Genomic DNA, 72,089 nt, shown 5'->3' on the forward strand with positions numbered 1-72,089 from the left:
AGTCTCTGGTTCATGTGGCCCTTTCTGTCTCTTGGGCTCATAGTTATCGTGTGACCTTGGTGTTCTTCATTCTCCTTTGCTCCAGGTGGGTTGAGACCAATTGATGCATCTTAGATGGCCGCTTGTTAGCATTTAAGACCCCAGATGCCACATTTCAAAGTGGGATGCAGAATGTTTTCATAATGGAATTATTTTGCCAATTGACTTAAAAGTCCCCTTAAACCATAGTCCCCAAACCCCCGCCCTTGCTCCGCTGACCTTTGAAGCATTCATTTTATCCCAGGAACTTCTTTGCTTTTGGTCCAGTCCAGTTGAGCTGACCTTCCATGTATTGAGTATTCCTTCCCTTCACCTAAAATAGTTCTTATCTACTAACTAATCAGTAAAAAACCCTCTCCCACCCTCCCTCCCTCCCCCCCTCGTAACCACAAAAGTATGTGTTCTTCTCAGTTTATACTATTTCTCAAGATCTTATAATAGTGGTCTTATACAATATTTGTCCTTTTGCCTCTGACTGATTTTGCTCAGCATAATGCCTTCCAGGTTCCTCCATGTTATGAAATGTTTCACAGATTCGTCACTGTTCCTTATCGATGTGTACTATTCCATTGTGTGAATATACCACAATTTATTTAACCATTCATCCATTGATGGACACCTTGGTTGCTTCCACCTTTTTGCTATGGTAAACAGAGCTGCAATAAACATGGGTGTGCATATATCTGTTCGCGTGAAGGCTTTTATTTCTCTAGGGTATATTCCGAAGAGTGGGATTTCTGGGTTGTATGGTAGTTTCTATTTCTAACTGTTTAAGATAACGCCAGAGAGATTTCCAAAGTGGTTGTACCATTTTACATTCCCACCAACAGTATATAAGAGTTCCAATCTCTCCGCAGCCTCTCCAACATTTATTATTTTGTGTTTTTTGGATTAATGCCAGCCTTGTTGGAGTGAGATGGAATCTCATCGTAGTTTTAATTTGCATTTCTCTAATGGTTAATGATCGAGAGCATTTTCTCATGTATCTGTTGGCTGCCTGAATATCTTCTTTAGTGAAATGTGTGTTCATATCCTTTGCCTACTTCTTGATTGGGTTGTTTGTTTTTTTGTGGTTGAGTTTTGACAGAATCATATAGATTTTAGAGATCAGGCGCTGGTTGGAGATGTCATAGCTGAAAATTCTTTCCCAGTCTGTAGGTGGTCTTTTTACTCTTTTGGTGAAGTCTTTAGATGAGCATAGGTGTTTGATTTTTAGGAGCTCCCAGTTATCTGGTTTCTCTTCGTCATTTGTGGTAATGTTTTGTATTCTGTTTATGCCTTGTATTAGGGCTCCTAATGTTGTCCCTGTTTTTTCTTCCATGATCTTTATCGTTTTAGTCTTTATGTTTAGGTCTTTGATCCACTTGGAGTTAGTTTTTGTGCATGGTGTGAGGTATGGGTCCTGTTTCATTTTTTTGCAAATGGATATGCAGTTATGCCAGCACCATTGGTTAAAAAGACTATCTTTTCCCCAATTAAGTGACACTGGGCCTTTGTCAAATATCAGCTGCTCATATATGGATGGATTTGTATCTGGGTTCTCAATTCTGTTCCATTGGTCTATGTGCCTGTTGTTGTACCAGTACCAGGCTGTTTTGACTACTGTAGCTGTATAATAGGTTCTGAAATCAGGTAGAGTGAGGCCTCCCACTTTCTTCTTTTTTTCAGTAATGCTTTGCTTATCCAAGGCTTCTTTCCCTTCCATATGAAGTTGGTGATTTGTTTCTCCATCACATTAAAAAATGACATTGGAATTTGGGTCGGAAGTGCATTGTATGAATAGATGGCTTTTGGTAGAATAGACATTTTTACTATGTTAAGTCTTCCTATCCATGAGCAAGGTATGTTTTTCCACTTATGTAGGTCCCTTTTAGTTTCTTGTAGTAGTACTTTGTAGTTTTCTTTGTATAGGTCTTTTACATCCTTGGTAAGATTTATTCCTAAGTGTTTTATCTTCTTGGGGGCTACTGTGAATGGTATTGATTTGGTTATTTCCTCTTCAGTGTTCTTTTTGTTGATGTAGAGGAATCCAAGTGATTTTTGTATGTTTATTTTATAACCTGAGACTCTGCCAAACTCTTCTGTTAGTTTCAGTAGTTTTCTGGAGGATTCCTTAGGGTTTTCTGTGTATAAGATCATGTCATCTGTAAATAGAGATAATTTTACTTCCTCCTTGCCAATTCGGATGCCCTTTATTTCTTTGTCTAGCCTAATTGCTCCAGCTAGGACCTGTAGCACAATGTTGAATAAGAGCGGTGATAAAGGGCATCCTTGTCTGGTTCCCGTTCTCAAGGGAAATGCTTTCAGGTTCTCTCCATTTAGAGTGATGTTGGCTGTTGGCTTTGTATAGATGCCCTTTATTATGTTGAGGAATTTTCCTTCAATTCCTATTTTGCTGAGAGTTTTATCATAAATGGGTGTTGGACTTTGTCAAGTGCCTTTTCTGCATCAATTGATAAGATCATGCGGTTTTTGTCTTTTGTTTTATTTATATGGTGGATTACATTAATGGTTTTTCTAATATTAAACAAGCCTTGCATAAAAAACCTGGTATAAATCCCACTTGGTCATGGTGGATTATTTTTTTGATATGTTGTTGAATTCTATTGGCTAGAATTTTGTTGAGGATTTTTGCATCTATGTTCATGAGGGATATAGGTCTGTAATTTTCTTTTTTTGTGATGTCTTTACCTGGTTTTGGTATCAGGGATATGGTGGCTTCATAGAATGAATTAGGTAGTATTCCGTCATTTTCTATGCTTTGAAATACCTTTAGTAGTAGTGGTGTTAACTCTTCTCTGAAAGTTTGGTAGAACTCTGCAGTGAAGCCGTCCGGGCCAGGGCTTTTTTTTGTTGGGAGTTTTTGGATTACCGTTTCAATCTCTTTTTTTGTTATGGGTCTATTTTGTTCTACTTCTGATTGTGTTAGTTTAGGTAGGTAGTGTTTTTCTAGGAATTCATCCATTTCTTCTAGGTTTGCAAATTTGTTAGAGTACAATTTTTCATAATAATCTGATATGATTCTTTTAATTTCAGTTGGGTCTGTTGTGATGTGGTCCTTCTCGTTTCTTATTCGGGTTATTTGTTTCCTTTCCTGTATTTCTTTAGTCAGTCTGGCCAATGGTTTATCAATTTTGTTAATTTTTTCAAAGAACCAGCTTTTGGCTTTGTTAATTCTTTCAATTGTTTTTCTGTTCTCTTTTTTTTTTTAATTCATTTAGTTCAGCTCTAATTTTTATTATTTGTTTTCTTCTGGTGCCTGATGGATTCTTTTGTTGCTCACTTTCTATTTGTTCAAGTTGTAGGGACAGTTCTCTGATTTTGGCTCTTTCTTCTTTTTGTATGTGTGCATTTATCGATCTAAATTGGCCTCTGAGCACTGCTTTTGCTGTGTCCCAGAGGTTTTGATAGGAAGTATTTTCATTCTAGTTGCATTCTATGAATTTCTTTATTTCCTGCTTAATGTCTTCTATAACCCAGTCTTTTTTCAGCAGAGTATTGTTCAGTTTCCAAGTATTTGATTTCTTTACCCTAATTTTTCTGTTATTGATTTCCACTTTTATGGCCTTGTGGTCTGAGAAGATGCTTTGTAATATTTCGATGTTTTGGATTCTGCAAAGGTTTGTTTTATGACCTAATATGTGGTCTATTCTAGAGAATGTTCCATGTGCGCTAGAAAAGAAAGTATACTTTGCAGCAGTTGGGTGGAGAGTTGTGTATAAGTCAATGAGGTCAAGTTGGTTGATTGTTGTAATTAGGTCTTCCGTGTCTCTATTGAGCTTCTTACTGGATGTCCTGTCCTTCTCCGAAAGTGGTGTGTTGAAGTCTCCTACTATAGTTGTAGAGGTGTCTATCTCACTTTTCAGTTCTGTTAAAATTTGTTTTATGTATCTTGCAGCCCTGTCATTGGGTGCATAAATATTTAATATGGTTATATCTTACTGTTCAATTGTCCCTTTTATCATTATATAGTGTCCTTCTTTATCCTTTGTGGTGGATTTAACTTTAAAGTCTATTTTGTCAGAAATTAATATTGCTACTCCTGCTCTTTTTTGCTTATTGCTTGCTTGATATATTTTTTTCCACCCTTTGAGTTTTAGTTTGTTTGTGTCTCTAAGTCTAAGGTCTGTCTCTTGTAGGCAGCATATAGACAGATGGTGTTTCTTTATCCAGTCTGAGACTCTCTGTCTCTTTATAGGTGCATTTAGTCCATTTACATTCAGCTTAATTATAGATAAGTATGCGTTTAGTGTTGTCATTTTGATGCCTTTTTATGTGTGTTGTCGACAATTTCATTTTTCTACTTACTTTTTTGTGCTGAGATGTTTTTCTTTGTAAATTGTGTGTTCCTCATTTTCATAGTAGTTGACTTTATGTTTGCTGAGTTGTTATGTTTTTCTTGGTTTTTATTTTGAGTTATGGAGTTGTTATACCTCTTTGTGGTTACCTTAATATTTACCCCTATTTTTCTAAGTAAAAACCTAACTTGTATTGTCCTGTATCGCCTTGTATCACTCTCCATATGGCAGTTCTATGCCACCTGTATTTAGTCCCTTTTTTTGATTATTGTGATTTTTACTTATTGACTTCAATGGTTCCCTGTTTTGACCGTTTTTGTTTTTTTAATTAATCTTGATTTGTTTTTGTGATTTCCCTATTTGAGTTGATATCAGGATGCTCTGTTCTGTGACCTTGTGTTGTGCTGGTATCTGATATTATTGGTTTTCTGACCAAACAATTTCCTTTAGTATTTCTTGTAGCTTTGGTTTTGTTTTTGCAAATTCTCTAAGCTTGTGTTTATCTGTAAATATCTTAATTTCTCCTTCCTATTTCAGAGAAAGTTTTGCTGGATATATGATCCTTGGCTGGCAGAGTTTCTCCTTCAGTGCTCTGTATATGTCATCCCATTGCCTTCTTGCCTGCATGGTTTCTGCTGAGTAGTCTGAACTTATTCTTATTGATTCTCCCTTGAAGGAGATCTTTCTTTTATCCCTGGCTGCTTTTAAAATTTTCTCTTTATCTTTGGTTTTGGCAAGTTTGATGATAATATGTCTTGGTGATTTTCTTTTTGGATCAGTCTTAAATGGGGTTCGATGAGCATCTTGGATAGATATCCTTTCGTCTTTCATGATGTCAGGGAAGTTTTCTGCCAGCAGATCTTCAACTATTCTCTCTGTGTTTTCTGTTATCCCTCCCTGTTCTGGGACTCCAATCACATGCAAGTTATCCTTCTTGATAGAGTTCCACATGATTCTTAGGGTTTCTTCATTTTTTTAAATTCTTTTATCCGATTTTTTTTTCAGCTATATTGGTGTTAATTCCCTGGTCCTCCAGATTTCCCACTCTGCATTCTTTTTTCTTTATTCTAATTGCTCGAGTCTGCACCTCTGACTTCCTATTGCGTTGTCTAATTCTGTAATTTTATTGTTAATCTTTTGGATTTCTGAATGCTGACTCTCTATGGATTCTTGCAACTTATTAATTCTTCCACTATGTTCTTGAATAATCTTTTTGAGTTCTTCAACTGCTTTATCAGTGTGTTCCTTGGCTTTTTCTGTAGCTTACCTTATTTCATTTCTGAAGTCATCCCTGATGTCTTGAAGCATTCTGTAAATTAGTTTTTTATATTCTGTATCTGGCAATTCCAGGATCGTATCTTCATTTGGGAAAGATTTTGATTCTTTAGTTTGGGGGGTTGTAGAAGCAGTCATGGTCTGCTCCTTTATGTGGTTTGATATCTACTGCTGTCTCCGAGCCATCACTAAGATATTGTAGTGATTTATTCTATATTTGCTCACTGAGTCTTATCTTGTTTTGTTTTCTTTCAATATATGTAGATGGGCTACTAGATTGTCCTGTCTTGATTGTTGTAGCCCTTGACTCACTTATGACCTATTACCAGCTGGTTTGGGCTGTTACCAGATATATATGCCTGAGTCCATTCACTATTCTTGAGTAGAATCTGATTTTGGGTCATCAAGTGTGTGATGCAGATTGTCACCTATCCACCTAGAGAAGTAGTGGTGATAGTTGTGTGCACCAGATTCTAGTAGCAGCAGCGGTTCACACTCCGGGGCGGGGGGGGCAGGATGCTGACAGGCTTCCCCCAAGTGTCAGTGAGGTATGTGTGTCTCTATTCCTAAAGCACCTTGGTGGGTGGGCTCTGCAGCTGTACCTTAGGCCCCCAATGCAAGTACCTCTACAGATTGGTAGGTGTCACCCTCCTTAGACCCCTAAGGCAGGAGGCTAGGTGGTCTGGGTGGAGCTTCAGCCCTCAGTTCCCTGTTGTGTGTCAGTGAGGGCTCTGTTGAATACGCAGAGATATCAGACCTGGGAAACTTGTCTTTCCAGTAAATCTGCTAAAACAATTGCAGTCAGATCCCTATCAGAAATGCCTTTGCATTATAATAGCCACCTTGTTCCCTGTAGGGATGAAAGCCCAAGACTGTGGATCACATATGCTTGGCTAGAGCTGGTTCTGTGTTTTTAGTCCAATTAGAGAAGGATTTTTGGTCCCTGGGTTTTTTGTAGTTGCTTCTCTCAGGCCGGGAGAATTTGTTAGGAAAAGACCAAAAAAAATAAAGGAAAAAGAAAAACCGCAGAGCAGTTCACTCTGGCTCAGGAAATTCCAATGTTAATGAAGCCGCCTGGGAAGGGGAGGGGAGGGTTCAGATAAATAGGAGAGAGTAGCACCCCAGAATATAGATAAAGTTACTTATCTTGCTTGGGATGACCGTTTTATCCGAGATTCCTGAGGGGCGCATCAACTGTGTGCACTGGCTGGGTAGAGATTGCCCCTGAGGGTCAGGCCCGCATCCCGTGCTTGCGCTGTCTCAGAAGCCATGGTCAGTTCCTCCGCTCCCAGTCCAAAGCCCAGCGTCAAGGTTCCCTGGCTGGGACGCTGCACTCCCGGCTCCAAAACCAGTTGCTGCCTCCCGGTGACTTCTCCTCCTGTCAGGCGCGTTGCTGTGCTGCCCGTGTGCACTGGCTGGGCTTCCCCCGAGGTCAGTTCAGGGGGCTAGGGCTGCGCCCCATGTTTGCACTGTCACAGGATGCCGTACTCAGCTCTCCTGTGCCCAGTCCAAAGCCGGGTGCCAAGGTCTCCTGACTGGGACACTGGCTCCAGTCTCCGAAAACAGTCGCTGCTTCCCCGTGGTTGTTCGTTCTCAGTCTCTGTCACTCAGGTCAACTCTTTAAATCTGTGTTTGTTGGTCAGGGTTCATAGATTGTCATGTATGTGATCGATTTACTTGTTTTTCCGAGTCTTTGTTGCAAAAGGGATCCGAGGTAGCGTCTACCTAGTCAGCCATCTTGGCCCCACCTTCTTCTCTTTCCTTTTATTTTTTGAGAGATAAAACATGGTGCAGGCCACATCCCAGGGAAAATCCCTTTATATTGGATCAGGGATATGACCTAGGAAGGGTGGTACAATCCCACCCTAATCCTCTTTAACATAAAATTAAAATCACAAAATGGAGGACAACCACAGAATATGGGGAATCATGGCCTAACCAGGTTAATACACACATTTTGGGGGGGACATAATTCAGTCCATGACATGGATACTGCGTGGTTTAAAGTCAGGGTTGCATCGGGGTTGTATTCTTTCACCATATTTATTCAATCTGTATGCTGAGCAAATAATCCAAGAAGCTGCACTGTACAAAGAACACTGCATCAGGACTGGAGGAAGACTCATTAACAACCTGCAGATGACACAACCTTGCTTGCTGAAAGTGAAGAGGACTTGAGGCACTTACTGATGAAGATTAAAGACCACAGCCTTCACTATGGATTACACTTCAATTAAAGAAAACAAAAATCTTCACAACTGGACCAATAAGCACCATCACGATAAATGGAGAAGATATTGAAGTTGTCAAGGATTTCATTTTACTTGGATCAACAATCAACAGCCGTGGAAGCAGCAGTCAAGAAATCAAAAGACATTATTTATTGCATTGGTCAAATCTGCTGGAAAAGACCTCTTTTCAAGTGTTGAAAAGCAATGATGTCACTTTGAGGACTAAAGTGCACCTGACCCAAGGTAATTTTCAATTACCTCATAAGCATTGGAAAGAAGGACAATGAATAAAGAAGACTGAAGAAGAATTGATATCTTTGAATTATGGTGTTGGTGAAGAATATTGGATATACCATACCGTGGCCTGCCAGAAGAGCAAACAAACCTGCCTTGGAAGAAGTACAGACAGAAAGCTCCTTAGAAACGAGGATGGTGAGATTTTGGCTTACATACTTCGAACATGTTGTCAGGAGGCGCCAGTTCCTGGAGAAAGACATCATGCTTTATAAAGTAGAGGGTTAGTGAAAAAGAGGAAGAACCTCAGCAAGATGGATTGACACAGTGGCTGCAACAATGGGCTCAAACGTTGCAACCATTATGAGGATGGCCCAGGACCAGGCAATACTTCATTCAGTTGTACATAGGGTCTTTACGAGTCAGGACCAACTCGACACCACCTAACTACAACAACAACAACAATTTCCTTTTATCCTTTTCTTACGTAAGTGAACATTTTTCATTTAACAATTCCTCAAGCATAACGTTATAAAGAAATAGCAATACCACAGTCCAAATAATCAAGTCATAATTAAATTCAAAATTTTTACTAAACTATTTATTTTACTAAATTTTTATTTAGTAATTTTTATTTATTTTACTAAACTATTAAGAATTCTAAATGTTTATTAAACTTGCCATTGTCTTGGAGCGGTAAAACTTATGAAAACTTGTTTATTCAGGCTTATTTGAGGACATACCACAAAGGCTAGAATATTCAAAGGTTGTCAGTGTGTAATAAAGAAAAACGTCAGCCAATATTTTCAAAAGGGCCCCTTGGGAATTCTGTGAACAATACAATTTCACCAAAGTTCTTGTAGAAACCTCTTGAAAAAACAAAGTCTTATTCTTTTAATTTGAGGTAATCTCTCTGACTTGGGACATAGTTGAGCAATATCTTTTTGACAAAATTTAATTTTTTATTACAAAAATTTGGAATTAGTTAAAAATAATAAGCAGAAAAGGGAAAATGTCAAAATCATTGCCTTCTTAGCTCATGTGTTTGAAATTTTCAGGTTGAATTTTATCCTCTTGTGGTTCCAGTTCTATTTACAGGCAAAAAGGGATAATTCCTGGTTCCGTAAGAAGGGGAAAGCCCCCAAATTCTTTTGAACATCAAGCATGCCCTAATAAACTGCACTTGATGATTTAAGGGTAAATGAATCTGTCTCAGGCAGATTATATTTCATTTTAAATACACATGGGTTAGAAAATAAAGGAGAGGTTTGACGTAGAATACCTTTGGCTTTGCCAAAGCCTAAAAATTTTAGGGAAAAAATAGTTGAAATTATTTGCCAAGCTCCAAATATGGTTTGTTTTTCCAATATATAAAAATAATGGCATTAACTTTTCCTGAAATGAACTCCAGCAGTTAACTATAGAACAATCACGTAGAGAATTTCTTAAATGGGAAAAAATGAAAAAGTACAAGAATCGCAGTATATTGCTGCTGACTTGCCTTTGGCTGAGGCTAACTCAAAGATTTCATCTTCTTGATCTTCTCAACGTAAATTTGGGGCAGACATTAGCACAGAGCTCATCTCCCTCTTTAACACTCTGTTTAGGTGACAGTGTTGGTAAAACAGCAAACTCCCAAGGAGAAGCCTCTCCAAGACTGACCATATTCACTTGAGATACGAAGTTGAAGATAGCCGTTGAATCTGATCCTGCTACTTAGAGCAATGATAGCCAACCCTAACCTGGGCTGCCCTAAGAGAGGAGAGGAAGGGCAGAAACCACTTGGTGATTGCCTTAACCTACAAACTGGGCCATAGCAAAGAAGCAAAAGAAATCATCATCTACAAATAGCCAATCAACATGAAGAGATGCTCAACTTCATTGCTAGTCATTAAAAATACATAAATTAATGAATTGAAATATAATAAAAATTTATATTCACCAATAATTTTCACCTATCAGATTGGCAAAGATTACAAAGATTAATAGAACCTAGATTGGGGAAGGTATAAAGAAATCACATTTTCTTGTTACAACTTTCCTGGAGATAAATTTGACGCAATGCAACAACAACAACAAAATCCAACAACTTTACTTCTGGAAATTTATCCTGAACAAATGAAGATATATTGTAATATGTATGCATAGGGATGTTTATTGAAAATGTTATAATATGTGAAGATTATAAGCAACTCAGAAGTCTGTCGCTAAGGGATTGTTTACATGTGTTATGATACATCCATTAAAAAAAAAAAAAAAAACTCAAACCTGTTGCCGTCAAGTCGATTCCAACTCATAGCCATCCTATAGGACAGAGCAGAACTGCTCCATAAGGTTTCCAAGGAGCACCTGGTAGATTTGAACTGCTGACCTTTTCGTTAGCAGCCACAGCTCTTAACCACTACCGCACCAGGGTACATCCATAAGAGTCATTAAAAATGATATTGTAGAATATATAATAAAATGGGTAAATTTGCATGATATAATTGCAAAGTGAAGCAGAGCAAGCTGTAATACAATGTTAGAGATGATTACATTAAAATATGTACAGATGAAGAAATTTCATACCTCTGCTCTCTTTGTATTGGAGTGATTGAGGACTCACTACTTCAACATCCTGTCTATACCATTTCCCTTGGTGATTTCAATCATGCTCATGGTTTTAAATACCACATTTATATTAACAACTGCCAAATAAGTATATTTAGCCCAGACCTCTTCCTGTACTCCAGACTCACCCATCTATCCAAATCACTACTTCTCTCAAATTTAGAATGTCTAAAAATAACCTCCTGCATTCCTTGACCCCATAAAACGTTTTTCTTCCAGAGTCTACCTCATCTTGATTAGTGCCAACTCCATACTTCCATATACTCAAGCCAAGAAACCGCGGAGTCATCCTTGGCTCCACACTAGTTTTATATCCCATGTCCAACCCATTGGCAAATTCTGGCAGTCTTAATTTCACAGTGTGTCTAGAATCTGACCACTTCTCACCACCTCCACTGTTATCACTCTGATCCAAGCTCATCCAGATTATTTAAAGAGCTTAATAAATCTCCCTGCTCTCACCCTCTCCACTTACACTCTACTCAGCATAGTAACCAGAGTGATCATATTAAAAAATAAGCCAGAGCATATAACTTTTGACTCAAAGCCCTCCATTAACTCACCTTATTCCAAATAAAAACCAAGTCTGAAAGGCCCACTTGATCTGGCCAACCTTTATCATTAATTATGACTACCTTCCACCAACCCTCCCTTGTTCACTCAGCTGCAGCTACCTTTGCCTCCTTGTTGATCTTTCAACATCAGGGCACTCACTTGATGTTCCTTTTGCCCATAATGCCCTACCCTGAAATATCTACATGGCTCATTTTCCCACTTCCTTCGGGCCTTTCCTCAAATTTCAAATGTTGGGAGCGTCCCTAAATACCCTATTTAAAATTAGAACATCTCCTACATGCCTTTCCTATCCTTTCCTTGCTTGTGTTTCTTCATAGCATTTTTTAATATCTAAGATAGCATATGCTTTAAAGTTAGGAAAAGTGTGTGTCAGGGTTGCACCTTTCGCCATACTCATACAATCCGTATGCAGAGCAAATAATCCGAAAAGCTTGACAATATGAAGAAGAACATGGCATCAGGATTGGAGGAAGACTAACCACCTGCATTATGCAAATGACACAACCTTGCTTGCTGAAAGTAAAGAGGACTTGAAGCACTTACTGATGAAGATCAAAGACTACAGTCTTCAGTATGGATTGCACCTCAACATAAAGAAAACAAAAATCCTCACAACTGAACCAATAAACATCATCATGATAAATACAGAAAAGATTGAAGTTGTCAAGGGCTTCATTTTATTGGATCCACAATCAATGTCCATGGAAGCAGCATTGCATCGGGTGGATCTATTGCAAAAGACCTCCTTAAAGTGTTACAAAAAGCAAAGATGTCACTTTGTGGACTGTGTGCCTGGTCCAAGCCATGGTGTTTTCAATCACCTCGTATGCATGTGAAAGTGGGACAGTAAATAAGGAAGACCAAAAAAGAATTGATGCCTTTGAATTATGGTGTTTGTGAAGAATATTGAATATACTGTGGAAGACCAGAAGAATGAACAAATCTGTCTTGGAGGAAGTACAGCCAGAATGCTCCTTAGAAGCAAGGATGGTGAGACTGCATCCCACATACTTCGGACATGTTATCAGGAGGGACCACCCCCTGGAGAAAGATATCATACTTGGTAAGGTAAAAGATTAGTGAAAAAGAGGAAGATCCTCCATGAGCTGAATTGACACAAAGGATGCAACAATGGGCTCAAACATAACAACAACAAGAATGGTGCAAGACTGGGCAGCATTTTGTTCTGTTGCCACTATGAGTTGGAAATGACTCGATGGCGCCTAACAACGACAAAAACAAGATACCATATAATTTACTTAGTTATTTTGCATATTTTCTGAATTGTATCTTTCACCACAGCTGGAATACAAGCTTCCCAAGGGCAAGATATTTGGTCTTTTTGAGTCCCTGCTGTGTTACCTGTGCCTAGAACAGTGCCTGATATACAGTAGGTTCTCTATGAGTAATTGTCGAATGAACAGTAAAGATATACACTAAAAGGAGAAACAGTTACAAATGTATGGTAAAATTGTGATTTTCGTTTCTTCCTGTGTATATATATTATTTTTGTAATTAGGTAAATATTCCTGCATTAAAAGATATTCATCATAGGTCGGCTACCAAAAGAGTATTATATCAACTTATGGCCAAGTATAACAACTATGTTAAAAACTTGGTTATATCACAGGAGTGCAAAGGAATCCGTGTAGCCTGAATCTTTACAACTGAATATCTTTCCGCGAACCTTCGATTTTCTGATGTTGTTATTGTTGTTAGATGCCATTGGGTCAGTTCTGACTTACAGCAGCCCTATGTAAAGAGAACGAAACACTACCACATTCTGTGCCATCCTCATGATTGTTGTTGTGCTTGAGCTCATTGTTGCTGCCACTGTGTCAATCCATCTCCTTGAGGGTCTTCCTCTTTTTTGATGACTCTCTACTTTACCGACTCGATGGCACTGGGTTTTTTCTACTTTACCAAGCATGATGTCCTTCTCCAGGGACTGATCCCTCCTAATAACACATTCAACTTATGTAAGACCTAGTTTCGCCATCCTTGCTTCTAATGAGCATTCTGGTTGTACTTCTTCCAAGACAGATTTGTTTGGGTTTTTTTAGCAGTGCATGGTATAGCCAATATTCTTCGCCAACACCACAATTCAAATGTTTCAATTATTCTTTGGTCTTCTGTATTCATTTTCCAGCTTTCACATGCATATGAGGCGATTGAAAACACCATGGCTTGGGTTAGACATACCTTAGTCTTCAAGGTGACATCTTTGCTTTTTAACACTTTAAGAAGATCTTTTGCAGCAGATTTGCCCAATGCAATAAGTCTTTTGACTTCTTGACTGCTGCTTCCATGGTGTTGATTGTGGATCTAAATAAAATGAAATCCTTGACAACGTCAATCTTTCCTCCATTTATCATGATGTTGCTTATTAAATGTAGTAACCCTTTCTGGGGTTTCTCACTTCATGGATCCCATCCCACATCTCAGTTTTTACAGGCATGGCAAAGTTCTTAGTTGCCGTAGAGTTGGCTTGAACTCATGGTGACCATATGTATAACAGAATGAAATGTTGCCTGATCCTGCACCATCTTCATAACCATTGCTATGTTTGAGTCCATTATTGCAGGTTTGTGTCACTCCATCCCACTAAGGATTTCTCTTGTTTTCATGGAACCCTCTACTTTACCAAATATGATGTTCTTTTTCTAGCAATTGATCTTTCCTAATGATTTGTCCAAAGTAAGCAAGTCAAAGTCTCTCCCATCCTTGTTTCTAAGGAGCTTTCAGTTGTATTTCTTCAAAGACTGATGTTCATGTGTTTGGCAGTCCATGGTATAGTCAACATTCTTCAACAAAACCACAGTTCAAACACTGTCTTCCTTTTTCAGTATCTAACATTTGCGTTATATGAGGTGATTGAAAAGACTATGGCTTGGGTCAGATGCATCTCAGTCATCGAAATGATATCTTTGGTTTTTAAAAATTTAAAGCAAAAGGGTGGGGTCATAAAAAGTAAATGCTCTTTTCCTAGACAAAGCCTATATCCTGACTCTGGAATTTTCTATCTGATAAACTAAGTGTCATCCAGTCTCTATTTGTCTTCAATAGAAAGTACCCTGCCTGCCTTGTCTCTTGTTCTAGTATTACTCTGCAGAGCCAGGTGGGATTCTCTTGCCAGAAGTTTCCATAACCTCAAAGAAAGTAATCCACTAAAGACCTGTCTCAGCTCAAAGGTGTGCAAGTACCTCACAGCACAATTCCCAGAAGCCCCAAAATTTCTGATCCAACAGTCTGTGATGGAAATCGCAGGAGGCCACAAACCTTCAAAAGCCAAAAGTCTGTTCTCCTTCCACAAATTTTTGTACCTCTTTAAAATTCTTAGTTTCATAACATTTTTCTTGCCTTTACCTAGGGGAAGGTAGGTGAGAGGGAAGGGCTATCAGCCTTACTTTCTGCCTAAGACATTCTCTCTACCAACCCTTTTCTGCTTCTAATAGAAAAGGAACTCTCTTGATTATTATTGAGGGTCTTTAAGCAAGTTTCTTAATCTACCTGAACCTGGGCTTCCACATCTCTAAAATGGAGATAAAACTATCTACCTTTTAGGGCCATTATGAAGACTAGAAATGATATGTGTGAAACACCTTAAAAACCAAAACAAAACCAAGCCCATTGGTATCTAGCCAATTTCCACTCCTAGTGACCCTACAAGGCAGAGTAGAGCTGGCCCATAGGGTTTCCAAGGCTGTGATCTTTACGGAAGCAGGCTACCACATCTTTCTCCAGCAGAGCGACTGCGGGTTTGGAACCGCTGACTTTTGGTTAGCAGCCGAGCACATGATCACTGTGCCACCAGGGCTCCTGCAAGACATGTTTAAAAACCAAACCCATTGCTGTTGAGTTGACTCCAACTCAGAGCATCACTATATGGCACTATAGAGCAAAGTAGAACAGACTGGCCCTTGTAAAACATGTTATCCATCTTAGATCCTCAAGGAAGCTGCTGTTGTTTTCCCATTGTTCATTCTATTTGCATTTCCCAGTTAATTCCTTGTCCATCTGTTCATATATTTTGGGACTCTCAAGTCCATGCCATCTTCCAAGGCTCCTCCTTGAGAAGGAATATGTGAGTGGGGCAGAATATTTCTTCGATATATTGGTTTATGTAAGTAACACCTCCTATGACAAGAGCTGTTCAATTTCTAATTCCTGGCCAAGTAAACAGGGAAACTATGACATAGGTCTGTTGTCACACATTAAGAGTATTCAGCAACATGGCTAGGACTTAAATTTCATTCTGTGGACAGATTATAATGACTAGAAAACATTCTACTGCCAGAGTCATAGAATGTTAGAGATAATGGAAACTTCAGAGATTACTGAGGGTGCTAAGTCTCAGAGAGGTTCCTGATCACCCCATCCATGACATCTTTCACTGCGCCACCCAGCTGTTCTCACTACATTGCTTTGATTTACCAAAAAACCCAAACCAAACTAAACTCCTTGCCATGGAGTCAATCCTGACTTACAAGGACCCTATAAAGGAAAGAGTAGAACTGCCCCATAGGGTTTTCAAGGAGCAGCTGGTAGATTCGAACTGCTGACCTTTTGGTTAGCAGCTGAGCTTTTAACAGCTGCGCCACCAGGGCTGCATACTAACATCAATTACATTCCAACTTTTTCAGCTGGTTAACCCAGAGGTGGGGCTAGGTTGCAGGGATCTAGCCCTCAGGTGGCTGGGCAGGCACAAGCTGGGGGGTGGGACCTGTAGGGTCTGAAGGCCATAAAAACATGCTTCTGGTCTTGCAGCCATAGCTCATCCTCTGTGACCTTTTCATCATAATTTTGACAACTATTATGTCAACCCATCATCGTTTCTTTTTATTCTGGTAAAATATATTTTTTAATTCCCATTGTAATCATGTTTGAAATAAATATTATTTTTTCGAACTGTTTTAGGTTTACAGAGAAATTATGCAGAAAGTAGAGAGTTCCCATATATGCCCCACCCTCCCCGCATGTTCTTTCTCCTAATGTTAACATCTTGTATTCCTGTGGTACGTTTGTTACAACTGCTGAACCCATATTGATACATTGTGAAGTAGGAGTTCCTGGGTAGAGCAAACAGTTAAGGCGCTCAGCTGCTAAACAAAAGGTTGGTGGTTCAAGTCCACCCAGAGATGCCTTGGAAGAAAAGCCTGGTGCTGTATTTCGAAAAAAATCAGCTACCAAAAACCCTAGTGAGCACAGTCCTCTTCTGACACACATAGGGTCAGCATGAGTCATTAAGGACTCCATGGCAACTGGATTATGAAGTCCATAATTCACGTTAGGGTTTACTGTTCGTGTTGCACCATCCTATGACTTTTGACAAGGCATAAAGTCATGTGGCCATCATTACAGTATCGTACAGAATAGCTTCACTGCCCTAAAAATGCCTTGTGTTCCACCTGCTGTATTTAAGCATACTCTTCAGTAACATTAATTACATTCACTATGTTGTACAACCATCGCCACTATTTCCAACATGTGTCATTTTGCTCTCGCCACAGCACCTGGTGACCATTAATAAACCTTCTGTCTCTCTGAATTTGCCTGTTTAAAATATTTCCTATAAATGGAATCATATAATATTTTATCATTTTTTTAATTTTTGAAAGGTACCACTTTTAGAGAGTATTCTTTCCGTGATCTGCTCCTAGCTACCCTTCTGATGCATTCCCATTTCTACTTTGCAGATATGCTAATTGATAATCAAGAGAAATATTTAGAAATTGACTAGCACTTTTTCCGCAGTTCATGTAGCATGAATGTCACTGAATCTCCCCAACAGAGAGGAAGACTGGGTAGAAGAGTAGATTAACTCTGGACTCATGAAAAGGCTTAGAAACTCAGCTCTGAGCTGCTTCTTCCTATTTATCTGTATTCATGTGATGAGCTGTTGAACCTCTCTGAGGCTCAGTTTCCTATCTACAAATGGGAATAAATAATATCAAGGTTATGGGGTTATTTATGTCATAACCCTCTGCAAATGATAACTCTCCTGATCGCAAATGTCATCTGAGATTTTAGCTTTACCTAATTCTGACTGAATGAATGAAGACAATAGGCACACTGTTTGGAAGACAACACTGGACACCACCATCAGAAAGTCAGCGTGGCCTGAAGAAATGCTTTCGGGATGGAGGAGTGATTGGATTCTTAGCAAAAATATAGTGACACTGTAAACACTGTGGCCAGTATTAATGAAATGTTTGTAGAGGGTAAACATCTTCCAACAGTTAAAAACCAAATACTGGAATGGCAGGATGTCACCTGGCATTTTAAAGACAAACTATAATGGATCAGTAGTAATTGCAAGGAAGCCAATTAGGAGATTAGCAAATCCAAAATGTTTTAATGTCATATAAGCTACTGTTTAAAGTCAAATCTTAAATTCAGAAAATAGGAATCTTGGGAATCTTCTAGCCAAATATCTCCTGAGGCCCAGAGATATGAGGCGATTTACCCAAGGTCACACGACAATTTGAAAGAGAATCTCTGAATAGTTCCAGGTAATATTTAGGTTCTTATATTTAGAAAAGCTTTGCCAAAATAACTCTTTGTTGTTATATGTAATAAGCTACTAATTATGCAGTGTTTATTAAGAGGCAAACATTATAGTGTTTTACATACATTATTTCATTGTCTTCTCTCGACAACCTAATGAGGTGGAAACTACTGTTTCCCATTTAACAGATGAGGATACTGAGCCTTTGCAAGGCCAGGAAACTTGAACAAAGCCACAGAACTGGTGTGTGGCAGAATCACACTTCAAATCCAGTTCTGTCTGACTCCACAGTTGGTGCTCTGTGTGTTATCCTTCCTTTCATTCTCAGCATTTGCAAGGATCAGTTATTAAAGGTACCTGCATAATTAACCATTTTTGTATTTCACAAGAAAAACTTAGGGTCGTTCTGAAGTGGAGCCCCTCTGACATATTTTTACTGAGCCTGAAATGCAACCCCCAACAAGGTCAAAGGGCACTTTTTCCAGCTCGACTTCTGTTCAGAGCCATTCAAAAACACATCAAGGCTACAGAACACAGTGGCTGCATGCCTCCGCAGACACGTGAATACCCATCATGCGTCCACACGCACTGTTAGAAAGAAATATTCAGGAGAAAGAACATCTGTGGTGGAGTGGAAGATGTCCCAAGATTGAAGCCAGAAGATCTGAATACAGGACACAGCTCTACCACTTTATACCTCCATGATTTTAGAGCAAGGTGTCTTGGTTAACCAGGGCTACCATAACAGAAATACCACCAGTGGGTGGCTTTAAAGAGGAAAGATTTATTTTCTCATAGTTCAGGAGGCTACAAGTCTGAATTCAGGGCATGGTTCCAGGGGGAAAGGGCTTCCTTGTCTGCTTCAGCTTCTAGTAGCTTCCAGCTGTCGTTAACATTCTTGGCTTTGCAGATGCATCTATCTCCATTGTCCGCCTTCGTAGTCTCCTTCTGTGTCTATTTTACTCTTTTTATAACTCAGAAGTAATTAGATTTAGGATCCGCCCTCCACTGGTATAACCTCATTAACAAAACAAACAAACCCCTATTTCCAAACGGGATCATATTTATAGGTACGGGGTTAGAATTTCAACAAGTATTTTGTGGGACACAATTCAACCCATAACATGAGGCTGTAAAATGAGATTTAATAATAGCAATCTCACAGGGCTTTAAAATGATTAAATAAAATAAACGGATAATTGGAAGATCTTTTTGAAAATTATTAAAATGAATTATCAGCAAATACTTATGGAATACATTATTTCTGTGAAAAAAATAATATAGTATAGAAGAACCTACCACGTGCCAAGTTTAAAACACAGCCCCTGCCTTCAAAGAGTTGACAAGCTGGGTGGCAATGCACATGGAGCTAGAATGGGAAAAAACAAAACAGAAGAGTAGACATCTGGGATTTTTCTCCCATTATTCCCAGAGTACAGATAATGTTGGTATAGTTATATTTGTAATAAAGCATTTCCTTCTCCTTTTGAAACTCTTTCTTAGGATAAATTTCTAGTTTAAAAGTATGTCTATATCACACACTGTCACTCATCTGTTGGTTTGTCACTCTATAGAGGTTGGCATGTTGCTGTGATGCTGGAAGCTTTGCCACCAGTATTTCAAATACAAGCAGGGTCACCCCATGGTAGACAGGTTTTAGCAGAGCTTCCAAACTAAGATAGACTAGGAAGAAAGGCCTTTTAATTTAAAAATAGCTATTGAAACCCTATGGATCACAACAGAATACTGTTTGATATAGTCCCAAAAGATGAACCCCCTAGGTTGGAAGGCAGGACACAATAGCCACAGCAATGGACTTGAGCATATTGACGATCATGAAGATGGAGAAAGAACAAGCAGCCGAAGAAACCCAGGCTGAAATCATATCACTTTTTATGACCTAGACTCCAAAGTGACATAGCATCCCTTCAGCTATAGTCACAGACCCACCCAGATTCGAGGGGAGGGAACATCATCCCCACCTCTCAATAGGAGGAGTATCAGTGTAATATTGCAAGAAGAATAGGACAAATGGGAGACTGGGTGGCAGCCATCTTGGAAAATCCAATCTGCCACAGGGTCTGTTACCCCACAATGAAAACTTGTTAGGTATATGTGCATATGATCAAAAGGAACATGCAAAAATGAAGATCACCACTGGACTATGGTAATGGGGATAAAGTATCATGTATTTCCCCTAAATACCTGTTTTCACTGTTATTTTTTTTCTTTCAAAATGCTCACTCACGAGACCAGGTCATGCGTATAGTCCAGCGTAGCCAAGTTGAATGACCTGTACAGGAAATAAGGGAGCGTAAAGCTCTCATGTGGATTTGGGTCTGTCTGTAGCAAATTAAGAGACTGAGCCTTTGTTTTTCAGGTGACCCTGGTGGCATAGTGGTTAAAGAGCTTGGCTGCTAACTGAAAGGCTAGTGGTTTGAAGCCACCAGCCAGCCGCTCCACGGAAGAAAGATGTGGCAATCTGCTCCTGTAAAGACTTACAGCCTTGGAAATCCTATGGGGCAAATACTACTCTGTCCGAAAGGATCACTAAGAGTTGGAATCAACTCAACAATGGGTTACGTTTGGGGTTTTGGAGGCCAAATACTGCAATTGAGAAGGTCAGTTGGTGTGAGGAAATGTTTTAGGAAGACACAAACTGGGTGGAGATAGGGGCAATTATGGGCAAAGACAGTAGCTTGGATGTCGCTGAGATCCAGGTGTGTAGGAGTGAGGTGAGATCAAGAAGAAAGGAAAGGAGGTGGAAGAAGTTAAGGATGTTTCATAGAACCGAGCAATGTGATTTGCAGACTGGTGAGTTGTGTGATGAGAAGGAGAACGAAGAGGAGGAATCAAGGACAACTCCAAGGTTGTAACTTGACTGTGTAACTGGGAGTTTCTATGAATCACTTACCGACCTAAAAGGGAAGGTTGCGTAGGGGACAGGGAACAAGTTCCAGGCGACAAGATGTTGAATCCAGCTTCATTGCCGTTGAGTCCATTCCGATCCATAGCAACCCTATAGGACTGAGAAGAACTGCCCCATAGGGTTTCCAAGAAGCAGCTGGTGGATTCATTTTCCCATATAGTTCTTTACTAATGAGTTTTGAAGAAACTCGAACAGAGGTGTTTGCTAATCCGTGTTAATCTTGCTTAAGACTTCAACTCTTCGGGTCCACATTTCTACGTCCTCTCTGCTTCTGGCCCTTCTCCTCTCACTCAACACCTCCCTTGCATACTCTTCATCGAATAAGTGCTACTTATATTTCATGTCTCAGCTTAAAAATGACTTTCTTGGGGAAGCCTTCCTTTGCTCCCAGGCTGAATTAGGGTCTCCTGTTATGCACACCTACAGCATGTTGCAGGGCTCCTTCACAGCACTTAGCACACTTGCAATTATTTAAGAGTCTGTAAAAAGATGTTGGTGCCAGTGCACCTCACTAAAACGTGAACTCCAGCAGAAGCCACATCTGACCTGCCAGGGTCGGATTACCCAATGAGCAAGGTAAGCTCAGGCCCAATTACGCCTTCCCACCAATCTGCAGTATGAAATTTCACCTGTCCCCCACCACATCAAAGATGTGGTGAAATCCATGTGAAATTGTCACCATAGATTAACAAGTAAATACAATTAAGCCTGCACATACCTTGCTCAGTGCAAGCCGGTGGTGGCCAATCCACCCCTGCCTCTGTTGCTTGGTATCCTCTGTGCCACCCATGGTGCTTGGCATGTGATAGGCACTTAGGAACTGTTGCCTGAGTGACTGACGAGCTCTGCCTTCCTAGCTACTTGTGCTGGGTGCTCCTAATTCAAGTGCCTCTAGAATAGGGAGGTTAGGAGTAAACCAGGCCCATGGTAAACTACAGTACGAGCCCATCCAAAGGCATTCAAATCCACCTTAAAAGCACAACAACAAAACAAGCAAAAAACCCCACTGTGTACTGAATAAAGCATGTCTTCAATTGCTTTCTGCTCATAGGCAATCTTCCAACTCTGATTCTACGTGAGTGCTCCCAGGTAGAAATGCTCGCCATATGAGGAAACAGTCCATCACAAAACACTCGCAACCAATGAGTGTCAGCGGGCACTCGGACTTAATACAATGACTTTCATTATCACTATACGAATATGGAGTCTAAACATCAGCAAGGAATCCTATTTAAATCTTCTTCCCACATGTCATCAGCTGTCCCTTTCAACAATCCTCTTCCATTCATTGAATTTAGGACTGATAAACTTCAACAGCGTAGTGGTTAAGTGCTGCGGCTGCTAACCAAAGGTTCGGCAGTTCAAATCCACCAGGTGCTCCTTGGAAACTCTATGGGGCAGTTCTACTCTGTCCTATAGGGTCGCTATGAGTCAGAATCGACTCGATGGCACTGGGTCTTTTAAACTTAGACATCTCTCATTTCAGTTTATTCATTTTACAGATGAAGAAACTTGGGGCAAATGGCTTTTTTACAGCTGGTGATTGGAGATATGAGGTAAGAACCAAAAACAAAAAACCAAGCCCCTTGCTATCAAGTTGATTCAGACTCATAGCAACCCTATGGGACAGAGTAGAACTGCCCCATACGGTTTCCAAGGAGCGCCTGGTTGATTCGAACTGCCGACCTTTTGGTTAGCAGCCGTAGCTCTTAACCACTATGCCACCAGGGCTCTGAGATAAGAATCAAACTGTCCTAAAAGCTGCCAGGTGCTTTTCCCATGTCACCACAACACTGAAAATGAAGCTGGAGTTGACTTTTGGAGCCAGAATACTATTAAAATATTGGAAGGTGAAATGATTTGCGTCATGCACCTCTTCTAATATAAAATACAAATATGCATATGAATAAGCACTCTCACACATTGCTCTTCCCTAATTCTGGGCATGACCCAGACTGGGATCTGAAACTGATCCCTTGCTAATGAGGGACAACAAAGAGGCAAAGATTTAATGATATAAGTTGTTTATACTTAGTCATTAATAATACAGTAATGGAATATTTATTGATCCCCAGTAGCTCAAATGAGTGAGGGACTAGGAAATATCTGCCACTTTTTGAAGCCTTATACACAAGCACAATCCACCCTCATAAACGGAATATGCTAAAGCACAGAGCCAAAAATTGACCGAGCTATCTGGACACTCCAGGCTGACTCATTTGCAGGCCGCCTTTTTTTTTCTTCATAGATTCCCAGGATAAGGAAAGATACAATATTAGTTTCTGTACAATGTAAAAAGGATGGTGTGATCTTGTTTTCTGCCAGGGCTGTCAGGCTGAGGAAAACAGAGAGGTGTCAAATGGCCCCAAATTTAAGCTCACTTCATTGCCGGTCTGGCCCACCAAGGACCAGGGCTCCTCCTCTGAAGACCCTCAGAGTCCCTGTGCCACTGTGCTTTGTTTTTACAGCTTAATTTCTTTAGAGCTCTAGAAAAGATCCAAACCTGTAGTGCTGACGTCTTTATCCCTTCCCCACGCCTCCCTGGCACTAGTGCCAAGCGGAAACCACCTTGCTGCCTCCGTTTAATCACAGAATGACAATATTTCAACATAACAGAGGGGCTGTTTGTGCTTTATCTTTTACTGCATTTTTATGGGAGCAATATATTTTCTTCCTTTCCTCCCCTGATACTGTAACAATCTTTCCTAAATTAAATATGTAACAAATTTCTCAGACGACTTTATTCCCAAACTCTATTTAAACCATCATTAAATATCTTCATGCTGTTTGACAGTAATTCCTCATCAGTGTGTTACCTTAGAGACTGTCTGGTGTAAATGCGGGTTTATAGTTGTGCTGAAGGGGACGAAGGGAGCTAAGGGAGGAGCCAGATGGTGGCTGGACTAGTTCACTTTAGGCAGACACAGCCAGAATCTGGATGACAAAGAGTGATAGCCAGGGAATAAGAGGGGTATGCACTTGCAAAACAGAGAGGTCATCTGGATTATCTTTGTATTCCAGGACTCGGCAATGTTCCATGGGGATATTGGTTGTTCAGTGGTAGGATTCTCACCATGCCTGCAGGAGACCCTGGTTCAGTTCCCAGCCAATGCACCTATGCATGGCCACTACCTGTCTGGCAGTGGTGGTTTGCATGTTCTACAATGCAAGCAGATTTCAGCAGACAGATGGGTGCTTTCAGAATAAGATGGACTAAGAAGAAAAGCCAGGTAATCCACTTTGGAAAATCAGTCATTGAAAACCCCAGGGATCACAATGGTCCAATCTACAATCAATCGTGGTGATGGTGCAGGACCAGGCAGCATGCGCTTCTGTTATGCCTTGGGTCACCAGGAGTTGGGGCTGACACGATGGTGGCTCACAATAACAACAACAACAACAACAACGCTGTCCCAGGTGCAGAGAGGTTCTGTGGAGCTACTTCCCGGATGGAAAGGCAGGAGGAGGGAGGATAGAGGAGAAGAATATAGGAAAAGAGATAAAAGAGGAAAATGAAAGGGGGAGGGGGGAAGAGGCTGAAGGTTGGGAGTTGGTCATTGAAAGAAGAAGACAGATGGACAGCTCAGCACCACAGGAAGATTTGGGAAAGTCTTTAATTGATTCATCAATTTTATTTGAGACAAGATGTGCATATTGATCGATGGCAAATGTCTTTCCTGAAGGACTGCAGCTGCTGGAGAGAATGGCTATCGAGAGAGCAGCCTGGAGGCCTAAGGCCATCCTCTGCAGCCCCCACAACCACCTGGCCAGGACTCCAGGGTGGAGTAGGGGGCATTGTGATGAGTGAGAAGGTGGGCTCAAGGGGTGGGTGCAGGGCTGAGCCATATTGCCAAAAGGGGTGATTATTGGATTCAGAGGACTATGCACCATAGTGAGACTGGACCAACAGCCATGATAGCCAAGAGAAAATTGTATAGTCTGAAAAAGAAAGAAGCGCACTAAACTTCTCTAATAGTTGTAATTATCTGGACTTATTGATCCCTTCACTGAGCTTATCTGAAAGATAAGGTAACAACCAGGGATCAGAGTCTAGCTATAGTCACAGCTGCTGAGTGTCAACTTTAATTTGTAACTATTGTCTTTGACACACAGTCTTTGTGGAGTTGAGCAAGAATTTTGGTAAGACAGGTAAGTGGCTAATTCATATGCCTTCTGCGGATATGTGGACCTGACCCAATGGACCATTAAAACAACAACAACAAAAAAAAAAAAAAACCCTGGATATTTGAGCTATATTTAAATGCCTTAGGTAACAACGTAGTGTGGGATAATGCCATTTTGGCACGTTTTATGTTTGGCCTCAACCCAGACATTAAGATGCTTGCAAAATTAATTACAGAAGAAGGGCAAATTTTGATCAATCTTTAGTGAATAATCTAGTTCAGCCAATATTTCTTGGCAAAAATGTATACTATTGCCCACAGGGTCGTTTCCTGTGTTACACTTCCCAACAGGATCTGAGATCATATATTGTAAATGGTGGTGGCCTGTTTATGATGGAATGAACTGTTACCCATGAAATTTTGGCACCAAGTTTGTTAGTTCAGATCTCAGCTGCTTAAAATGTCCAGGAAGCAGCCTGGAAAAGAGAAAGCACCTTACTGGAAGTGAAGAGACCTGATTCCACTTCAGGCTTTCCCAATAACCAGCAATATGACCTTGGACAAACCCTTCCCTTGCCCGGGTCTAAGTTTACTTGCCTATGAAATGAAAGAGCTGGACCAGATGACCTTCAAGAACTCTTCCAACTCCAGCATCTCTAGATCCATACACAAAATAAAGAGCAACATTAAAACCCACAACCAAAATTCCAGGTGACATAGAAAGGGCAGGTATCTTCCCTCTACGGTCTCCACTCTCCTGCCTTGGGATTCACACCGTTGACCACAAGTGGGATAGTAAACATTGGTTCCAATGATTATGTAACACAGGTGCTTGGGAAGTCAGCTTTACACATCTGAAAATGGTAGAGTGGAAGAGCAATGCATGGAAACAAGATCCAAACTACACTCTCACCTCCATTCCTTCTGAGCTCCCTCCAATATCTACTGTGAATGGGGAAGCAGAAGGGTAAGGATGACAAGAGAAACACAGGAAACAGAAGTACAGAATATAGCCAAGGGCGATTTTTTTTTTTTTTTTGGTTTGTCTAGCCTTTTTTTTTTTTTTTTTAATAATTTTAGAATTACAGAAGGGTTGCAAAAATAGTGGGCAAAGTTCCCAGAGACTGTTCACCCAGCTTCCCCTAATGTTAACTTCTTCCATAACCTAGTACATTTATCAAAACTAAGAAACTAGCATTGGCACAATACTATTAAATTAACAGCAGACTTTATTCAGATTCCAGTTTTCTCACTAGTGTCCTTTTTGTGTTCCAAGATCTATTCCCAAGGCCCGATTTTAACTGGGACAATTTAAGATTGACTTTCCCTGGTGGCGCAGTGGTTAGGAGCTATGGCTGCTAACCAAAATGTTGGCAGTTCGAATCTACCAGGTACTCCTTGGAAACCCTATGGGGCAATTCTACTCTGTCTTGTAGGGACACTGTGAGTCAGAATCTACTCGATGGCAACAGGTTCGGGTCTTCTGTTTGTTTTGTGTTGTTTTGTTTTTGCACATAACAGAGCAGGCAGAGTTCTTGAGCCATGGGATCCCCTAGGATCCTTCATGATAACCAAAACATTGTCAGTCTTGCTTATCTCTGCAACCCCAGACCAAGAATCATGCCTAGAATATAGTAGGGGCTGGAAAAATACGTTGAATGAATGATTGCCTGACTGAGTGATCACCTTACCTTTGTTTTTACAGAAAAAAAAACTACTGTGACTAATTACAGAGGATTCTTCTAAATATTTTATTTACTCTTGATTTGTGAATTCTCAGTTAAATCAAGGTTTTCATATGGCATACTTATACTAGAACTAGCCTTATTAACATATTAAAATACCTACACAAAAGAATGATGGAAACACAAATAAGAGTCCCACCTTTATCCTGGGAAAACTCATCCATCAGCTCTAGATCTCAGTCTGTCAATTTGTTAATACATGGAGTAAATTTTACTTTCAACTTTCTAATTCTCTGATTAATGTGGTATATAAATTCTACTATGATATAAGTACCATCTGATTTTCCGATCTCTCTGCCCTATGCTTTAGAATGTCCCTAACATTGCATCATTTATGAGTTCCACACACACCCCCTGAAGTCCCTGACCTTTATGCCTTCGCCTAAACTATCTGCTCTGCATATAACCCTCTTATTGCTATTTCCACCCAACAAGGCCCTTTAAATTTCATCTCAGAGGATACCTCCTCCAGTAACCCTTCCCTAGTAACCCCCCTTTGGCCCCAAACAACAAAGTTAGGCTAAATGCCTTCATCTGTGTTTCATTAAATATATTTCATCACCATACTTACCAGAAAACTAAACCCATTGCCATGGAGTCGATTCTGACTCATAGCAACCTTATAGGACAAAATAGAACTGCCCCATAAGGTTTCCAAGGAGCTGCTGGTGAATTTGAACTGTCAACTTTTTGGTTAGTAGCCATAGCTCTTAGCTACTACACCACCAGGGTTTATAATTAACTGTGGCCTCTAGAATGAACTTCTGGGTGCCAGGGATGGGTGGTGAGTTTTTTTCATGCTATTACATCAAGTACCTGACCATGTCAAGTACTTGTTGTCGTTAGATGCCTCAAGTCGGTTCCGACACACAGCGACCCTATGTACCACAGAACAAAACACTGCCCCGTCCTGCACCATCCTTACTTCTGACTCATAGCAATCCTATGTACATACAACCCTATGTTATGCTTGAGCCCATTGTTGCAGCCACTCTATCAATCCATCTTGTTGAGGGTTAGGGTTAGGGTTTTAGGGTTAAAGTTTTAAGGTTAGGGTTTTAAGGTTAGTACTTAAAAAAAAGTAAACACATATTGAATAAATGTATGATGTGTGCATCAGGGTTGTATCCTTTCACCATACTTATTCAATCTTTATGCTGAGCAAATAATACGAGAAGCTGGACTGTATGAAGAAAAACGCTGCATCAGGATTGGAGGAAGACTCATTAACAACATTTGATATGTAGATGATGCAATCGCGTTTGCTGCAAGTGAAGAGGGCTTGAAGCACCTACTACAGCCTTCAGTATGGATTATTTATCAAAATAATATAAACAAACATCCTCACAACTGGACCAATAAGCAATACCATGACAAACGTAGAAAAGATTGAAGTTGTCAAGGATTTCATTTTCCTTGGATCCACAATCAATGCCCATGGAAGCAGTAGTCAAGAAGTCAAAGGATGTATTGCATTGGGCAAATCTGCTGCAAATGACCTCTTTAAAGTATTAAAAAGCAAAGATGTCACTTTGAGGACTAAGGTGCAATTGACCCGAGTCATGTTGTTTTGAATTGCCTCACATGCATGCAAAAGCCAGACAATGATTAAGGAAAACCAAAGAAGAAATGATGCCTTTGAGTTATGGTGTTGGCAAAGAATATTAAATGTATAATTGGTTGACAAAAGGATGAACAATTCTGTCTTGGAAGAAGTACAGCCAGTATGCTCCTTAGAAGGGAGGGTGGCGAGACTTCATCTTAGGTACTTTTAGACGTGTTATCAGAAGGGGTCAGTCCCTGGAGAAGGGCATCATGCTTGATAGAGGGTTGACAAAAAAGAGGAAGATCCTCAAGGAAATGGATTAACACAGTGGCAGCAACAATGACTTAAATATAGCAAGGATTGTGAGGATGGCACAGGACTGGGCAGTATTTTGTTCTGTTGTACATAGGGCTGCTATGAGTCAGAAATGACTCGATGGCACCTAACAACAACAACAATCTTCCTTCAGCATACTATATGTACCAACATTGTTGTTGTTGTTACTTGCCATCAAGTTGATTCCAAACTCATAGCGACCCCATGTGTGTCATAGTAGATCTGTGCTCCATAGGGTTTTCAAGGCAGTGACCTTTCAGAAGCAGATAGCGTAGCTTGTCTTCTCAGCTGCCTCTGTGTGGGTTCAAACCGCCAATCTTTTTATTAGTAGATGATTTGTTTATCAGTTTGCGTCACCAAGAGACTCATACCAACATTAAACACACAAATTCTTTAAATTAGCACTGTTGATGCTAAGAATTAATGTGGCATATTGGTTAAGTGCTACAGCTGCTGACCAAAAGGTCGGCAGTTCGAATCTGCCAGATGCTCCTTGGAAACTCTATGGGGCAGTTCTACTCTGTCCTATAGTGTCGCTATGAGTAGGAATCAACTCAACGGCACTGAGTTTTCTGGGGTTTTAAGCAAAATTATTTACTGAACAATTCAGGCCCACGTCTTCCAGCAAATCCTTAAGAGAAAGTTTATTCTACAACACGCTAATAGATCTCTGACCTTGTTTCTCCCTTCAAGGTATATTTGTGACTTAACGACAAGGATATTGCCATCTTTTACATGTTCGGTCGACTTATCAACCAAACAGAGGAAGAGCTAGTTTATTTTGAGTATGCCCTTAAAGCACTTAAGACATATCCACATACTAAATGCCAGTCAATAAAAAACTGTTCTTGGTGTAATCAAAAAGAGCAGAGAATATGAAAGCTATTCACTGCCACACTCCCAATGCTTTATGACTACCTCTTCAAACCATCATTCTCTCTCAAACACAGTGACTCATGCAAACCCTCATCCTTCTCTTGAAAGGCACTAAACCCCTCCTGGCTCGACCCTACTGGGAGGCAGGGCTTCCTGGTGGGAGTAAAGGTATTTAAAGTGTTTTAGATGAGCCAACTTGATGGATAGAATAGACCTCTGAGTAATCAAAGAAAACTCGCTCATAAATACCTGCGTATTCACATTGTAAGCAAATTTGTCTACAGACAAAAAACAAAGAAAATGGACAAACCACACCATTATCGAGGAACACAGCTAAGAGGTCTTTTGTAGAGGAAAACATGGATACAATAGATAGGTACAATGATGTACCTAAGGCCACGCTATCAAAGTCCCAGGTAGTTGTTTAAATATTTCAGAATGTCAATCACTGGGTTGATTTTTCCAAAATCACTGCTGAGAAACTGAATACCAGAGCTAATAGCAGCAGGTATGGCAAATTAGACCATGCTTCTCCCATGCTTGAACCTGTTTTTTTTTTTTTTTTTCTTTTTTACTGGGCTTTAAGTGAAAGTTTGCAATTCAAGTCAGTTTCTCATACAAAAACTTATAGACACATTGTCATGTGACCCTAGTTGCTCTCCCCACAATGTGACAGCACTCTCCTCCCCTCTACCCTGTATTTCCCATGTCCATTCAACCAGCTCCTGTCCCCCTCTGCCTTCTTATCTCGCCTCCTGACAGGAGCTGCCCATTTAGTCTTATGTATCTACTTGAGCCAAGAAGCACACTCTTCACCAGTATCATTTTATGTCTTATAGTTCAGTCCAAACTTTGTCTGAAGAGTTGGCTTGCTTGTTCCTTTTTAATGGCTTCTTATCATGCTATGGGGCTAAACTCTTTAGCATGATTTACAAGAGTGATGTTCTGGTCCCTGCTTACCACTCCAGCCTCATCTTCCACCATTGTTCCAAGTAGGCTCCCATCACACAGCCCTACTTGCAGTTGTTCTATGATGTCCAGTTTGTGTTCCATGTTGTTGTCATTGGTCTCTGTTCTCTCCACTAAAATAACTATCACCCCGTTAGACCCCTTTCTCTGTGCTCCCATTGCAGCCTATGTTTCTTTACGTTGTAATACTTAGCCTAGTACTGACATTGGCTGTTTCCTTTCCAGTTTTCGCCACAGAATTATAAGTAACTTGAGAGCAGCAACCTTGTCTATCTGATTTATTGTTCTATTCCCAGAGCCTTGTACAGTGCCTGACATAGGATAAGTAGTAAACAAATATTTTTTTCAATGAATGAATATACTTGAAGAAGGAAATAAACACTCCTGTTAGTTATCCACAAATAACTAAATATCTCATAAAGGCCATTTTCTCCACCTAGGGAAAAAACACTCTATACATCAAAAAATGCACAGTGTGATATTTTATGAGGGTTGCTTGGCAAAAATAGAAAATCAGTTGTTATCATTTTAATTATTTCTAAGCTTCCAAGCACCATGCTAAATCTTTGCCTTTTAGTCATTAAGGTAAAAAAAAAAAAAAACTGATGTCCACCCCCCCATTCCCTACAGAATGATATTCAGAATGTAAATGTCGTCATGCCGGGTCCTCAGAGCTCTGGTCCACCAATCTGAGATTTGAAATAATCTCTATATTATTTAAAGGAGAGGGTTTGCAGTTCCTGGCCCCTGCATAGCTGATATCTGTATGTTGTGCTATTGGGGCCCACAAACATTCTTGCTAACAATTAAAGTAATGAACCTGCACTTCCCCTTATCTACTTTCTTTCTGTTATAAAGATCTCCCACACAAAATATTTTATAGTACAGTGGCATGTTATACATATAAAAAGAATTCAAGCTTTTATTCTCGTCATATTTCCAGGGTTTTTCTGTGGGGACCACATGACAAGAAAGCTGTTTTTCCTGAAAGTATTCACATCTCCTGTATTTTTTTTTTTTTTCCTTCATGTGCAGAAAGGATTTGGATTCCTGCCAAAATAAGCCTTAATTGATTTTTTCAGGTGTTTCCTACTGCCATGGCAACCATAATCAAATCTCTTTTCATGAATAGCCTTGTCAATTGCAATATAATATTCTCACTGAATATGGTCTCCAGTTCTCTTTCTACCAAGCTCTCTGGAGCTTTCTTTTTCTGACCTAAAAACATTTCCTTCAGGCCCCTAGGTCTCATGGAGAAAATACAACTTAAATAGTGTGCATGATTTTTTTTTAAATGCGAACCTCTTCAGATTTCCGTCAGTGATCACACAGGCACACACACACTGAGTGAGAGAGAGAGATAAAAATATACTCTGCTTTCAAAGGTAATAGATATTTTAATACTGGCATGATTTGCCAAATCTCTGTAATCCCTTTCAAATCACCTTTGACGGTGTTGTCTTTTTTTCTTTTTCTCTCCCAAGAAAAATCATTATTCATCTTAAAAGAGACCATCTTGTCAAGTGTTGCAGTTCAGCAAAATAAGGAAAACATCTCTGCCAAAATGCAGGAAATGTGATTACACAAGGCCAAGAAGAAGCCCATAATTAGATCATTACCATGGAAACAACCTAATTACATGTGTAAAGCAGCCAGAGCTGAGTTGCAGATCTGAATATGTTAATACCATTGTCTGTGTTATCATATTTCTGCTACTTAGCTTTCCCCAAATACAATAATATAAACCATATAGATAAATCCCAACTGGGTTTAAATGAATGAAAAAATACTCTGGAGTTGTGTGAATGGAGTCAAGGGATATTCACGCTATTGTAAGCACACACCTATAGCCTGAAATGAGAAAAAATGTTTCATTGCGTGTATTAATAATAAATGTACATTAGCATGTAAATAGCTGAATGGCCTTAAGTGTACATTCTGGAATTTCACACTGTGCAAAAAATTATTTATAAGAACAACCAAAGTCAGAGCAAGGTAATTTAATTTTTAAACCATGTACTCCTTATTTATTCTAGGATACAAGCATATCATAATTTTATATTTTTTTTACTCTATGTTATTTAGCGTCCGATTTTTTTTTAAGGTCTCATTTGATCCTTGAATGTCCAAGCCATAGTCACTATGATATGACACCCCCACAGGGGACAGAACATGTTTATTAACGTGTTGTTGTTGAGGGCATCGAGTCAGTTCCTACTCATAACAACCCCACATGACACAGCAGAACTGCTCCATAGGGCTGTAGTCTTTACAGGAGCAGATCACCAGGTCTTTCTCCCGCAGAGGCACTGGGTAGGTGCTAATCGCCAACCTTTTGTTTAGCAATTGAGTACTTAACTGTTACACCACCAGGGCTCCTTTTTATAGAGGCTTGTTGACTCTTTTTAGTTATCAAATCTAAATACCTGCTCCGAATTGCCTATTAATACTATTTGCCAATAACCTTGTGTTTGAATTTCTCAGTTGTCTTCCATTTTCTATCCTTGCCTTTCACAACTGAACCTTCTTTTCCAGTCAACCCTAACAGTGGTTGGCACTTGCACTACAGGCGGATGTTTTTTTCCCCTGCTGCAGTTACAAGCAAGATTTTGACTGGTGAAGTTGCTATCATACTCCATTTAGACAGTAACTTCCTAGCAGCCCCAGATATTAGCTCATCCCTGACCTCCCCCTTCACTCCTGGAAACACCATGGTTTCCGCAGATGAGTAAGGCAAGAGCAGAACTTCACCCCTCTGCTCCTGATGGTCTGGCTCAGAAGGGAAAGTACCAGAGCTTAGAGCTGAGGCATGAAGGGCATTTTCATTGTCTGTCTGCATTTCTCATGACTCCAACAATGGCCCTCTCCTATCATTCCCTATCCTTCCTACCAACTCAAGGAACCGGCCTCCTGCTGGGGAGGAGAAAGAGGGGAGAATGGAGGGAAGTGTGGCTTTCTTTGGGATAGGGACACAAATTCATTCTGGAGCTATGTTCTGTGTTCCTTCTTTAGCTTTCTTCTTGCAGCATATGTGCACGTGTGAGCGCACAAATACTGAGTAGGAAAAGTGGCAAGTCAGCAGTTCAAGGATCCCAGGCCCCAAAACTAGTGCCTTTCATTGACATCCCCAGGTGGTGCAAATGGTTAAGTGTTCGACTGTTAACTGAAAGGTTGGAAGTTCAAATCCACCCAGCGGCACTTTAAAAGAAAGGCCTGGTGATCTACTTCTGAAAATCAGTCATTGAAAACTCTGTGGAGCTCAGTTCTACTCTGACACACATGAGGTCACCATGAGTCAGAATTGGCTCATCAGCAACTGGTTGGTTTTTTGACAGAGGGACTAAAGGGCGTGACACATGAGCAGGTACTGAGCTAGGGACAGGGGACAGAGCCCATGACCGTGGGTACAGGAGCTGAAGGAGGGAGGGAGCTCGATGGGGAGTAACTGGGCTTAAAGTTAGGCTTAGGTTCTGCCATTGGATTGTCACCTTGTGTGAGTCACTTTTCCTTTGGGGCCTCAACTTTCACCTCTTTGTAAAGTGATATAAAAAAAAGCAATAGGATGAGGCTAAATAAGGGTTAGATCTTCTACGAGCATTAACATTCTGATTCTATGGCTGTAACGTAGTCTGAGCAAAGCCCTGCCTCCCACCTTCCCCTCCCATACTCATCCTGGGTGGTCACAGGCCAGGCTGCTGGGCTCCCTCAGGCCCTCCCTCACTTCACTGTCTAGCCATCCAGGCCAGAAACCACCTACCCACACATAGCACACACTCTTAGGATAGAAAGATGGGGCCCAAAATGGAGAACACTCTACTAGATTTAGTCTTAAGCAATCACATATCCTCTTCCGACCTCAATTTCCTTTTCCATGTAATGATGGTAGTGGGAAGGGAATCTGGAGGAGGCTGCGAGTGGAAGGTTCTCTGTGGTAACTTCCAGTTATTCTGATGTAATATTCCGTAAGGAAAATTGATTTTCTTTATGCATTTCTTTCATCGGTTCCCTCCCATACTAAAAAACTGTCGGTGACTTCTCATTTTCATCAATTCCAACTATATATGAAACCCGCTATTTTTCAAAACATCCCATAATCTACCTACAGTTGTCTTGTCCAAGCTTCTTTCCCTCTACGCTCCTTGCCCATCATCCCTCGCCCCCCAACTCACTAGTTACCACCATTTTTTCACAGATTCACATCCACGCACCCTCAATCCCAGTTTTCACCCTACCAAATGCTGCGTGCGTCCTTATTCATGAACCTGAACGCATAGTAACCGTGAACACACAGTAAACCAGGTAAAATCAGTTGCCACTGAGTTGACTCCAACCCAGGGCAGCCCCATGCATCAGAGTAGAACTGCGCTCCATAGTATTTTCAATGGCTGATTGTTTGGAAGTAGATTGCCAGGTCTTTCTTTTGTAGTGCCACTGGGTGGACTCAAACTGCCAATCTTTCAGTTAGCAGCTTATCAAGGGACACATGGTAGGTACTCAGTAATGTTTGTGGCTGGAATGGTGAGCCATTCTCTTCCCCACCACCTAAATCCTCTCCCAGTTTTCGAGTACCAGATTAGGTCTTACCATGTATATGAGGCTTCCTCTGGTCCACCCTGAATTTCATAATCATGATCTCTTCTAATTCAAAGAATTTATGGTGTAACGAGCCATTTAAGACCTACAGTTTTGAGCTGTTAATCACTGTTAAAAGTGAAATTTTACAGACTAATGGTAAGTCCTCTATTTCTTCATAATTACCACAGTGCCCAATCCAACAATGAGTCCTTGGTGGGTACTTAGGAGATGTTAGATGGAGAGAATCTGGAGGCTGAGAGATGCTTTGAGAAACTTTTCTATACCTGGGATGAAAGTCATTCCTGTCATACAATCTCCACTTAGCAAAATGTTGGTCCTTCAAGAAGGAGCTCAAAAGTCAGCTTAGTGTGGGCTGTCCCCTCCATTCCTCAGCGGAGTGTGTCTCTTCTTGTATATGTCTAATTGGCACTTGCCTCATTGCTGTAACTGTTTGTTCATACATCTGTCCCCCAACCTACACAATAAATTATTTTCTTTGAGTAAAAGAACCGAATTTTATTTTGTTGAAACCCATGCTCAAGACCAATCATTCCACCTAAACAATGAATTATTCTCTTTGAGGAAAGGAACCAAATTCCATTTTGTTGTAATTCCATGCCCAGTACCATTCTCAGCACATAATGTATGTTCAATAATATTGTAGGAATATATAGAACGAATGTACATACCCTTTAGGAAGACAGACAAAGGGTTACTCTTCCCTATTCAACCAACTGAGTTACGTAGAATTCAAGGCCTCAGCAACTTTTTAGCTTACACTCTATGAAAACTGTAGAACCAATTCTTTACAATTTGAGATGAAAGACTAAGGTGAGACTTGATACCCAATTTACAAGTTCATGGTCTAAGTGGTATACAAGGTCAGGGGATAGAATTATCTATAGGTTTCTAGTATCCTTGCCAAGTCTTCCCTTCAATTATTTTTAATATTGTATTAAGAACTTAACTTCATCATTTAATCCTCAAAACCACCTTATGTTACTATTATTATCATCCCACATTAGTGATGTGGAAACTGAGGAGCTCAGAGGTTCAATAACTTGCCTAGGGTCATATAGTACCTAATGACAGAACCAGAACCAGGACTGAAAGGCAGACTGAGTGGCCCCATTCTGCCACCCTGCCTCAACCGCCCCATCTTCCAAGTCCTTGAAAGGTCAGCAAGTTAGCTTTGAAATATTAGCTTCCAGTATTATCCAGAAACTATTACAGATGATAAATGATACAATAGCAAACCAGATGATCAGTTATGCTGCAGCAAGTAAAACGAATTACCCCAAACCCATCTCATTTCCCTAAGATGACATCGCCGTGCCCTTTGGCCTTGTCAGTCCAAACAAAGCATTAATGGATGGTGCTTTAATAGAAACATTTTTTTGATTCTGAAGAAAAGGCAGAAATACCCCCCAAATGCTATTTAAGTGAAAGAAATTGAGAGAAAGGGGAATTTTTCTTCTCTCTCAGTAGCAAAATTATTCATTGCCTCCTGCTATTATACGTCACCTGTTGCTTCAGTCAATACTGCCTGGGGCAGGCCTGGGCTTTATTTGTTCGAACGCTGAAATGAGGTTATCGATTTATGATCAGTGTAACTGCTGGCAGACTACTGGGTATTCTGATGTACTAGAAAAGAGTTTCGAAGAAAATCACCTACCACCCTTCAAGGTAGGATCACATCTTGTTCTTTTTGGTGCCATTAACAGTAACTAGTGCATAATAAAGGCTCAATAAATACAGGCTGGATGAGTGACTGGATTCGTAAATCACTCTAGGGGTATAGATCTTAAGTTTCTAATGGGTAAAGGTTCTGTTTTCCACCTTATGTAGGACTAACCTTGAAATAATGTGTAGATGATCAAATGAATTAACTATGTAAAATTTTAGGGTAAATGGTAAAGTCTTATGCTAGGAGCCACACAAAAACAAAAGTTCTGCCAATAATAGAAATGTATTTTAAACCATGGATCCTATTTTGTAGGGAACCAAATTCTTCTTCATAATTCGTTAACCATAGATTTGGCTTTTTTGACTTCTTCATCAGCACAAAAGTGTATTAAGCCATTCATATTACCCATTTTAAACCTTCATCACCTTAAATATAAAGTGACTACCAGGTATACCAGGTCTTAGAATAAATAAAAGATGTTATTTTATTTCTTTGGGAGAGAAGGTAAAAGACTTCAGTTAATTAGTTTAATAACAGGCCTATTATGAGGCCATTTCAAAGGAGGTTTCTCAATAATATGTGTAGAGTGTATGACAGGAAAGTATCCCTGCTAACCTGGAACTAAGAAAGTCCTGCCCATGAAGGTGTTTATCTCCATCTGGTGATTTACATGGCTGATGAGGAATCTTCTAGAAAATTCCAAACTATATTCACAATTGGGATCAAACCTACATGGGAATGTATAGAGGACTAAGGATGCTAGGGAGACTAAGGAAGCCAAATTCCTAAGATGATTTTGCAGAACCTCAGAAGGAAACATTCCAGAAAAGAAAGAGACTGGCATGACCTGCCTCAACCATGGGACTGCCTCAACCATAGCTCTGAACGTGAGGAGTAAGAGGGAATCCAGGTACAACGGCTGGTCCCAGCACCCTCCAACAAACAACCACCTGCGGCGTGTGTGTGAACTACAAGAACTAGCTCACCGGGCACCCCAGCACTGAGGAGAAGCCCATTTAACACTCTTTCGTGCCCGCTGGTACATACTGAGATTATGATATTTTTTAGCCTCTGGGATTTATTGGGAAGCTTCTATACCACTGATAATGCATACCACCCCAAGGCAGGAGTCTTTATGACTGTTTGAAACGGATGTGTGCCACAATTTACTGTTTTTACAGGGTATTGTATGAGTTGTCTGAATTTTTGATAGGAAAAATAGAAATTTGGAAAATTTTTATTTGTTACACTTGTGTACCAATAGACCCTGGTAGGGATTCTGGGGTATAATTAATGATATCTCATATGTACCACTAAACACTTAGAGTAGGCTTGTGGGAAGGGGCAACAAAAATGAATCCACACTACCTACCAAAAATTCAGACACACTCAATGGTTCAGCATGCGTCCATTGATGAAATCACAAGATACCAACAAAAATTTCAAAGCAGACAATAACTGGATCATCAAAGGGTTAACTGAGCATAACAGGGGAGGTAGGAAGGTGCGAGCTTCTCACTTTCCAGAAGACCGCCAATTTGTGCACTGAGGGTTTCGGAGCCCGGCTGCTTGGCAGCAGCAATCTGTAGCAGTGGCAGACAGGGTCTGGATCTGTGAGGGCACATAAGTTACCGGTTAGGGGCCCACAGAACAATCTGGGGTGGACTTCGCAGAGACTGACATTGCCGTATGGGTAGGTGGAGCTTAAGTCAGCAAAACACGTCTTTATATTCTACGAAATTCAGGTTTGACCTCAAGGGTGAAATCACTGAATCTGTACATTGGCGAAACCTCAAAACATTTAGCTTATAAATTCTTCCGTAAGATAAAACAGAAAAAAAAATATAAATTGCTGTACGACCTTGACCGGCATCATGTTTCATAGTTACACAAACATTGTCTCATTTCATTCTTAGAACCATTCTTTGAGCAAAACAGGGCAAACATTATCTCTGTCCATAGACGAGGAATCTCTGGCTCAGAGAAGCCAAGAGATTTGACCTTGAGGCTCAGGTAACTCCAGTGGCCCACGGTTCTATAAATCAAGAATCTCTGTGTGATATTTATTCACTGAACCACAGGGCACCACCACTTGTTCGAGGAGCTCACGAGCTCTGATAAACCATGATGCTGAAGTTGGGAGACTAGCTGGAGGAAAAGTGAGACTGCCATTCCAACAAATACATGGAAGGATTAACGCATCTCAGCACCTACTATTCTTCCAAGCATACCATGAAGGTGTTTTTGTTATATTTCTTCCCTTCTCTTCTCCTTACCCTACTTCTCCTTCTTCTGTCTCTTGAAAGGTGCCAGGGATTTTCTGCAGTCTGGGTACTGGGAGCATAGGCATTCCTTGGAGAAGGAAGATAGGGAGGAGAGAGACGCAGAGGGGAAGGATATGAAAAAAGGCAAAGAGTAGGGTGGATCTGGCAAAAGTCCTACCCCACTTCTCCTCACTCCGTGCTCATTAAAAACATTTCCAGAGGAATTTCCTTTTGAAAACCTCATTTAGCCAAAATACATAAGTACAGTTAACAAAATGCAGTAAGTACATACTAGATAAAACCATACCAGCTGCCTTTTTTTTTTTTTTTTTAAGCCAGCAAACAGTGCAGCCTGTCTTCAAGCAGCTAAAAACAAGGACCAGGGCTGTAAGGCTTCATAAACTCTTCAGTAGATGGGTTTTTATCATTTTCTTTGCCTTCTTCTGCATTTTCGGAGCCAATTGTTCATTCCTATGTATCCTCTGTGTTCCTGTGGAAGTCAGTCCACCAAAAGCATACACACTGGGCAAGCAGACAACAGTGCAGGCATCAATGGCCCTCAGGCCTCTGTGGCACCATTAATAGCCCCAGTCTGCTCCTAATGCTCTCATCAGAGGTGGAAGAGACCATCAAGAGGAAATATCTTCCAGTTGATATTTCTGTCTTTGAAAAGGGGAGAAAATGAAGGTTGTCAGGGACAGCTTGACTTCTAACTACTGCAGCGAAAGGTTTACACCAGGGTCAAGCAGAGAGTCTCTTAGTTTCTGAACAAAATTAAAAAAAAAAAAAAAAAGAAATTTGTCCCCATCCTGGTATCCCATGATCAGGCCGAGGCAGCCTGCCTTTGCCTCCCATGGCGCATGGGATGGTACCTACCATGTAATGAACGTCAGAGGGGCTGGTTGCATGAGGCTGATTAAAGAGTCTGGGCAAGGACCACACGCTTTGGGGAGAGAACCGGAGCCAGCCCTCACCACAGCATTCTACAAATTCCATTCCTCAGCGATTTATGGAGTTCCAGCTACATGCAAGACGCTCTACCGTGAATTAGAATTTTAAGGGGATTCTCACAACTTTTGCTACCTTTGATCCATACCCCTAGGCAGGTACAGTTACTCTTCTTATCAAATGATGAGCTGAGGCCCAGAGAGGTCCTGTAACGGCGATGAAGTAGAGGAATCGCTGAACCTGTGAGAAGAAACGAGTTGCAGCCCTCACTGCCAGTAGCCCACCCACTGGTATGAACTAGGCAAATCTTTCAACCTCTAGGGACTCAGTTCTTCAGCTAGAAAGAGAAGGAGAGTTGACCAGATGGTCTCTGTCAGAGACTCCTTAGAGTTGGCTTTTTCTCTTTTATAGTTAACATTGTTGAATACCTGGCAAGTATTCACAAAATGGATACCCACTTTATAGGTATAGTTCCAACATTCTATGATTTCTAAATGTCCCACACTCTTAAAGCAATACTACACAAATTTTATAATAAGGGAACTTATTCTCGTAAAAAAGAAGTAAGGGGGAAGCAAGCAGTTCTTTCTTCTTTCCCTCACTTGACCTTTCTTAAAAAACTATGTCTCATCTCCCTGCTGGCTTTTAATTTTACCAGGAATGTAAAGGCTGAGCCAGAGCATAAATAAGACTTGCAAAGTAATTTCTGGTTGTTGTTATTTTGTTTTTAATGAAAAAGATTGGTACAGAGAGAAGTCAATTTTTTGTTCATCCTAGGAGTCCCTCAGAAGGTTACGCAAGCTTTCCACAAGTCATAACCTAATATCCACCCTTTTAAAAACCCATCATAAACAGGTTTCAGGATATATATTGTTCTCAGTTGTTACTATGCATCTTGATGGCATTTCGCATTTGGAAAGTATTGTATAATTATTTAGCTGACTGTGGAATAACCTTCTAAATTAAAACTCAGCCTCCGTAATGGGTGTTTTGACCCCACTTGCCAAGCCCAGGAGCAGGAAATGAGTGAAGACTTCTGGTTGGGAAAAAACATTTCTGTGTGTCGCTTGCAAGTAAACTGTCATCACATTTAATTGAGATTTGAGAAATGGGTAGAAAACAGCAGTGAATAATGGGATTTGCAAATTAGTAGAAGCCAAGTGAATTTTTGCCTAGAGTGTTCAGACTGAGAAAATAAATATAAGGAAAATCAATGTGAGCCGAGAGAATCTTGCTTGTTTCCCTGCTGGTATTTCATGATGTCAAATGCACGTATTTGATTCAGCTTGGAAGTCCCTGTCTTTTGTGAACCTGTAAGGGAATCTGTCAAATTTGAGCTAAGGCGGGCTGCTGTAGTAGAAACAATCTTTGAACTTACCCCACTGATTAAAGTAATGCTCAACGTGTATCTTCCCCTACTCAACCCTTAATATAGAGTTGTTCTTTTCCACGGGATTATTTCAAGTGCTTCCAAAGGAAAAAAAATATAATAGCTTTTCAATTTTCCTCACTTTCAACTAGGTGATAGGGGCCAAATCATCAATAACCATTTCTGCCAGTAATTGACACTTGTAGTTATCAATGAACCTACCCCGAGCTCTGTTCTCAGTATATCCTTTTGGTGCTTTCATAGAATTTAATTATGTGAGGTCAGTAGAAAAGTAATCAGCTGTGAAAGAATATTACACAACAAATGCTTTATTCTCCACAAAATCATCTGTAACATATATACATCAAGCAATCTGAGTTATAGAACAGTTCTTCCTATCCCAAGGGTAACATATGTTTAATTTAGATTTTAGGGGACATTGCCATCTACTTAATATTAATTTGTTTTTAAGAGAGCATTTCATATTTTCTAGAGAACGTAATATAGTCTGTTTTGGTTTAATAATATTTTAAATCCTTCAAACCTTATTTTTATATGGGAACATGATTAAAATTCTCTTTGTCTTTTCATATTTACATGTATGTAGAGAGTAAGATATATATATGTGTAGATGTATATATATGTATGCATAAATATCATACATATAAAACCCATTGCTGTTGAGTCAATTCCAACTCCTATCAACCCTGTAGGACAGAGTAGAACTGCCTCATAGGGTTTCCTAAGGCTGTAATCTTTATGGAAGCAGATTGCCACATCTTTCTGCCGCACAGCAGCTGGGGAATTCAAACTGCCCACCTTTCAGCTAAGAGTGGAAGCCTTAACCACTGTGCCACCAGGGACATGTAAAGGTTAACTTTTTTATCTAGCCATTCTTTCACTAGTTCAGTCTGTTTTAGTAAACAGTAAACGTCAACAAAGTAATGAGATATTTATTTTTTACCTTTGCCTAATCTGTTCTCGATTTCAATGGCAAATGGGGAAGGGGGACGAGGAGAAGAGAATTCTTGTAATAAATGACAGTTGATCTAACGTCTTTTTTTCCTTTCATTTTTTCGACAGTCTCTGGCTAGATTCTAGAAAGAGGCACAGGAATAGTTGTATGATCCAAATTTCCCCTCTGATTCTATTTACTCCCATTCAGCCTTTACATAGGGTATTTATCCCTATGAAATCAAACTATGTTCTCATTCAGAATTAGGTTTTTTCCAACGCTGATACAAAAGGCTTCAAAACTTTCAGTGCAATTTTCAGCCATATCTCTAAAAAGCCTCCTAAGCGTGTGAGCCATATCAGGTATATAGAATAGCTATTCACCTTAACTTCAACAGGAACAACAAGGAGGGTTTTAGGAAAAAAAAAAAAAAAATCAAACAGAAGTCTCCCCTCTTTATAGATCTCAAGTAGTTTTTTGCCTCTGAAAATGCTCCAGGCTTTAAATTACCATAATTCTAACCTACTCCCAAGTAAGAAAAGGGAAGCCAAACAGGAAGGAATCAGAAAAATCTCGGCATAGTGTATTTTTACCTTAAGTCTTACCTCAGTTGTTTCCAATTTCTGCATGACTTCCCAGCACTTCGCTTTACTCTCACCCTTATTCTTCTCTAATATGTTTCACATTGATTTTTTTTTTCTACTCTCTGCTGACTGCACAGTCTGAAAATGCTTTGACCTTAAAGTCAAGGTCAAGTTTGCAGTCCTGCAGTAAACAAGAAAGAAAGATGGAGAAGAAGAGAACTTAAAACCACCTAACCAAGAAAACCTATGGATCAAAATATGTCTCCCAAAAAAAAAAAAAAAAAAATTGGCTTTCTTCTGGGGTTTCTTTCTCTTTTAAATTTGACATTCAAGGTGAGGGGCATTAATATGAGCTGCTACTGAAAGGAATGCAATTTTTCAAGTATTATTTGTGTAGGAGCTAGTCTGGCATTAAATATTCCTATCAGTGTGTAGAATAATAGATCTGATAGAATGAAATTTCTAACCATACTCTTATGCCCAGGTATCATACTGGAAAACAGGAACTCACGTTATGGCTCCAAGGGAAGTGGAAATAAATTAGTGCTGGAAAAATATGCTAAAAACTGTAAATTAGAACAATCTTCCAGAATTGATGCAGGTTCTATGAAGACCCCATCTCTGCCTCAGAGCTTAGCGATAGTAATTTGACAGTTAACTGCTTAAAAAGATAGTATTTCCTGAAATGTTCATAACTTTTCATTTATTACAAAGGCAGAAAAACAACCATGCTAATAAACATATATTTCTTCATTTCTCCTCCTAGTCTGAAGCAAAACTCTGACACAACTAAAGAAAAGATTAAAAAATCTAAATATCATGCACTCAATGGGCATGACCCTGCAAGTCAAAGTTAAGTCCAGGGGGTATCTGAGAGACCTGCTCTTTTATAAAGTTCCTTCACTGAAATGCTATGCCTCTTTGGAGAGGCCTTTTCATTTAAAATCAGATCTACACATAAGTGTCTTCATAACCTGTGTCCTAATTAAGATGTGATGTGATGTCATCCAGAAAGTAGCTTCAGTCATCGGTTTATTTCACATGGACTGCCTAGCTTGGTGTACACATACACAGCCTATCATAACGTGTGTCATAAATCTCTATTCATTGAAAACACCTTTGTACCGGGGTTACAAACCTACTTGTGGTCTTTGGTGAACAGTATGGATGCCTGCCCACTATCCTTTCTCTCAGCCTCTTTTTTTTTTTTTTTTAAAGCACAACCTAATTTTGTCCAGATACCCATCTTTCCTTCTCATGGGCATGGACCCCAACTCCAGAGGTCAGCCTCATTGGAATATGGGTAATTCTGTTTCCCTTACCAGTAGCTGATTCAGAAATGGAAATGTGGTCCAACATTGGCCAATTAGAGTTGATGAGAGGCTATTATGGGATTTTAGAAAATGAGAGACTCTGAGGAGAGGCCTTTATTCTCTCAGGTGTTATTGCCCAGAAAGTGATGCTTAGAAATGATGCAACCTTCTTGCTACCAGTCCGATAGTGAAACTAACTCCAAGGATAGTATGGTGGAGAGAAGATAAAGAACTTGATAACCCTAGGGCACAGTATCACCCAGTCCTGGGCTCATTCCACTTAGGGACTTGTCTTTGTGAGACATTATCAGTATCATTACTACTGTTGTTTAAGACATTTGGTTTCTTTTATTTGCAGCCAAGAATGTGCCAAATGATTTCTCTTGGCTTTCTTCAATTTCATCTACCTTCCCCGCTTAGGTCTTTCAGAAGAAGAGAGATTTCAAGAATAACGTGTTTACCTTCTTATTTACCTTGAAAATTTTTTCCAATAACATAGGAATAAGATACATTTATAGACAAGATGGTTTAACAAGAAGAAACTCTTAATTTCTGAAATGTGTCACTGAAGAGTTGCTTGGAGTTTCCTGGCAAGTGACATGCTGGGCTGCTCAGTAAAGATGCAAAGGACAAAGGAGTCAAATGAAAATGACCTGGCCGTCATTCTACAACATGGGCTCATACAGACCAGTCTCCTAAATCAGATGGGCCCAATGAGAGACTAACAAAATTCCAGTTTGTTCCCACATCTTCTCTCAAACCTGCTCGGTTACATTTTCCTTCCCTACCTCTTAATGACATTTGGGCAGATGCCATGGGTTTTGTATTTAAAAAAAAAAAAAAATCATTTCAATCAAATACCACAACTTCAATCTCTCCTCCAACTCAATGTTCCTCTACTTCTCCCCAGCTCGAGTCTGTTTGTAGATTTGTCTTTATTGTCTAATGACCCTCTGTAGGGTAGATATTCAAAACAGACCCTGTCATGAGAAACCTTCGTTAATTCTTCGGAGATTCCACATGATAGCCTTTCTTGATGCAGGTAAAGCAGCTTCTGGCTAACCTCTTGCAACACCCTTAACTTCTGCTCTTGGAAAGTCCTTGGGATTTTTTCACCCTAGCAAGCATCCGTCTTATGTGAAGTCCTCTCAAGATAACTCATACAGACCATCTTCCACAGGACCCATGTCTGCCGGAAAACTAACACCTTCTTTCCTCGCCATGTTCTCCAACTACAGGCCCAGCTGCCCTCTGGTCTCACTCTGCCACCTCGTGCTGTTTCAGTTTGCCTCATACCTTCTGATTTCTTCTGAAAAAAATGAGGCCACCAGTTTCTACACTGCCCAACCTCCAGAGCTGCCCTGTCGGATCATGGAGCTATTAACCGCGTGTGGCTGGCTCTTGAGCACTTGAAACATGGCTAATCCAAGCTGGGATCTCAAAAGCTTAGTACAAAAAAGGAATGAATGTAAAATCTCTCATCAATAATTGTTACATGGATTGCATGATAACATTCTGAATGTTTTGGTTGAAATAAAATTGATCAATAAAATTAATATCACTTGCTTTCCTTTCCTTTTTTTTTTTTTTTTAACGTGGCTTCTAGAAGAAAATTATGTATGTGGCTTACGTGACAATTTCCTTAGACTGACTGCATTGTCATAAAGCCTTGTTACTCAAAATGTGCTTCTCAGACCAGCAGCATTAACATCGCCCAGGAGCCTCTTAGGCTCCAACCGGGTTTACTGTGGCGGGTCAGAATCTGCCTTTTAGCCAGACCTTTTTCCAGGTAAAGCTCTCATCTAGAGCAGTGCTACTTAATCTGAGGTCCAGTCACTTGATGCTGATCCTTGAGCAGTCTGTGACCCATCCATGACAAAATAAGTACAGCAATTGACACTAATGTTTAGAAGCTTTTATAGCAATCAAGTATTACTCTAACAGTATGTGATCGGTGAACATTGTTTTTCATTCATTTTTTCTCTAGAAATCCATTTAATTGCATCTCACAGAAGTATAAGTCCATAGCAAATGGACATGAAAACAAGTTGGTCCTTTATCACAGGAAGTTTGTGAAGCACAGCTCCAGAGGATACATTTCAAACTCTCCCAGAAATGCCTCACACTCTTCTCTAATAGCAGCATGAGGAGACTTTCCAATCAATACACCTCGGCAAACATCCAGCTGGGAAGTAAGACGACAGTCTTCTAGCAAGCATCTCTCCTTACTGCCTTTCCTTCCACGGCTTCTCCTTCAGTCTCCTCCCTTGGACTGAAGTGAGGTCATCCTCTCACAAATCTCTAAGCAGTTAAATGCATGCTTTGAAGTGAGCGTAGCTGACAGTTGAGCCCCATCTTTGCACACCCTGTGAGGAATATGTCTAGTGCCTCTCCTTAGAATGTGGAATAATTTCCCTCAGTTTTGGAGGCTAGCCCAAATACCAAAGCAATAGAAAAATTTCCATTCCATATTCTATCAAGGCCAAGGCTCCCAGATTCCCTGGGGAACTGATTTTGGGCTTTGGCAATTTGTTTTTTCCTGTTAAGACACTTTTGCCACATGGGTTGAAGTAGTTGTGGCGATCGACCCTAATGTGAAAGTTTTTAGTTGGAAGAGGATATAATCTTTCTGAAAGATTATGCCCTATGCTTTTTCTAAAGTTTTAGGAAAATCCTGTGGGTATGCCCAACACATTCTATTAAGATTTGCATTTATTTAACTTACTGCATATCCCATGTTTCTCTTTTTGGTCTATTTAATGTCCAGGAGCAATTCACCATTTAAAGCAATTTATGGTTTTCCTTGTAAACTAAAAACCTCTTTTTAAATGAAGAATCACTTCCTAATTTTCCATTCTAACAGCTTGAACACGGATTTTCACATACCAAATTGATTGAAAGAAAAATGCATCTGAATTTTCAATTTATACCAAATCATTCTTAATATGAAGTGGAAGCTACTTTCCAAAAAGAAAAAAAAGCTGAAAACTGCATAATTTCTTTATGGCTTTTTTAGAGCCCTGCTTCTTGCCAATTCAATTCAATATTTTTCAATTCAAAGGATATTTATTAAGTCCTTAATGTCCAATAGGCACTTACTACACCCTAAGGGTACAAAAATGAATAAAACATGGCCTTTCCCTTATGGAACTGGGTCTGGTGGATGAGATAGGCTCCAACACAGACAATATAACATTATGTTAGGGGTTATAAGACAGCATTGCGTACAGGATTCGGTGGGGGCAAAGGGGACAGGCTCTTGAGGAGATTCAGGAAAGGCTAACTGAGATAAGACTAAAAGGAATCATAGGAGGCTTTCTGGCAAAAAAAGGTTTCAAACACATACCAGGTAGAAGGAAATGTGTAAGTAAATACTCGAAAGTCAGGAGATAGAGTCCAAAAGTCTTAGAGCTAACTGTGATAAAATGAGGCTGGAGAACAGAGAGTGGCCAGGTGATGGAGACACTGAATGTTGCACCCAGGAACTTGAACTTGATTCAACAGGGGCGACAAGCCATGACAGTGGTTCAAGCTACTAACACTACAGTTGTCAGTTAGTTTCTTTTCCGGGCTAATTGTGCTGATTCTCATAGAAAACCTTTAATATCAACCTTTATTGAGTTCAAGGCCATAATGTAAAAATTAGAAAGAATGTTAATGTCAGTGAAACAAGCAAGAAATAACAGATAAAGGTAGAAGTATTTTCTAGCACCATCATTAATAGTGATAATTGTCTTAATTTTCTTGGCATTTAGTATTTTATAGGAACCTTTCCCATGCAGTGTTTCATTTTCCAGAGCAACACAGATGAGGAATTTGAATCTAAGAAAGATCAAGTAAAAGATCAAGTAGTAAATGGTAGAGGAAGGAGGTGGAACCTGGTCTTTAGGCTCCAAAAAAAAAATTTTTTTTGAAAAATCTATGCTAATGAAATTCCTTGCCAAATTTAAGAAATGGTTATTGATACTGAATACTATAAGTAACATTTACGTACAGCTCAGGTGTTTTGTAAATTTGTCTAATCTGTGTTGCCAAGCTCCCTATGTTACTGATGTCATTAATAATGACCAAAAAAATAATACTTTTCTGAACTTTGGAAAGTGTACGAAAGGCTTTACATGGGTTACCTAAACTACTATGAAATAAGTGCAGTCATGCATCTTTGAGTGAAATGGGACGTTATGTGATTTGGGTCTTGTGTGAACACCATATTACTTAGCAAAGTATATCCGTTTCCTCAGCCTCTGTCCTCCTGTCCAGTCCTCCCATTTTAACAGCTTCTCCAGGGTGCTTCTCCGATCCCTGTTTCAGGTCCTGGATACCTGGCTCCCTGTCTTGACCTAAGCCCTCCTCAGCCTCTGCCTCTTGGTCCCTTCCCCAAGCATTCCAGCCTTCCTGAGCTCTGCATTCAGCCGGAGCCAGGAGCCCAGTTGCACTGACCCAGTTCGGAAGAGTAGCCACTCACCGCACGCAATGAGAAAGCCATGGAGGTTGCACCTACTGAGGCAACCACTCAACCACTCAGCCTGACTTGTCCAGGTTCACTGACTCATCCTCACCTCTACACAAGACTCCCTGCTCCCCTCTCCCTCTTCCCTCCCTCCTTCCTCTGTGACTTTCTTCCTGAGTCCAGACTAGTGTAGATACTTAGTCATAGACACAATATACTTAGCAAAGCTATATAGGACCAGAGACATATGGGACCAGGGATGTTCGTTGCCCCAATGGACATTATATGGCACATGACTGTACTGCCATTATCATAATCATTTTGGAATTAAGAAAACAGAATTTAAAACCCTAAATAACTTTCATAACTTTTCAGAGTCAGGAAGTTAGTAAATTTTGTTAGTTATTGTTCCAATTATGCTGTATAAAAGCAACTATAAAATCTCAACGGGTTGCAGTCTGTTGTTGATCAGTACATAAATGAGATCATGTAGTATGTATTCTTTTATATCTGTTGAGCCCACCCAAAGGTGCCTTGGGAGAAAGTCCTGGCAATCTGCTTTGGAAAGATCACAGCCATGGAAATCCTATGGAACACAGTTCTCTGATACCCGTGAGGCTGCTGTGAATCAGAATCAACTCCGTAGCAGCTGGTTTGGTTTTGGTCTTACAGTGACTGAACGTCAAATGTTAAACCAACCCTACATTTTGGAAAGAAAACTTCACTTGGTCTTGATGTATTATTCTTTTTATATATTTCTGGATTCAACTTGCAAATAGTTTATGGATTTTTGTCTATGTTCATAAAGATATTGCTCTGTAGTTTTCTTGTGATGACTTTGGCAAGTTCAGGTAACAGGGTTCTGCTGGTCTCATAAAATGATTGCGGGATTGTTCCTTCCCCACCTTTTCCCTGAAATTGTTTGGGTTTGGTATTATATCTCCCTTAAACATCTGGACAGAATTTTCCAGTGAAGCTGAGCCTGAAGTTTTGTTCATTTGTTTATTTGTTGTGGGAAGGTATTTAATTACAACTTCAATTTTTTTAATAAATATAGGACTTGTGTCAGTTTGGTAAGTTTTTTTTTTCATGAATTTATCAAGAAATTTGTCAATTTATCTAACTTTTCAAATTGGTTCATAATATTGGCTTATTTTTTTTTAATATCTTGTGGGATATGTAATAATATGATATCACTTACACCTGATATTGATAATGTATGTTTTCTCTTGCCCTTTTTTTTTTTTTTTCTTAATCATTCCTTGCTCCTGGTTTACTACTTTCATTAATCATTTCAAGAAACCAACTTTTATCTTTCTACTTTTTCTCTACTGTTTGTTTTCTATTTCATTTTGGGGGGATATTATTTTATATTATTTGTTTTGTTTCTACCAACTTTTATTTAATTTACTCTACTATTTTTTTATTTGTAGTTTTCTAGTTGGAAATGTAAATCATTGATTTTAGATCTTTCTTCCTGCCTGTCTAAGGATTTGAATCTACAAATTGCCCTCTAGGCATCACTTCGGCTGCATTCCATGAATTTTGATACATCGTGTTCATTGTTATCGTTTATTTTGGAAACCCTGGTGGCGCAGGGGTTAAGTAAGTGCTATGGGTGCTAACCAAAGTGTCTGCAGTTCGAATCCACCAGGCGCTCCTTGGCAATGCTATAGAGCAGTTCTACTCTGTCTTATAGGGTCGCTATGAGTCGCAATCAACTCAACGGCAACTGGTTTGGTATTGGTTTTTTATTGTTTAGTTCAAAATATTTTCTAATTTCTCTTCTAAGTGTTTCTTTGATTGATGAGAGATGTGTGGCTTAATTTCCAAATATATGGACGTTTTCTTGATATCAGATTGTTATGATTTCTAATTTAGTTACAACGTGGTCAGGGCACATACTCTATAATGGTCCAATCTTTTTCTATTGATTGAGATACTATTCAGGAACATCGGAAGATCTAGGTGAATATTCCAAGAGTACTTTAAAAGGATGTGTATTCTGCAGTTATTGAGTACGTTATTGTTTTTAGGTGCCATCGAGTTCGTTTTGACTCATAGTGACTCCGTGTACAACAGATTGAAACACTGCCCAGTCCTGCTCCGTCCTCACAATCATTGCTATATTTGAGCACATTGTTGCAGCCTCTGTGTCAGTACATCTCATTGAGGGTCTTCCTCTTTTCCCTGGCCCTCTACCTTACCAAGCATGATGTCCTCCTCCAGGGACTGGTCCCTGCCAGTAACACTTCCAAAGTACGTGAAAAGAAATCTCACCATCCTCACTTCCAAGGAGCGCTCTGGCTGTACTTCTTCCAAAACAGACTCATTCACTCTTCTGGTAGTCCAACACCATAATTCAGAGATGTCAATTCTTCTTCGGTCATCCTTACTCATTGTCCAGATTTTGCATGCATATGAGGCCACGGAAATATCATGGATTATGTCAGGCACACCTTAGTCCTCAAAGTGACATCTTTGCTTTTCAACACTTTAGAGAGGTCTCTTGCAGCAGATTTGCCAAATGCAATACGTCATTTGCTTTCTTGACCGCTGCTTCCGTGGGCATTGATTGTGGATCCAAGTAAAATAAAATCCTTGACAACTTCAATATTTTCACGATATATCATGATATTGTACATTGTTCCAGTTGTGAGGGCTTTTGTTTTCTTTGTTAAGGTATAATCCATACTGAAGTCTGATCTTCATCAGTAAGACTTCCTCAGAAAGTCTTTACTTGGAGCAAACAAGGTTGTGTCATCTGCATACTGCAAATTGTTAATGAGTCTTCCTCCAATCCTGATAGTGTGTTCTTTTTCATATAGTCCAGCTTCTCAGATTATTTGCTCAGCATACAGATTGAATAAGTATGATGAGAGGATACGATCCTGAATTGCACCTTCCCTGATTTTAAGCCATGCAGTATCCCCTTGTTCTGTTCTAAGGACTGCCTCTTGATCTATGTACAGGTTCCACATGAGCAGAACAATTAAGTGTTCTGGAATTCCCATTCTTCGCAATGTTATCCATAATTTGTTATGATTTACACAGTTGAATGCCTTTGTGTAGTCAATAAAACACAAGTAAACACAGTTCTGGTATTCTCTGCTTTCAGCCAAGATCCATGTGACATCAGCAATGATATCCCTCATTCCATGTCCTCTTCTGAGTCTGGCTGGAATTTCTGGTAGTTACCTATCAAAGTACGGCTGCAGCCATCTTGATGTTATCCCATAACTCATCTGGTCTTCACTCATTAGTGTTTAAATACATCAAATCTATTTCGAGATGGTCTCTAAATTCAGGTGGGATACACTCAAGGTCATACATCGGCTCTCATGGACTTGTAGTATTCTTCAGATTCAACTTGAACTTGCATATGAGCAGTTGATGGTCCATTCCACAGTGGCCCCCTGGTCTTGTTCTGACAGATGATATTGAGCTTCTCCATCGTCTTTTTCCACACGTGTAGTCAATTTGATTCCTGTGTATTCCATCTAGTGAGGTCCACATGCATATGTTGTTGAAAAAAGGGTTTTGCAATTAATAAGTTGTTGGTCTTGCAAAATTCTATTATGCGATCTTCAGTGTCAGTTCTATTGCCAAGACTGAATTTTCCAACTACTGATCCCTCTTCTTCATTTACAACTTTTGCGTTGCAATCAGCGGTAATTATTAATGCATCTTGTATTAATTGATCTTCCTTGCAGGTGGATAGTGTTCTATAAATATCAGTTAGGTTCAGGTGGTTGATCATGTTGTTTAGATCTTTTCTGTCTATATTTCACTGATTATTTTTTCTGCTTGTCCTATCAATTACTGAGAAAAGACTTTTAAAATCTCCAACTGATATTATGAATTTGTCTCTTTTCCTGTTTAGTTACATCAGATATTTACTTCATATATTTTGAAGTTCTCTTATGAGGTATCTACAGATTCAAGGTTTTGATGCATTATTGATGAATGGCCCTTTTATCATGCTGAAAGTACCTACTTTGCCTCTGGCAGTACTCCTTGTCTGAAAGTCCACTTTGTCATACCTGTCTAATATTAATACAGCCGCACCAGCTTATAGAAACTTTTGCTAACTTTTGACATGGGTTATCCTTTATCATCATTTTATTTTCCAACTGTGTCGTTGAGAGCATCTGTTGACTTCCGGATTCCACTCAGAATGTAAAGAGTTGGAAGGAATGTTTTTCCATCCTTACTACAGCAATAGCACCAACAAAGGACATATTTATCATTTCCAATGCTACTCATCCATCCTGTTGATCTGATTTATTTTCCTTCAGCTAGAAGGAGTTCCTTAAGAATGGCTTGTAGTTTAGTTCCACTGGTGACAAACTCTCTCACTTTCGATTTGTGTAAATGCCCTGTAATCAGGGGCAGATTATCCAATAGGTAAGGAAGACTCCATACTTACCTTGTTTACCAGATCATCAATAGTGAACAATTTCACATTTTTTACCACATCAAAGATTCTGCTTCTAAGTATGGCTGGCATCTGTCTCTCTCCCAAACCCACAGCACCGTCCTACAGAATCAAAGCTCTTTTCAAATTTGCAATCCTTGACAGAGGCAGACAACCCAGTTAGCAAGGTAGGCACAAGGTTACTTGTGCTTACTTACTGATGATCTGGTAAACAAGGTAAGCATCATACTTACCTTGCCTATTGGATAATCCGCCCTTGCCTGTAATATAGGTCTGCTAAGGACGAATTTTCTCAGCCATTGTTTATATGAAAATATCTTAATTTCACCTTCATTGTTGAAAGACATTGTATTAGTTTCCTATTGCTGCCATAACAAATTCCTATAAACTTAGTGACTTAAAACAACACAACCGTACTATCTTATATTTCAGAAGTCCAACACAGTTCTCATTGGGTTAAAGTCAAGGTGTCAACAGTGCTGCATCCTTCCAGAGGCTCCTAGGTGAATCAATTTCCTTGCATTTCCAGCTTCTAGAGATGGTCTGCATTCCTTGGTTTGTGGCCTCATTCTTCCAGCTTCAAGACCAACAACATTGTATCTCTCTAATGCTTCTTTAGCCACATTTCTTTCTGATAACAGATGGGAAAGATTCTCCACTTTTAAGGACTCAAGTGATTATACTGGGCTCACCTGGACAATTCAGGCTACCCTCCCCACCTCAAAGTCTGTAATCTTAATCAAATCTGCAAAGTCCCTTTTGTTATGTAAGGTAACATAGTCACAGTTTCTGAGGTATTAAGGTGTGACCATCTGGGAGCACGGCTTTTTTTTTTTTTTTTTTTTTTACCTACCCCAATATTTTATCTGAATATAGAATTCTGGATTCACAGGGTTCCCCTCCACACCCCCTTTTAGCACTTTTAACATGCTATTTCATTGTATTCTGGCCTCCTTTCTAGAGTGAAAGCAACTGTCATTGCTCCTCTGTGTTTAGAGATATTGGTTTCTCTTTAAATTTGGTTTTCAAGAGTTTGAATATAATACGCCTAGGTGTGATTTCATTTGTAGGTATTCTATTAGAATTTCTTCAGTGTCTTGGATCTATAATTTGTTGCATCCCTCAAAATTTGGGATTTTTTTTTTTTTTTTTGCCATTATTTCTCCAAATATGTTTTCTACTCAAATCTTTTGTCTTTCTTTGGGATTCCAATTCCACCTATATTAACTAGTTGCCCTCAATTAAACTCAAACTCATGGTGACCCTATGTGTGTAAGAGTAGAACTGAGCTCCATAGGGTTTTCAATGGCTGATTATTTTTTTTCCTTGAAGTAGATCACCAGGTCTTTCTTCCAAGGTGCCTCTGGGTGGACTAGAACCTCCAACCATTTGTACCACCCAGGGACTCCCCACCTATAGTAGACAGTCAATATGAAACTAGCCACGGAGAATACCAAATTACTTAGCTCCACCTCCCTGCACAGCAGCAAGAAAGAGCTTCCAGGGAAGAAAGCTGGACCAATCAATCCTAAGGGTCACAGCCTTCTACTAAATGTTTTCCAGTGCCTGGAAGAAGTTGCCTAACGTCTTTTGTTTTGTTTTATAGTTGTTTTTGGAAGGAGATCTGGATTGGTACCAGTTACTCTGTCTCAAATGGAAATAGAAGTTGCCAAGATCACTTTTTAAAGGACAATTTACACAATGATTTTAGGGTCAGAATAGGAAATCAATTTATCTCTTATGTTGCTAACATTTGGTTTAACTCATCCATTTTGTAACATTAACAGGGAATGCCAAAGATATGAGTGAATTGAGTCTTATCCTAAATATAGTAATTTCATGGCAATAACAGATGAATTTTTTACATGTATCTTATCCAACTCGACCATCATTCTCTTCCAACAAAATTGTTGCTCTTCTTTTTATTCCATGACAAGACATTTGTACTAAAATCTTCCATAAACAAATTGAGAGACAGCCACATTGTTAGTTCAGCTCATCTACAATTTGCGTTTTATTTTGCCAACTTAGCAAAGTAATTTTTACCTTTTACTTTAACAGAAAAAACAACTAAGCAAAGTGATAGTCCATCTTTGGTAGTTTATAAATATATTACAAAGATTTTATGAAAAGTTAACAGTGCAAAGTGGCTTCACCCAATTCGCAGAACACTGTGCTGCTCTCTCCCAGCTAAATACTGTGATCTTTGACTCATCATGCTGAGCACCTGTTTTTCCCAAAGCATGATTCTAGAGACTACAGGGCATACCTGTCTGTGTTTCTGCTTTAGTCAAAGAACAGATTTTGGAAACAAATCTTAGTTTGGATGGTGGTTCCATTATCCAGTGCAATTCAGCAACGTAACCTCTATGACCTTCTAATTCACTTCTGTAGTAAGTACCTAAACATAACTCTCCTGTATGATTATTGTAGTTTAAATGCAATGACTTCTGCGATGTGTCTGGCACACAGTAAGTGATTATTAAGTGTTAGCTCATCCTCATCTCCTTTACCCTGGCCGCTTCACACCGCTACACCCTTCCTAGCCACAATCCCCTAGGAGATATGGGTAGGAGAGGGAATATCAATCTGTTTTCTGTTGAAGTCTAGCATTCCTTTTAGGCGGACCTTGGGCCACTGGTGGTGAGGGGTGGCCGAGGATGTAGATACTGTTTAAACCTTTTATCTCTTTTGTATATTATGGATTAGTGCAAAATTTTCTTTGAAAAATAGGTTCTAGGCTTTTTAATGTTTTGAAAATCAGATTTGGAGAAATAGGGTGGGGGACTACCTTTCCTCTGCTATTATCCACTTCTCTCTCTCTAGAAGCAAATACTTACAGGAAATTTAGAGAGGAGGAAAAATCATTCTTCCTCCCTCTCCCCACCTGCCAAGCCAAACATTTCTGACCTCTGCTTCCTTCGTGGATAAATGGGCTCCCCAAATTCTCCTGCCACCAAGTATGATATACGGAGGCTCCATTTGTCTCCATTTGGGGTAAATAAACCCTCAAAAACTCACTGCTGTCAAGTCGGCTCCAATTCATAAAGACCCTAAAGGACAGAGTAGAACTGCCCCATAAAGTTCCCAAGAAGCGCCTGGTGGATTTGAACCGCCGACCTTTTGGTTAGCAGCTTAGCACTTAACCACTACACCACCAGGGTTTTGTTGGGGTAAATAAAAAAAAAAAAACATAAGAGAGCAGATATATTACCACCACTTACAAGTGAAGTCAGTATATTTTTACAGCCCTTCATGTCATTAAAAAGTCTCTACTGACATTATTTTGGGTGAGCCCTTCAGCCAATATGACTGTGGAAAAAGTATGGCGAGCATAATTATTTCAGCTGAATAAGTGGGCAAACTAAGGTTTAGTGGGATCATTTGACAAAGGAAAGAGTAGGTACAAGAAGAAAGGCAGATTGACTCCCTCCCAACTGATATTCTATCCTTAGCTGATCCACAAAACATACGCCAATCAGTTGAAACATTATCAATACATGACTGAGTGCCTTCAAAATATGACGAAAATGCTAGAAATAAGTATGTCCGGTGAATATTTATTATCGTATTTTAAGTATTTATCATTAGACTGTAGTAACTACACGTTCTCCACTGACATTTGGTTTAACATTACAAATGCCTTTAGTCTGTAGTTACTCATGAAAAAGCTGACCTTTAAATTCTTATTTAAAATAATTTAGTAACTTGCAACGGTATTTACTGACACTGCTTCTGAACAATGTTCCTTTCATTTCTCTGTGTAACTCACAGTCTAGTAAAAATTGAAACCAAAATTCTTAATTTACCAGAGGAGGTAAGGAATGAAAAGTTGATTGTTCAGAACGACATCCAGCAACTAAAAAACCTTCATTAATGTTTATAGACTAAGAGCTGACACTCCCTTTGGCATGGAGAAGGGTTATTGAAATGATCTAATTTCATATCATTTCAATTTCAAACCTAATTTCAGACCAAAATGAAGCTTTGGTCCAAGTTTATTGGAGTTTGGTATCATTCTAATTAGGTAATTTTAAGTTTATAGTTCTGAATCACCAGGAAAAAAATTGCAGCATAATCTGTTTAGAGCCAAGGCATGCTGCTGACACATTCAAAAAGTCCCGACCCTTTATAAATAAACACTGCCAATGTTTATTCCAAAACATCTGAGGACAAGGGAAATACAGTGAGTCTCAGAACGTTTCCATTTGGAGCTGCTCATGCTGATCCATCATTATCTGTGGGTCCCTTCTGAGAAACAATGGAGCGTGCTCAGTACCTGCCAAACATACAGACGTGAATAATTCCGGAAGGAGAATCACAGTGCAAAACTTTCCCCCCACCCCCACCTAAAACACTAGAAAAATCTGGAAAACTTTTTTTTTTTCCTCTGTTTAATATATAATGGCCTTTACTTTCAGGGCTCTTATAAATGCTCTTTCAAAGAGGAAAGTTATTTAAATTGAACCTTAAATCTTGTTTCATTTGGAGACAAGAGTTTTTTTTTTTTTTAGTTGTCAAACCTCTGTAAATTGGCTTTAAAAGGGTAACTTCTGAGGCTATTTCTCTCTTCCTCATAGAAACTGATTCAATGGTTTTTACCAAGTAAATGATGGTGATGGTTTTAACGTCATGGGTCCAATGGCTTAAGCTACCTCAGACCGGATAAGGAAGCAAATAATTTTTGTTGTTGTTGTTTTAATTGGATTTTATTCCATATGAATAGATTATTATAGTTGTCAACCTATATTAGCAATTTAAAATATTCTGACAAGCATTTGTTTACAGACTCCATCTCATTTCCATAACCCTTATCACATCCTAACATGTTGTGGTTTATTGTTAGATGCTGTCAAGTTGAGTTTTGACTCATAGAGACTCCATGAGACAGAGTAGAACTGCCCCATAGGGATTCCTAGACTGAAATCTTTAGAAGAGCAGATCACCAGGTTTTTTATTTCTGTGGAGCCACTGGTGGGTTTGAACTGCCAACTTTTGGGTTAGCAGCTGAGTGCTTAAATGGTGCACAACTAGGGCACCTTCCATTCTAACATACTGTAGAATTTATTTGTTTATTTGGTTTCTTTTCTTTCTCCTACTAGAACGTAATCCCTATTTCTGTTTTGTTTGTTGTTATGTATTCCTAGTCTCTATAACGGCACCTGAGATAGAGCAGATTGTCAATAAATATTTACTGAACTCTTTGTTAAACAAATGAATGAATGTCATCAGTTGTCAGCACTGAAGAAACAGGCAGCATTATTCATTCATTCAACCAAAAGATTAGCAGTTCAAACTCACCAGTTGCTCTGTGGTAGAAAGATGTTTCCGTAAAGATTTCAGCCTTGGAAACCCAATGGGGCAGTTCTACTCTGTCCTATAGGGTCGCTATGAGAACCAACAGTGGGTTCGTGATTTTTTGTTTGTTTGTTTGCTTTCTTGCTTGTTTTTTATATTTCTTGCAACCAGCACAGTGCCTGGCACATATTAGATATTCAATAAATACTTATTAAATGAAGGATGTATTGAAAATTGAATCCCAGTACGAGCGACATAACTTGTATCCTAGATTTGAGTGGAGACTCCTGCCCAGGACTGGGGTAAATCAGAGGAAGGAGTGTGTAATATAGTAATAGTAACGATAGGCAGTTAATGGTAATGTCTATGTGTCTACGTGTTTGATTGGCAGGTACTATTTCTGCTTTTTACAGTGAGTAAGAAAAAGACAGTATATAAACAGAGACAGGAAAAATGGCCCAGTAGAGAAGAAGAATATGTAACTAAACTGAAAAGCAGTCTTTGCACTCTATATTTTTCCATTCATGCATCCATTCATTCGCCCAGCACATATTGTGCAACTTCTATGTGCAAGCCACTTTCTGGACACTGAACATGCAGCAAAACACTTAATAATTCTTTCCCTCATGGAGTTTATATTCAAGCAGGGGGAGACAGAAAATCAAATTTAGACGAAATATATAGTGCCTTAAAACCAAAAAAACCATTGCCATTGAGTCAATTCCAACTCATAGTGACCCTTTAGGACAGAGTAGAACTGCCCCATAGGGTTTCCAAGGAGGGCCTGGTGGATTTGAACTGCCGACATTTTGGTTAGCAGCTGTAGCACTTAACCACTACACCACCAGGGTTTCCACAGATGGGGTTAATGCTACATGCAAAAACAAAGCAGAGAAATGAGGGATGGGAGTACTGGGGTTGTAATTTAAACACTGTGGCCTTTTAATACTATTTGAAGCTAGCAAAGAAGTTGATACATTTTGGGCAAAATTGCCAGATTTTTGTAAAACAATTCAACCTTGGGCTTTGTTTGACTGTATCAGATTTTCTGTTTCTTAAATCGAAGCTGGCAGTGCAAGGAGGTGATGCACAGTGTCTCTGTACTTGAAGCTCTTTACTGATTGCTTTGAGCTGAGAATAATAACAGAGCTCCAGCCAATTTTCAGCCTGGTGAGGACCATGAGAAAAAAGAATTTAAAAAATATTATGCCCCACAGAGTCACCACAGTCAGTGAAGAGTAACGGTGCCTCATTAGGCCACCCAAAATTCTAGCCTGACCGCTGAGTGTCATTGTGGTCTCAGCACACAGACCTGGGTCAGAAGAGAAGAAAAGAAGTGGAATAAAATGCAGATCACGAGTAGCGAGCTTCTTCATACTTGATAGGTCATTTATGGAGAATTACACAATTAGAGAAGGTGGGAGAGCAGAGGCACAGATGTATAAGGACTTCAGAAAAACATCTTGTGCAAGGCTTTCAAATTACTTAGAAGCTTAATAAAAATTGACATCTATATGGACACTATCTCATGGTTGAAAAAGCAGCTGAAAGGTTGAAAAGCCTGTAAACAAATGAAAATAAATGAACAGCAAGTCATACTGGGAAGAATTCTCAGGGCTGGCATTTGAAGAGCTCTTATTTAGCGTGAGAGCTCTACGACTAAGCTATTACATTGGGATAAATAGATCAGGAATGAAATCTGCAAATGAACTCAACTGGCAGGAGTCATTGGAATGGTAGGAACCTTACAACAAGGACTTGTTTAGATTTAGAAAAGGGCTGTTTCTGAACATCTGTCTTCAGAATACAAGGTGGTGACATATTGGCTGGAATGCCAGGAAGAGGCCAAGGTAATGACTGGAAGAAGAGTGGCTGATGCAGGAGGGGAGATGAAAGGCACTAAGTTAGATCACTTGGTGAACTGAATGATTAAGAATGAAACCCTCTGCAAGCACTTAAAATATGTAAACACCAAAAAAAAAAAAAAAAAAATCACAACCATCAAGTCAATCCCGGCTGATTGGTGATGATCCTACATGACAGAGTAGAACTGCCCCCATAGAGTTTCCAAGGCTGTATGTAATCTTTTTTTTTTTTTTTTAAGGACAATAGACAAATACATTTTATTAACAATAGAAAGGAAAATAAAAATCAAATCCTTATCTAACCTGCCAAAACCCAAGTTCAGGAGGTTGGGTTTTCACTCTTAGAGCAGACAGCATAATTAACACATACAACTGCTATAGACACATTCTACCTGCAGTGTTTTTTGTTTGTTTTATTGTGTTTTAAGTGAAAGTTTACAAATCAAGTCAGTCTCTCATACAAAAATTTATATACACCTTGCTATATACTTCTAGTTGCACTCCGCCTAATGAGACAGCACACTCCTTCCCTCCACTCTCTATTTTCGTGCCCATTAGGCCAGCTTCTGACCACCTCCGCTCTCTCATCTCCACTCCAGACAGGAGCAGGCCACATAGTCTTGTGTGTCTCCTTGATCCAAGGAGCTCACTCTTCACCAGTATCATTTTCTATCCCATTGTACAGTCCAATCCCTGTCTGAAGAGTTGGCTTTGGGAATGTTTCCTGTCCTGGGCTAACAGAAGGTCGGGGGACCATGACCTCCGGGGTCCTTCTAGTCTTAGTCTGACCATTAAGTCTGGTCTTTTTACAAGAATTTGAGGTCTGCATCCCACTGCTCTCCTGCTTCCTCAGGGGTTCTCTGTTGTGTTCCGTGTCAGGGCAGTCATCGGTTGTAGCTGGGCACCATCTAGCTCTTCAGGTCTCAGGCTGATGTAGTCTATGGTTTCTGTGGCCCTTTCTGTCTCTTGGGCTCATGATTACCTTGTGCCTTTGGTGTTCTTCAATCTGCTTTGCTCCAGGTGGGTTGAGACCAATTGATGCATCTTACATGGCCGCTTGCTAGCATTTAAGACCCCAGATGCCACTCTCCAAAGTGGGATGCAGAATGTTTTCTTAATAGATTTTATTATGCCAACTGACTTAGAAGTCCCCTAAAGCCATGGTCTCCAAAACCCCGCCCCTGCTACACTGGCCTTTGAAGCGTTCAGTTTATTCAGGAAACTTCTTTGCTTTTGGTTTAGTCCAGTTGTGCTGACCTCTCCTGTATTGTATGTTGTCTTTCCCTTCACCTAAAATAGTTCTTATCTACTGTCTAATTAATGAAAACCCCTTTCCCTCCCCACTCTTGTAACCATCAAAGATGGTAATGTTTATGGAAGCAGGGTACCACATCTTTCTCCCATAAGCAGAGCAGCTGATGGGCTCGAACTGCCAACCTTTGGGTTAGGGGCCAAGTGCTTTAACTACTGTGCCACCAGGGTTCTGTAAACACTAAGCAGAGTGTAAAATTACTTAGCCTGATTCCCAAGGGCAGAGAGTAATAGGATAGAATTAAAGAAAGGATAATCACAGCCAATTATCTTCTTTCGAAAATCATGAATTTTGTCAGTTATTTAGGCTAAGAAGTGATTCAGGAAAGGTATGACTCAGGGTTGTATCCTTTCACTATACTTATTCAATCTGTATGTTGAACAAACAATCCAAGAAACTGGACTATATGAAGAAGAACGGGGCATCAGGACTGGAGGAAGACTCATTAACAACCTGCGATATGCAGATTACACAACCTTGTTTGCTGAAAGTGAAGAGGACTTGAAGCACTACTGATGAAGATCAAAGACCACAGCCTTCAGTATGGATTACACCTAAACATAAAGAAAAAAAAAAAAAATCCTCACAACTGGACCAATAAGCAACATCATGATAAGCAAAGAGAAGATTGAGGATTTCATTTTACTTGGATTCACGATCAACAACCATGGAAGCAGCAGTCAAGAAATCAAAAGATGCATTGTGTTGGGCAAATCTTCTGCAAGAGATCTCTTTAAAGTGTTGAAAAGCAAAGATGTCACCTTGAACACTAAGGTGCACCTGACCGAAGCCATGGTGTTTTCAGTCACCTCATATGCACGCAAAAGCTGGACAATGAATAAGGAAGGCTGAAGAAGAATTGATGCCTTTGAATTATGGTGTTGGCAAGGAGTATTGAATATACCATGGACTACCATAAGAATGAACAAATCTTTAAAACCATAAGAATGAACAAATCTGTCTTGGAAGAAGTACAGCCAGAATGCTCCTTAGAAGCAAGGATAGTGAGACTTTGTCTCACATACTTTGGACATGTTATCAGGAGGGATCAATCCCTGGAAAAGGACGTCATGTTTGGTAAAGTAGAGGGTCAGTGAAAAAGAGGAAGACCCTCAACAAGATGGATTAACACAGTGGCTGCAACAATGAGCTCAAGCATAACAACGATTGTGAGGATGGTGGAGGACCAGGCAGTGTTTCGTTCTGTTGTGCACAGGGTCACTATGAGTTGGAGCCTACTTGACAATATCTAACAACAACATACTTCATACACTTTTCATTTCAGGATCCTGCTCAAGTGTCATCATGCTTTTGTGGTTTCTTTAACTCCTTCTCTCCCATGCTCCCAAGGAAGAATTACTCACTCCCAGAATTATCTTGGCATGGGATTTAAGAAATGCTTCTTTTATAGCACCAATCACACTGCATTTTAGTTATGTTTTGATCTCTGTTATTAGGGTTTGAGTTTCTCAAGAGCAAGGTTTATGTCTTACTTAATTGTATGGCTCGAAACCAAGCCCGCTGCTTTGAGTCAATCAGACCCTTGAAGACTCTATATGTCAGAGTAGAACTGCTCCAAAGCCTAGAATATTGACTGGCATATTAAACATTTGATGCATTGAATGGCACCACTACACTTCACTTGGAATTTAATTACTAAATTTATCATTTGTTACCTTTGATAAGTCCACACCATATTAAAAAAAAAAAAATTGAGAGCAGAAGTATTATATGTGCTGATATAAAAAGATTGCCAATACAGTATACACATTTTAAGGAACAAAATGCAAGATGCCAAACAGTGCATATAGCTTACTACTTTTTGTGTAGCAAAGAGAGAAACCTAAGAAGATATTCATATTTTCTGTATTTTTCATAAGTAAAATCCAGGAGGATACTTTAAAGAGCTCATTACTGGTTATATCTATGGGGGAGGGTGGTGATAAGGTGATGGGGCAATAGTGAAAGCAAAAATTCTCACTGTATACATTTTTATGTTGATTTGATATTTTTAATCAAATAAATATACACCTATTCAAAACAGTTTAAAATATTATAAGGGAAAAAATAATTAACCAAACCAAACACTGCCCTCATAGTGACCCTATAGAACAGAATAGAACTATAGGACAGAGCAGAACTGCCCCAATAGGATTTCCAAGGCTGTATGTCTTTACAAAGGAGAATGTCACATCTTTCTCTCATGGAACAGCTGGTGGGTTCGAACCATCAACCTTTCACTTAGAAGCCAAATGCTTTAACCAGTGCACCACCAGGGTGCCTACTAATCACATAAAAACAAAAACAAAAACCAAACGGATTGCAGTCGAGTTGATTCCAACTCGTAGGGACCCTATAGGACAGAGTAGAACTGCCCCATAGGGTTTCCAAGGAGAGGCTGATGGATTCGAACTGCTGACCTTCCGGTTGTCAGCCAAGTGATTTAATCACTGCTCTACCACATAGGGAAGTGAAAACAACAACAATAATAACGAAAATTTTGCATAGAACTCCATGGTTAATTCACTTAAGCAGAAAATTACTACTATTTAAGTATATGTGTATGTACACACTTATTTATTTACTCATTTTTATAAATAGACTCAGTTCCATTGTGGACCAAGTTGTTGTTGAAGAAGTTGAAGAGAATTCTTATTTTCTCATACATGTGGTGGTAATCAAAATTGTTTCAACAGCTTCGCTGTGTAAGGTGGCTGCTTCGCTGTGTGCCTGTTCATTGCACTACTAAGAGGAGCATGCCTTAAGGACCCTCCATCTGTTGCCTTGAACCCAAGACAATTTTTTAACATATTGTTAGAAAATCAGTATTTTAAATAATGAGATTTGGTCTGCCCTTAAATTAGTGTTGGGTACTAGAATAGATGTATATGAAGTGTTCATTTGTCTAAACTAATTAATGATTGCTTCCCAACTGATTACTTTCGAGAAAAATCTTACATCAAAAATTATATATAAAAAAATATACATATAAATCAAAACGGTTGCCGTCTAATAAGCATTTGGAAACCCTGGTGGCTTATTGGTTAAGAGCTATGGCTGCTAGCCAAAATGTCAGCAGTTCGAATCCACCAGGCACCCCTTGGCACTCTGTGGGGCAGTTCTACTCTGTCCTATAGGGTTGCTCTGAGTTGGAATCGAATTGAAGGCAGTTGGTTTAGTTTTTTCTGGTTAAATAAGAATATATATATATATAATACCTTGAATGGCAAATACCAAAGTGTAATTTTCAAGAAGTTATAAAAACATAACTCCATACAAATATAGAATAAATGTGTGTTAAAGATTTATTCAACTCATTAGTGATAGTAAAGCTGACTCAAAGGACAAGTTGATGAACAGGGTTTGTTGAGGCACTGGAGAAAGAATGTTTGAATAAGGTAGGGTTAGATAGAGAATTGGTTAATATATCCTACACGGCAAAAAAAAAAAAAAAAAAAAAAAACATAACCCTTGAGGTTATCTTTTATACCAGGCAGAAATCATTTGCATCTCTACTTGATAAAAATCTACAAATGAACATACAACTTCACCAAAAAAATGTGCTTTTAATCAATAGTTAGAAGTAATCATACCATGGTATATTCCCCTGAATAATTAAATAATCTTTGTGCAGTCTTGTTAACCAATGTTCTTTCAGGACATTAGAAGGACATACTCTTGGTCATACTTTGAAATTAAGAATATTTCTTAACACATGTTAGTGAAAACTAATGAAAGAATGGTGTAGCTAATGCTCACATCTTTGCCACCAGGGCTAAAGAAAAGAAGTAATTCAGAGACAGGGAAGGGTCGTCTCTTGGATAATTGAAGATTTAGGTCTCTTCTACTGGGTTCTCTCCATGTAGTGAATTAAAAGAAAAAAAAAGAAAATTATTAACTGATGTATAAAAAAAAAAAAATTTGACAACTAATATGACGATGCTGAGGCAAGGATAAAGTTGGTAGCAATAATGAAGAACACAGTAAACTTGAGTTTGTTCAGTGGTAAAATGCATCAGTAATCTTGCATTTATTCCTTGAGATGGGTAAACATTCAACTCCAAAAACCACTCTAAATGATAGAAGAGCATTTTATGTTTCTGTAGACTGAAGATGCAGTTTTAATACCTGGAAATCTCCTAACAAACCAACTTTGTCTTTCCTTGCTAACAGGGAAGTTGAACAGCAAGGCTTATAGCTTTGTTAATCCAGAGGAATCATAGGGTTGATCACCAGATGACATACTTGTGGGTGCATTCAGCCCAGCCAGTGTCAGCTCTCTAAACTGAAACCAATATAGACGTGAAATGAGTGGCAAAGCCTCAGCCAGAATTCCTCAGAAAAAATAAGTGACCATAGAGAAACAAGGATTACAGAGTTCACGTTGGCAAAAAAGGTAATTTTTAAAGAAATAACATGACCAGTATTTTTCTAGAAAGAACTACAAAACACAATCTCAGGACCACTAAGTAAAACTGTATAGTTATTATTTTTTTTTTTTAAATAATCAGTCTAGGAAAATTCTTAGAAATGTATTAAACAGGCGATTTATAATCAACCTTTTCACCCTTCAAACCCTTGGGCTAAGCCCAGAGTAAGAACAATTTTATGCATCTTTTTCCAAGACACTTACTACTGATTTTTCTACATCTTTTTCTTTTTGCTTTGTTTAATGTCCCAGTGAATTTCAAGTTGGCAAGTTTACAGATGGCATGAACATTCTCCTTCTGCTTCCCCACAGAAACATCAGAGATGCTCTGCCTGTATAGGAAATTCGCCTTAAAAAAAAAGAAGAAAAGAAGAGCAGCTGGTTATCCAAATATTTTTCTTATTATGGCCAGATGATTTGGGAAGGGGAAAATCCTGTGAGAAGAATTATTTGAAAGCCCTACAGCTACTATAGAAAACAAATCTGGCCCAAAGAGAAGTGTGTCCAATACTATTCCGATAAGTAAACTATCTCCTTACTTATCCATTAAAAGCTTGTATGTTATTTGGGAAAAATCAGAACTGGAAAAAGATTACTTAACATCTTCAAAGTAATGTCACCACCCTTTATATTTTTATGTGCCTGAGGCAGGCTTTTTTCTTTGTTCTTTTTTCACTTGGTCTCTTAATAAAGCCTAAGGAGGAGAGACTTTACTTCCCCACTGAAATAAGACTATTAATTAACTAGCTTTGCCAAATAAGACTCAGAAGGTATTATTTAGGGGTCAAGCTCAAATGCTAAACAGTAGTAACAGTGCGATGTGGGGAACTTTCAATGTTGAAATGTTTTAACTTGTATTTTGGTAAAGTTCGAAGATTATTTTAAGATCCGATTACTGGCACCAAATACTAAGCTTTTGGGTCAACCTATGTTATATCGTAAGGAGCCTTGATGGTACAGTGGTTAAGTGCTTGGCTGCTAACCAAAAGGTAGATGGTTCGAATCTACCAGTCACTCCATGGGAGAAAGATGTGGCAGTCTGCTTCCATAAATATCAAAGCCTTGGAAACCCTATGGGGCAGTTCTACTCTGTCTTATAGAGCCCCTATGAGTCAGAACCGACTTCACAGCAATACGTTCGGATTTTCTTGGCTTATGGCATATTGTAGCAAACTACTTTTTGTTGTTGTTGTTGTTGTTAAAAAAAAAATCACAGTATCTGGCTTTGTTTTAAAAACAAACAAAACCAGTCTGGATAAAGCCCTCTTGTGTTTATCTGGATGGAGGGAGAAGGCCTTGGAGTAGTTAAACACTGGCTTGGATAATGCAGAAAAAGAAAAGGAAAAGTCTTCAAGAGAATGTCTCTTCCCAGAAACAGATGGGACCAAAAGCTGCCTCTGGCAGAGACCCCTTTCTCGAAGAGGCAGCCAGGAGCTCAAAAGCAAGCAAGGCAGACAACACAAGAGACAGAGAAGGTGAGTCTTAGTGGGGAACTGGGGAATGTGTAGGAGCTGATCAGAAAGAAAAATATGAAAACATTAACAAAGTTTTCAGCTATCCTGGAGGATTCTTATAAGCAAATAAATAGACCCAAGCCAAGAGCTGGTACTCAAAGGGCAAGCCGCACGTGGAGAAAAATAGTTTCCCTGGTCACGCAGAGGAAGGTCTCAAAGTTTGTTCATGACCTTGAAAATGAGAAGCTTAACGAGTCCTAAACCACTAGAAGTTTAAGGTAATGTTATGTGTCATGGGAGAGAAAAGTTTCTGTAATATATACAGGATTTGATGTATTCTTTGAACTCCCAGACATTGTAAATGTATCTTAGTCTTCACCTATAAAATTCCATTCCTTTATTCTATATGGAGCCCTGGTGGTACAGCGGTTAAAGTGTTCAGCTGCTAACTGAAAGGCCAGCAGTTCGAACCCACCAGTCGAATTACTGCCTTCGAGTCGATTCCGGCTCATAGCAACCCTATAGGACAGAGTAGAACTGACTGATGGAGCGCCTGGTGGATTCAAACTGCTGACCTTTTGGTTAGCAGCCATAGCACTTAACCACTATGCCACCAGGGTTTCCTCCATAAAGATCACAGCCTTGGAAACCCTATAGGCAGTTCTACTTTGTCCTATAGGGTTGCTATGGATTGGAACTGTCTCAATGGCAATGGATTTGGTTTTTTTAATTCTATTTAATGGCCTTGCACACCATAGTGCTCATATAGAGACACTGCGGTTTGGTGGTGACATCAAAGAAATAAAGACTTAGGGGTCAGATTCTCGCACTGACTCTACCTTTTAAAAACACCTCTGGAAACCAAACCTTAAGCACTTAACCTTTCATTCCATATAGTAATCATCACATTTAAATAAGTATTTTGAATCTTCAAATTAGACTGTTTTAAGCAAAGAGAAAAGACAATTAAAAAGTTGCTTTCAGAATCACTCAGGCTTACTAAAGGGAAAAAATATGACAAATGCAGGAAAAATTAGAGCAAAATCAGATTCAGGTCTTTTGCCCTATTGAATCACTAACCTTAGAAAGATTTCATAGTTCTTTTTTAAATGGAAGGAACGATCTTGGATTCTCAAGTACAAATTCTATTCACACTTTTGTAAGAGGGAGAAAAAATAATTTAATCCAGGATATTGACTTTGTCATATTTTTAAGAAAGATGCATTTGAGAGAGGAGCTATTGTGTACCAGAGAAACTGAAATTTACATGCTGTGTGGAATTACATACATATTGTTAAAACAAAAATCATATTAAGCCAATAGTATAAACTGATTTGAAGTTTATTTAAAATACAATTTACAAATCCAGCAACACTTCTGATTAGAGAGTCAAAGTTTTCCAAAGAGAGAAGAACATCCAAAGGTTCTTATGTCCCATCTTATGACATTGCCATGGAAAAGGGCCAGGAAACAGTGTTTACATAATAACAATTTACCCTAAAACACAGCTTCTATCTTGACCTCTACATTTCTGTTCCTCAAAACCGACTGCACATAGATAACTCTTCAAAAGAGCACAATGCCCAAGGCAAAACAGTCTTTAGCAATTAGCAAGACTATTGTATTGTTTGACTTACCAGCCCTGACGGCCAATGCTCGAGCACTTAGCTAACAGAGAGGTCAGTGGTTTGAACCCACCAGCTGCTTCATGGGATGTAAGACCCAGAGATCTGCTCCTGTAAAGATTACAGCCTGGGAAACACTATGGGGCAGTTCTGCTCAGTCCTATAGGGTCACTGTGAGGCAGAATCAACTTGATGGCCCACAACAATACCATTGTTTGACTTACAAGGGACTTTTAGGAGACCATTCTGCTCAAGGCTCAAGGTTCAAAAGAAGATCTCAGGGCATAGGCCTGGGTAGGTCACCCCAACTCCATGAGCCCCAGAAATCTGGATTCCAGGAGAATTAAAAGCTATTTCTCAATATAAGCATAATTTGTGAATAAAGGAAAAACAGGTAATCTATATGGGGCCCTGGTGGCCCAATGGTTAAGCATTTGGCCACTAAACAAAAGGGTGACAGTCCAGATACACCAGCTGCTCCTTGGAAACCCTATGGGGCAGTTCTACTCTGTTCTATAGGGCCGTTGTGAGTTGGAATCAACTTGATGGCTATGGGTTTTTTGTTTGTTATATATATACACACATATATGTACTTTTATGTATTCCATACTTCTAAAAAGTGCAAGCAAATAGAATCAACCTGAAATTTAAAAAGGCTGAACCATAAAATGTACAGGACAAAAAAGATAATTCTGGGTGGCTTATAACCTTTTTTTTTTTTTTTATAACCAGCCACTTAATCAGCATATTGACAGGTTCTTTCAGTTTCCTGGACAGAAGACAAATATTTCTTTTTTTATAGATTGTAGTTGTAAATGGCATAATTCCACCAAAGTTTTATCTAAATATAAAGATTAACTTTGTAAAACAATCAAAAAAACAAGAAGGAGGAAGAGGAAAGGAAGGAGGAGAGAGGTGAGAAGGAAAAAGAGAATAAGAGAGAGAAGAAAAAGCAGAGGAATCTGAAGGCTTTTATTTTGTTTTGTTTTGTTTTAATTCAAAACAGACTGTGTGATCGAATTCAAATTTGTCTTTCTTAAACTGGTTTTTGTTGACATTGACATAACCAGAGGGTGAGAGCCTATAGTTTAAACATTGTTAATGAAGTGTATCAACACATTATTCTCATAAATCTGGCATTTTTTGATGAAGGCGAGAGTGCAACTTGCAGTTATATCTGAAATGCCCATATATTTTGTGTGTACAAAGAGAGAAAGGAAACTACAATTTATAAAAGACATTTTCAGGGACAGCCCCTTTACACAGGTGATAGAATTGACCCTTACACTAACCTATAGACAGCAATTGTTGTCCTTGTTTTGAAGAGGAGGATAGAGAGGCTCAGAGATGCTACTGGTCCAAGATCTCATGGGCAGGCAGAGCAAGGCCACAATTTAAACCCAGTTCAAATAGACTCCAGAGATCCCTCTCCCTTACTAACCACCTGCTATCCCTATAAGCCTTATTGGCTTTCAGTAGGTATTTGACTTCATCCCAGGTTTGGTGAGAGAAGCCCTCATATCCAAACAAAGTCTTATAAAATACCAAGGCAAGTCTCTTATGTGAAAAAGACATGGTAAGGGCAGCCACTTATACTGACAGAAATGCCTACTTAGAGTACACTTTTTCTCATTCTGACATATAAAGCCTTTGATACAATGACAGTAAGCTTTCCAGTCAAAGACAGAATGAGTCCTGACAAACCATATAAGCTTACGGTAATATACAGTCTACAATCCTTAGTGCCCCTCGTCAATCTGTCGATCAAGTGGTTTGGTAAAAGTCACCCAGAATCGTCTTTCTTGTCCTGTCCATTTTATTGCCCAGGCTTTTTTATTTCAGAATAATTCCATTTGCTTGCACTTTGTAAAAGTTTGGAAGAAAGAGGTCAATTAATTACTTTTATTGTACACGATCAAATGAAAACCAAAGTAGCTCATCAGTAATGGTCTGAAGTGAAAGACCAAAGGTAGCCTGGATAATATGTAAATATTCCTGAAGAACAATAAGAAAAAATATTGACCCTCTCCTGACGTACAGGTGTGATGGATAAAAAACAAAACATTTGACAAAAAAAAAAAAGGCTGTGATTCCTTTAACTTCAAAACCATAATGATGGCTGTTCATAGAATGGTTCGAATTCAAGTTCTGTCATTTACAATCTGTGCTTGTCTCTGGTCCCTAGACCAGCAGTATCATCATCACTGGAGAGCTTTTTAGAAATGCAAAATCAAGGACTTCACCCCACATCTAATGAATCATAACCTGCATATTAATATGTGTTATTGATTGAATTGTGTTCCCCCAAAATACATGTCATAAATAAAACTTTTATGTATGTAAAACCTCTATGCCTGTGGTTATAATCCCATTTGGGAATGGGTTGTCTTTGTTACGGTAATAAGACAGGATTAGTGTAGGGTGTGTTTTAAGTCAATCTCTTTTGAGATACAAAAGAGATTAAACAAGCTAGCAAGTAGAGGAGGGGGAAGAGAGATGTCAAGACACATGAAGAGACAAGGACCTTCCTCTAGAGCTGACAGAGAGAGAAAACTGTTCCCAGAGCCGATACTATGAATTGGGACTTCTAGCCTCCTAAACTGTGAGAAAATAAATTTCTGTTTGTTAAAGTCACCCACTTATGGTATTTCTGCTATAGAAACACTAGATAACTAAGACAGAACTTGGTACTGGAAGAGCGGGATGCTGCTTTAACAAATACCTCAAACGTGGAAGCAATTTTGGAATTGGGTAATCGGTAGATGGTGGAAGAGTTTTAAGGTCCCTAATAGTGAAAGCCTGGATTGCCTTGAAGAGACTTTTGGTAGAATTATGGCAATTTGCGTGATGGCTCAGAAGGAAGTGAAGAGAGCTATAGAGAAAGTCTCTATCATCTTAGGGAATACATATGGCACCAGCCAACAGAATGTTGCTAGAAATGTGGACATTAAATGTGTTTTTGGTGAGGCTTCAAAAAGAAAAGAAAATGATCAACATGAGATTGGACAGTGGAGGAAGGACAAAGCTTTTCATACAGTGGCAAAGAACTTGTCTGAATGTGTTCAAGTGATGAACTTTGGTATCTGGCTGAAGAGATTTCTAAGCAAGATCTTAAAGGAGTCATGTGGTTTTTCCTTGCCACTTATTGTAAAATGGAAGAGGAAAGTGATGGACTTAAAAATGAATTTTGCAAAATGAAAACAGAACCTAGATTTGGAAAAATCTGT

This window comes from Elephas maximus, chromosome 23 (assembly GCF_024166365.1).
Source record: "Elephas maximus indicus isolate mEleMax1 chromosome 23, mEleMax1 primary haplotype, whole genome shotgun sequence".
NCBI lineage: Eukaryota > Metazoa > Chordata > Mammalia > Proboscidea > Elephantidae > Elephas > Elephas maximus.